The 72,089-nt window shown below is 36.2% G+C and overlaps 2 protein-coding genes across 2 annotated transcripts; one reads left to right on the top strand and one right to left on the bottom strand.

Annotated features, from left to right (window-relative positions):
- Positions 1-16,347: 16,347 nt before the first annotated feature.
- Positions 16,348-34,534, bottom strand: LOC144972939 (calcium uniporter protein, mitochondrial-like). The gene is made up of 7 exons (XM_078914776.1): positions 34,390-34,534; positions 27,898-27,976; positions 27,343-27,513; positions 26,580-26,684; positions 25,387-25,547; positions 24,192-24,395; positions 16,348-22,901 (listed from the first exon to the last, which is right to left on the bottom strand). Exons 1-7 carry the CDS (start codon positions 34,492-34,494, stop codon positions 22,698-22,700), a joined length of 1,029 nt encoding a protein of 342 aa, XP_078770902.1. The 5' UTR covers positions 34,495-34,534; the 3' UTR covers positions 16,348-22,697.
- A 7,735-nt stretch (positions 34,535-42,269) lies between these two features.
- Positions 42,270-70,354, top strand: LOC144972938 (phosphatidate cytidylyltransferase, photoreceptor-specific-like). The gene is made up of 12 exons (XM_078914775.1): positions 42,270-42,532; positions 59,406-59,625; positions 60,948-61,075; positions 61,279-61,375; positions 61,698-61,874; positions 62,246-62,365; positions 63,162-63,244; positions 63,739-63,895; positions 64,878-65,030; positions 66,124-66,258; positions 69,379-69,482; positions 69,980-70,354. The coding sequence occupies exons 2-12, from the start codon at positions 59,518-59,520 to the stop codon at positions 70,095-70,097; spliced, it is 1,380 nt and encodes a 459-aa protein (XP_078770901.1). The 5' UTR covers positions 42,270-42,532; positions 59,406-59,517; the 3' UTR covers positions 70,098-70,354.
- The last annotated feature ends 1,735 nt before the right edge of the window (positions 70,355-72,089 follow it).

The following is a 72,089-nucleotide window of genomic DNA, read 5'->3' as shown; positions in this document are numbered from 1 at the left end:
ATAAATTATGTTTTTAATTGTTGGTAATTGGGAATCTCTAAGTCGGCATCCGCCAAATCGTGTTGTACAGCCAAATGCAAATACATTTCTAATCAAGGAGTCATAAACTCTTAACAACATTAATTTATTCTGAACTACCTACACGTAGTTGTCAATACCTTTAACAAACGAATGCATCATCGGTTGCTCACACAAGACATAAGCTTTGCCGCTGCACCTTTACACGCGATGCCGGTTTCAAAATTGGCGAGGCAAGAGACTATAATTCAGTAAATATACAAGTACAAGACTTATTTCACACCCTGAAAAAGATTTTTTTTTTTTTAAAAGGACAATAATAATAATAAATTATATTCGTTGAGCGCTCTTCCATATCACGAAGAAGTGCGTTATAGGGGCATCAACAATTCAATTTCGAAAATAACAAAGTCTTAAGATGCTATTTAAACATATCTTCCAACGAAGAATGTCGTATTTCTTTTGGAAATTTGTTCCAGAGGGTTGGAATGTTTCTAGAAAAAGATCATCCTCCACATGACACGTACAAGTTTTTCATTGAGTGACAAGCAATTTGTACACTATTCTCTCCTTGACAGGAAGCCAATGAAGCTCTTTTAGTAGAGGTGAAGCATGATGTTTCTTGCTGCTCTTACTCTTAGGACTAATCTTTCAGCATTGTTTTGAATTCTTTGCAGCCTGAGTATTCTCTCGCTGGTGAGTTTCAAAAAGAGAGTTATAATAGTCAAGTTTTGAAAGAACCAATGATGTGATTAAGGTTTTTGTCACATCTGTATTTATGTAGTTTCTAATTTTACCAATTCTGTTAAGTTCATCCATAAAGGTGCCGATATTTTTAACAGTGGGTAAACTTTGCATAATCGTGCCATTTATGTTGCATGTAATATTGGGATGACCTAAAATGACAATTTCAATCTTTTCATCATTCAACTTTAATTTATTTGTTGTCATCCAATATCATGTACGCACTTTTCGATGGTAAGTAACGTTTGACTTAGATAATTTTGCTCACATGCTCTATATATTTTTGTATCGCCTACGTATAGATGGTATTTGATGTTATATTTTCTTAGAATTTTAGTGAGTGGCTGCGTATATAATGTAAAGAGGATAGGTCATAATGCAGAACCTTGCGGGAGTCCATTTTTGAGGTTCCTGATCTCTGATATATACAGCTGGGGCGACCATCCCCAACCCAGCGCGTCCACAGGTGGCGGATCGTGGAACGGCCTACAGATCCTGATCTATAGGTTAGCTGTAAAGCCGCGGACCAACTGGCGATAGTCGTGGAGAGTGAGGTTGGGTAGTCTGGCAGCACAGCTACACATACAAAATGCCTCATATACTCTATGAAGGGACTATCAAGGTGAATGGGAGGCGCCTTAAAACCTGCCAAATGCTCCCACTGCCTTGTGGGTTATGACCGGGAGGTCAAAAGGCTATGGAGTAAACCAGATAAAAATCCGTCAGAAGGCAACGGGAAACCACTGACGTATCATCCCAAGATCGTCATGATGTCCGTCCAAGCGAATCTAGTCAACGACGTCAATGGATGTTTTTCGAGCAACTCGATTACAGCCTCGTCCGGTAGAGATAGTCATGCAGGTGAACAGGTGACTCTCGACCGTCATCCAGCTACTGTGCACCACCAAACATTACGAACAGCAACATGGAATGTAAGAAGTCTGTACCAGAAAGGAAAATTAGCAAATGTAGTTATGGAAATGAAGAGATTGAATATCAATGTTTTAGGATTATCAGAAGTTAGATGGAAAGGAGCAGGAGAACTTAATTATGATGACTGTAAAATTATATACTCAGGAGGAGGAGAACACCAAAGGGGAGTTGGAATTATACTAGATAATAAAACGGCGCGAGCAGTCAAAGGATTCTGGCCCATATCAGACAGAGTAATGGCAATCAAACTACAAGCAAAACCTTTTGATTTTGATATTTTACAAATATACGCCCCAACCACCAGTCACGATGATGAAGAAGTGGAAAATTTCTATCAACAAATAGATAAAGCAATGCATCAGTTTAAGTCTTCAGACATAAAACTCATCATGGGCGATTTTAATGCCAAGGTGGGCCGAGAAAGAATAGAAGATATTGTGGGCCCACATGGTCTGGGAGACAAAAATGACAGAGGTGATAGTCTTATTCAATGGTGCCGTCAACATGATCTGACAATCACAAATACTTGGTCAACAAACCACAATAGAAGGAAGTGGACATGGAAAAGTCCTGGAGATGGAGTGAGAAACCAAATAGATTACATACTCATCAGCAAACGTTTCCGAAACTCGGTTTTGTATGCCAAATCTATGCCGGGGGCTGACTGTAACAGCGATCATATACCTGTGCTATGCCCCATACGAGTTAAATTGAAAATCTGCAAAAGAGCAAAGGCTAAACCTAAATACCAACTAGACATTCTCCGGGAGGAACAGAAGATACAAGAAAAATTTGAACTATCAGTAAGAAACAAGTTTGAAGTGCTTGGAGAACTAACAGATATAGAAGAGAAATATGAGCAGTTTAAAGACAGTGTTGCTGCATCATTAGAAGAAAATGTTCCAACCACACTTAAGTTGCAGAAGAAGAAATGGATTACTCCAGAGATATTAGAATTAATGAATGAGAGAAGAAAGGCCAAAAATCAGGAAGAAAAATACAAGACTCTGAACAGGCAGATAAAAAGAAAATGCAACGAAGCTAAAGAAGACTGGATAAATGAACAATGTCACTATATAATGTCCTGCAAAGAAAAAAATGGCAAATTCTTCCATCAGAAAATCAAAGAAGTGACAAACAAAACTAAATCAGGTGCTAAAAGTGGATGCATCAAAGACAAGCGTGGAAACACCATCATGGACAAAGACTGCATTCTAAACAGATGGTCAGAATATATTGAAGAACTTTTTTTTGATAATCGAGGAGAAATGCCTATGATAAAAGAACTGGAAGGGCCTTCTATAATGAAAGATGAAGTTAGGAACGTCATGAAAAGCATGAAAAATGGAAAAGCTGCAGGACCTGATGCCATAACAATTGAAGCCTTGACTGGCCTGGGTGAATGGGGGATTGAATTCATCACAAACCTTTTAAATCAAGTGTATGACACAGGAAAAATGCCAACTGATATGAAACGATCCATTTTTATAGCACTACCAAAAAAGCCAGGGGCAGTTGATTGTGAACAACACAGAACTATTAGCCTAATGAGCCACCTCACAAAAATTCTTTTGAAGATAATTTTACTAAGAATAAGAAATAAAATACGACCTGAAATTGGGGAGATGCAATTTGGTTTTGTTGAGGACAAGGGTACCAGAAATGGAATATTCACATTATCAATGCTGATGGAAAGATGTATTGAAGTAAATAAAGATCTGTATATGTGTTTCATCGACTATTCAAAAGCCTTTGATAAAGTACAACACGAAAAACTATTCAAAATTCTATCATCCTTGGACATTGATGGTAAAGATTTAAGAATATTACGGAATTTGTACTGGGAACAAGAAGCAGCAATGCGTGTTGACAATGAACTAAGCAGTTTTACACCTATTAGAAGAGGAGTTAGGCAGGGGTGTGTTTTGTCTCCAGATTTATTCAACCTCTATAGTGAAATGATATTAAGAGATATCGAACATAAGAAGGGGGTGTGTATTGGAGGAAAGAATGTAACAAATCTGAGGTATGCAGATGATACGGTTCTACTGGCAGAATCTGAACATGAACTACAAGAATTACTGGATGTTGTAGTCAGGAGTAGTGAAAATATGGGACTGGAACTGAATATATCTAAAACAGAATGTATGACGGTATCTAAAAATAATAACCCACCAGCCTGTGTAATAACAAGCAGAGGACAAACAATACAACAAGTTGAATGTTTCAAATATTTAGGCTTCAATGTAACATCCAATGGAAAATCAGATTGTGAAATAAAGAAAAGAATAGGTATGGCGAAGAATGCATTCAACCAGCTGCATACAATTATGAAAAACAGGAATATTAGCATGAAAACAAAAATCAAAGTCCTGGATTGCTATGTACTGTCTGTGCTGCTATATGGTTGTGAGAGCTGGACCATAAACAAGACCATGGTTAAAAGACTGGAGGCAGTGGAAATGTGGTTTTACAGAAGAATGATGAGGGTGTCATGGATGGAAAGGAAAAGAAATGAAGAAATTTTAGAAATGGCAAACAGAAAAAGATCACTGATAACAAAAATCATCAAACGCCAAATGGAATTTTTAGGACACATTATCCGCCACCCTGGTTTGGAAATACTCGCCTTGACTGGAAAGATGAATGGAAAAAGAATAAGAGGAAGACAAAGAATAACGTATTTGAAAGGGATAAGAACTTGGACAGATGAAGCTGAGAAAGGTGGCGCTGCTTTAATAGAATTGGCAAGAGATAGATCAGCTTGGCGGAAGATGACCTCCGACGTCTGCTTCAGATATGGAACTACATGAGATGAGAGATCTCTGATATATATTCTTTTACTCTCACCCTCTGTGTATGACATGTCAGATAAGATTGAATACAGTTTTTAACTGTTTTGAAATGGATCGAAAAGGATTTTATGGTCGATCGTGTTGAAGGCAGCTGATAAATCAAGAGGGACGAGAATGATAATCTTCCTGTTGTCCATTTCAAGTAGCAAATCATCCTTTACTTAAAAGCAGGGCTGGCGAGTCGTAGTCGGAGTCGGTAGGAGTCGGTTGTTTGAGGGTGGAGTCGGAGTCGGTTTTAGAAGTCCCGACTCCGACTCCTTACCACTTTCAGACATTGCATTTTTATATCATTCAATGTGTAATATTTTAGATACTAGATATAGATAGTATCCAGGCCTATAGAATTTGAAAAAAATTACATTGGTATTAGCTAAAGGTGAACTTTGCTTCCAAAAACCCCTTTCTTACCCAACCTTCATGCTCTCGTGCTGTACATTTAAGTTGGCATCAATGCCAATCACCCCGTACCTGACTAGAGGGAGGGGTGGGGATGCTGACTCTTCAATGTTATAGTTAGGTTATTAGAAAGTGGGATAACCATAAGACCATAAGAAGTGACTTTATTTTAGTATAAATGGTTTCAGTTTCAATATTGTCTTAATTTCACTTTTCCTCTTTTTGTAGCCAAAAAATGATAAAGAGCGTGTACTTTTAATGATGCAATATCAAATATGAAGCGGTTTGTATTGTTATAATGCATATACTGGGGAAAAGCTAAAAGTAGCTGCGAGTGTTGGTTGCATATTATTACCTATTAATACTATGCTTGAGGAGTCGGAGTCGGAGTCGGAGCCGGGAGTCGGAGTCGGAGTCGGTTTCAAGGCTGGAGTCGGAGTCGGAGTCGGTTTAAAAATAACAGACTCCGCCAGCCCTGCTTAAAAACTTAAAAGTGCCGTTTTGGTACTGTGTCGTGCTGCTGATCGTTGCCCCGAATTCCCTGCATGTGTGGGAAAACCTGTCCATCAGCCGCTGAAGGTCTTCCTCGGTGTGCGAGAATAGAGCTGCATCATCTGCAAATTCAAATAGCATTTCCCTTATGAGGACTGTGCGGACCTTGGTCTTTGCTCTCAGCCGTGCCAGATTGAATAGCTTCCCATCACTTCTGGTGTGCAAACTTCAGCCGTAGGGAGAAAAATATACCGAACAAAGTCGGTGCAAGGACACAGCCTTGCTTCACGAGGCTCTGCATGGGGAAGAGTTCTGAGGCTTCACCGTCGTAGCTGATGATGTCCTTCATGTCGTCGTGGAAGGAGGCAATGATGCTGAGCTGCTGTGGAGGACAGCCACTCTTCTTCAGCAGCTGTAAAAGGCCCTTTCTGCTAACAAGGTCAAAAGCCTTTGTCAGGTTAATAAATGCAACGCAGAGAGGCATCTGCTGTTCTCTGTATTTATCCTGGAGCTGACGTACTGAGAAAATCATGTCACTGTCACCTCTCGGCTCTGAAGCCACACTGCAACTCTGGGTAGATACATTCAGCAAGGACTTGCAGTCGAGCGCTCAAAGACGTTACCCAGAATGCACAGTAGAGAGATTCACTCAAATGACTCAAAGAATTGGTTCCTTACTTCAACTGACTCTTGCAGTGTTGGGGTGTGGACGCAAACAAGGTTCACCGTGCCCTGCACGGATGACAGGTCCAGCGTAAAAATTATCTCTGTGCCGTCTGTTGGCAGTTCGATCATGCAAAGCAATGTATGGCGTACTGCAAATCCAACACCGTGCGCCCTCACTTCTTCAGTACATTTTCCTTGCCAGAAGGATGTACAATATTCCTCCTTCAGGGACCCCCTCTCTGGGAGTCGAGTTTCCTGCAGGGCTGCTATGTCGATATTCAGTCTGTTCAGTTCGCGATCAATCACTGCTGTCTTTCAAGCATCATCAATGACCCGAAGGTCATGTCAGTCCTGGGCGCATAGTTCTTACATTCCAGCTTGCTAATCGAAGAGCTGGGGACTTCATTTTCTTTTTCCCTTTTTAGTTAGCTTGCCTGGTACACGGTTTAATGATCCATTTGTCAAGCTTGCAGGTTCTAAGTCTAAGCTCCAGGCACCCTCTGAAGCAGGCAGATTGTGGTGGATCAGCACCTTTCTGGCTGAGGGCTGCCCAGCTTGAGGCGGACGATAGCTGACCAGTAGGATTACGATCCCTCCCACCGTCGAAGACAACCTGTAGCGTCCAACTCTATGCCAATCGAGCAAGGACTTATCACTCGTAGACTGCTGTCTTCCGTTTTGATACCCTTCACCGGTGAAAGTTAGACTGGAGTGTCCTCTCCAGGGTGCAGCATGGGCAAAGAAATGTGAAGATCCTGGGCTGCCCTTTAACCAGAATCTCCCCCTCTTCCTCCCTGATGTGGTCCAAAGGATCGCACAGCGATGTGGTGGTAGTTGAAGTAGTTGTGTTAGAGATGAAGATGTGGTGGTGGTAGTAGTAGTTATGTAGGGATGATGATGTGGTGGTGGTTGTAGTAGTGGTGGTAGGGATGATGATGTAGTGGTTTGTTTTTTTGTTTTTAAGGGTTTTACGGCGCTTGCAACACATTAAGGTCATAAAAGCGCCAGTAAAAAGGAACAAAATGGGATAGTAAAAAGTTCTAGAATTATAATTAAAGCACAAAAGAAAAGGTGAGACAAAGGGTAATTGGTTCAAATAGGGTAAAGATGTAGATTCCAAGAGCACACCGTCAAAGTACTTAGTTTGAGATCACCTAAAAGTCTCATCTTGACACAAGCACAGGTCCGAACTAAGAGGAATCGCCTCAAATGTTTACAAATCATTTAATATAATATGTAAACTAAACATAATAGGTACAATGCATAACAGAGAGATGATTTACAAGGAAAAAAATATCATTTCCCAAAACTATAACTATACATTCGACTGCTTCCCTCCCAGCCAAGGAACTCCGGCCAGTGTCAGGACAAAACTAAGTAATCTCATTCCAAGACAACGACAGGGAACAATTGGAAAACGGGTGTGGGGGGATAGAAGACACAGTATGTACCTCCCTGCCCACTATGGGAGGTCAGGATCCCCACCCAGTTGGTGTAGTGGTGGTGGTGGTAGGGATGGTGTGGTGGTGGTTGTAGTAGTAGATGTGGTAGGGATGATGATGTGGTGGTTGTAGGGATGATGATGTGGTGATGATGGTGGTAGGGTTGGTGATGTAGTGGTAGTTTTAGCAGTGGTGGTTGTTGTAGTAGTAGTAGTGGTGATTGTAGGGATGATGATGTGGTGTTGTAGTGGTGGTGGTAGGGATGATGTTGTGGTTGTAATAGTAGTGGTGGTAGGAATGTTAGTGGTTGTGGAGAGTATTTTTCATTCATTAATTTTTTTTTCTGAAAAAGGCGGAATTGTGATGGGGATGGACGGAGATAAACCAACATTGAGGCAGAAGATTCTCATCCCTGGGTTAAACCCTCTACTAATTTTGCCCATCGTCTTTTGTGTTCAGCCAAGCGTTCAAGTTCAGTGAGATTTTCGTATTCAACAACAACAAATAAAGGAAAGGAATAAAAGAAAAAGTAAGACAAAGGGTACTGGTTCAAGTTGTAAACAGAAGATTCCAATTAATTCATCAATGTGCCTATTTTGACATTACCTAAAAGTTCCATCTAGCACAACCAAAGGATCCAGCTAGGAAGGATGCACTCAAATATTTACAAAGTACAATAAATTCAAAACTAAAAACTATGATAGAACATAAAAGAGAGATGATTTACAAAGAAAAAAAAAGTATCATTAACAAATTACCATATATTATAAACAATACAGTGCATAACAACCGAGATACAAGACAAAATATATCATCTCCTAAACTATACATTTGACTGTTTCCCTCTCAGCCAGGGCCAGGATAAAACCAAGTAACTTCATTCAAAGACAAAGACAGAAAGCAAGTTGACTTGACTTGACTTAGATGCCTTTCGCGTCTCGACCAAAAGATCGGGTCGCCTTGGCTGTTTCCAGTATTTCCTGTGTGAGGTGTCTCCAATATTGCCGGTCCTCTGCTAGGGTTCTCAGATTTTCAAGGTCCCCTGCCGTTATGAGACTAATGCTTTGTCCAAGTGTTGTGAGGTTTTTGTTTAGGATCACAGGGAGTGTTGTGATCGGTCTTCCTCTGAAAAGGTTCCCGTGTTTTTGGAAGTATCCCGACATGGCTTGGTTAGCTGGTATGTTTTTGTCCCTGCGTAGTATGTGACCGAAAAGTTGCCATCGTTGTTGTAAAATGTCAAGGGAGATCGGTCTTTCTTTTGTGATCTTATAGAGTGATTCATTTGAGATCTTTTTTGGGTATTTGATGTCCAGTACCCTTCTTAGCTGTGTGCGATGGAAGGCATCCAGATGTTCTTCTTCGGATTTTGTCAACGCCCAAGTGCCGCAGTTATACAGAAGTACCGGTTTTACAAGAGCACGGTACAGTTTCAGTTTGGTTTTTCTCTTTATTTTGTCACCTCTAATCCATACATTGGTGAGTTTACTGAGTGCAGCGTTTGATAGCTGTTTTCTTCTTTGTACATCCTCGGTGTCTCCAATTAGTGAGCCGACTTTCTTTGTTCTTTTCCATTCCTCTTTGTTCCTCGATATTGTTGTAAATTCGGTTTTATTGGCATTGACTTGGAGGTTATATTTCATGAGGGTATTTTGTATGATGTCTATATTTGCTGGTGTTGATCCAATAAAATCGACATCATCTGCATAGGCGATTTCTCTAGGGATTGCATTCTCAATATGAGTCGTTGGTTTTGGAATGACTTTTCGAACTTCTTTCAAGTTGGAAAACAGATATAGGGGGATAGAAGACAGTCAGTGCCTCCCTGCCCATTATGGGAGGTCAGAAACCCCATCCAGAGAGAAGATTAAATTTACAAAGGTTAAAAAATATTCCCTAAAACTTTAACTATGCATTTGACTTTCCTACCAGCAAAGGCCAGTATAAAACTAAATAATCTCATTCCAAGACAAAAATATAAAGAAGATTGGAAGACGACATATTATATAGGAGGTTAAAAGACACAGCAACTGACCTCCCTGCCCACTATGACAGGACAAAAAAAACTAAACAAAAACAAACCCATCCAGCACAAGCCGCTGAGCTATCCAGCCATGCAAGGATATGTCACCCATTCTGATCTAAGCACAAACTGAAGGGTAACAAACGACTTTCAGAAGCCAAAGAACTAAATACACAATCGATTGCATAGATTTGAGATTTATTCAAACATACAGGATATGATGTATTATACGGCAAAAGAATAAAAGAAAAGAAAATGGGTAATGTTAATTTTAATTTAATTCAATCAAGATTTGAAAAAGAAAGTAATGGAATTATTGAAACCACTTGTAAAAATTGAAGAAAGTTGCCAATGATTTTTCAATAGATAAGAATAAGATATTTTAAAAAATAGAGAGAGGACTTCTTGTTGTGACTTATTATCAATTGATAAAAATCATCTCTATGCAAATTTTCAATTCAGTTTTATTACTAAATTTTATGAAGTGTATTATGAGGTAATTAATTACAGACAGCAGACGCTGGAGTAACATTTGAAAGTTACCATGTCCACCGATTTAATAAAGCAATGTTATATTATAAATGTTATTTTAAAAGCAAAGTAGTCAATTTAGTAAAAAAGGTACTAACTAAAATACAAAATGGAAAAACTGATATTATTCATTATAAATTCATATTAATGACAATAGTTGCAGTCTAAAAAAAAATAATTAAAAAACAGAAACAAAAGAAAAAAAACAAAAACAACAAAACATAAACTGAAAAATATACAAGTTTTCCCTTACCTATAGTATGTGCGACAAATGACCATGAAAAAATCATTTCACACATAGATGAAATACCAACAGTTCTGTCCACATTAAAATCACAAAAAAAAACATAATTTTTCTTAAGACAAAGTCCCTTAATCCGGACATTTAATTGGGAATAGGATGACCTTGTCCACTTGTTTGTGATTTGGGTAGAAAGCTTTTATTTCAATCTGTTGGATAGATTGTTCCAATAGACAAGTGTCATATCACCAAACCCAAACCAAGATCAACCCCATGTCTATGGGATGCACAGGCAGTTTCTCATAATACCCCTGATCACATCTTTTAAATGAAGATCCCCCCCCCCCCCCCCCCCCCCTTTTCTAGTCTGCAACATGTCCGCAATAAATGAACACTGTCTATTCATATTCAATATTAGGGTGAGTATATGACTTTAATAGGTTCTAGATGCCTTCTTCACAAAAGCTGGGATCGATCGAATAAAAAACTAAAAAACTCATAAACTCTTCAGCAAAAGTAAAATTATTCTTCTATGAGTATGAATAATATATTGGTACAGTAATGTTTGATTTGTAAAAAATATAATTATCATATATATATACTGCTATACATCGATAAAAATGCCATTAAAAAAAACAACTTAAGCCAGATATATTTCATTTGAAATATTGATGACCCTAACCCAGTAAAAAAATTATTGAAATTGAAGTCTCATGTTTAAATGTTTTTGACTTGACCAAGGGTCATCTAAATTCATCAATATTTGAAATGATATGTTTCTAGCCAAAATGAAAAAAAAAGTGTATTATCAGCGTAAAGCCCTATATCAGGTATACACAAACATACAGATCATATTCCTCTGATTACCCCATCATTGCCAGGTGACAAAATGTTCCAAGCATATAGGAGTTGATTTACTATAAACTTGCTATCTGATATGTGGTAACGTTACAGTTAAGTTCTCTGCTACTGGCATTTAGAATCCCAGCCTAATAATTCGTTTTCATCTTTCTCAAGTAAACAAAATTATCAACTGAAATTGAATACAGCACTAAAAGCGATGTAACTAAGATTTTACTGTCAAACCATTATATAGTATATAAATATAAATTAATTAATAATTTCAAAAATGAAACAATGTACATAAACAAATGAAGAATAAATAAAAATGATGGTTTCATACGAAATTGTTTTGACGACCGACTCTGCTGTCTTAAGACTAGGGGTTGCACATAGGAGAAAAAACAAAACAACAAATTTTACAGGAGAGCCAAAAAAATCTTTTTTTTAAATAAAAAAATTTGCTACTTTATCTTTTAATCTATCAGGTCGTATATCAAAAATAAATTATTTATTTATTTATTGACTTAGGTTCGCAAAATCCAGATAGCAAAATGGTCGTTTGGCTCAAGAATAGTGTCAATAACTCAATTTGACCCAATTACCAATATCAGAGCTGCCTACTTGAAATGTCAAAAAATCGTAGTTTCCAAGGGAAAAAATGAAAAGGTCACAATAAATAGCATTACAAATCAATTATTTACCCTCAGCATAACCAAATTATGCCCCAAAGTCCTAAATACAGTTTCTAAGCAACCAAACTCTCCTTTTCAACAAGATGTATTGATTCAAAAACGTTTATGCAGTTTCCAGCTGGAGCCAAAATTTGTAATTCCATGAATCATTCGTAGTACTAGGCAGGTCTGCAATATGCAACCCTTTGTCCTATGACGACAGGTCTGGTCATCAAAATCCAATGTCTGTATTTTAAGTCATCATCTGTTAGAATGGTATTATACTGGTTAATCCTTTAACGGTGAAACTAAATTTCTATTAAAGTGCATAATTTCTCCCAACATTAATTTGATTATAACTGCCGGCATAACCATTTTAACAGATAGAGCAATGACAGCAATTCAACATAGGTTTCATTTTAATCAGAACTGCCATGATACAACTCAACAAAATCAATGTTAACAATTTCTTCAAAAGTTTTTAATGACAATATTCTACTCCAAAGCAGCCTTCTTCAATAATTCCGCCACACAAGTTAGTAAATAAAATAATAAAATGCAATAAATCATAAGCCATGTGATACAGATGAAGCGTAAAGCAAAGGTAAACCTAAAATATTTATTTTAATAATGCCATGACAATCCTATAAATTTGACAATCCAAGTATCTTATCTAAAAAAAATTAAAAATAATAATATATAAAATAAATAAATAAATAATTAAAAAAAAAAAATTATAGAAAGAGAGAGAGGGAGAGAAAGAGAGAGAGAGAGAGAGAGAGGGAGAGATAGATAGATAGAGAGAGAGAGATTGTTTTGTTTTTGTTTTTAAGGGTTTTACGGCGCTTGCAACACATTTAGGTTATATCAGCGCCAGTAAAAAGGAAGAAAATGGGATAGTAAAAAGTTCTAGAATTACAATTAAAGCACCCAAGAGAGAGTAAGACAAAGGGGAATTGGGAACAAATAGGGATCAGATGTAGATTCCAAGAGCATACCATCAATGTACTTAGCTTGAGATCACCTATAAGTCTCATCCGGACACAAGCACAAAATCCAACAAGGAGGAATACACTCAGATGCTTACATTATACATTAAAAAATAACAAATATACTAATACATAACAGAGAGATGATTTACAAGGAAAAAAATATCATCTCCCAAAACAATAACTATGCATTTGACTGTTCCCCTCCCAGCCAGGACTCCGACCAGGGCCAGGAAAAAAAAAAAAGTAATCTCATTCCAAGACAAAGACAGAAAGCATGTTGGAAAACAGATATAAGGGGATAGAAGACACAGTATGTACCTCCCTGCCCACTATGGGAGGTCAGGATCCCCACCCAGTGAGTGAGTGAGTGAGAGAGAGAGAGAGAGAGAGAGAGAGAGAGAGAGAGAGAGAGAGAGAGAGAGAGAGAGAGAGAGAGAGAGAGAGAGAGAGAAGAGAGATTGTTGTTTGTTTGTTGCTTTAGGTCTCTTCCAACACAATTGAGGTTATATGAGAGACCGCTGAAACAAAAAAACAAGCAATCTAACAAAAATAGTACAAATGTCAATCAAAAGCATAACTTAAAGATATCATAAGCTAAATTATAAATAACCAAGAACAAACAGGCAGAGGATTTACAGGAAAAAAAATATCCCCTGTCAAAAATACAATCACAAACCAAAGAAGCAGGATAGGTTAGTAAAGAGAAGAAGAAACGACATCACTATCGGATCGTACACCCATGCGAACATCATAGGTATTTGATTCAAGGGTGATGCTCCCATCCAACCACCGCAGAGAGAGAGAGAGAGAGAGAGAGAGAGAGAGAGAGAGAGAGAGAGAGAGAGAGAGAGAGAGAGAGAGAGAGAGGAGAGAAGAGAGAGAGAGAGAGAGAGAGAGAGAGAGAGAGAGAGAGAGAGAGAGAGAGAGAGAGAGAGAGAGAGAGAGAAAGAGAGAGCAACAGCCGAGAGGTGAAAGTCCTTGTCCTTAATTAGATTCATCTCTTGAGCTATCCTAAGAGTATTTAACAAATATGAATTTCCTTTTTCCCCCCGTCATAATGATATCTGGTCTCATGATATTCAATCTGTTTGTTCAAAAGAAATTCACAACATGTAAAAAAATAAACAGCATATACCTGCATCAATACAGAACAATATTATTGATAACAAGAAATGTTTTTCATACTTCTTCAGTAACTTGGTAACAAACCAAATGACAATTATACTACAAGTAAAAAAATCATCTCCATCTGACTGTCTCCCTTCCAACACGAGACAACTAGGCAAATAAAAAATGGTCTAATTTCAGAACAAGGACGAAAAGTCCCATGAAAAGGGCAAATAATATGACAAAAATGACGGTCATCGAGGCATATGTTTCTTTGCCATGTGGTGTCTTCACTTATGCCATGGCCATCCAATATATCATTAGACCAGAAATTCACTATTAAAGCTGAAAAAACCCCAAAGAAAATAAATAAATTCGGTTCACAATAGAGATAACATTGAATAAAATGCTGTCACTAAATAACATAAGAATTGTTACCGGACTATAAAATATAAAATTAATCAAGGCAAAACATTACAATATCACATATTAAAAAAAATAAAATAAAAATTGATTAGACTGTGACCCACTATGCTTTGGTTCTTGGTTAGTTTTAACACTATATATCTTGTGTGTTTGTTAGTCATAATTGTAAACAAATTCTTAACAGGAAGGACTGGTGAAAAATGAATTAAGTCAAAACGCAACACAAGCATTAGAATTATACATACTTGACCTCGATGGTTAATGGACATACACTGATTCATTATAAACAAACTAAATAAGAAATTATTTAATTCTATGCTACAATAATGTAAAAAGAGAAACAGTCTCAATTCATTTGATTTATCTTCATATTTTTCTCTGCTAGGATTTTTAATGACATAAAATCAAATAAAAAATAACAAACAATATAGAACAAATTTATCACATTGAACATAATCACATCAGAAACATTTTGGATTAATATCAAAGCTTCTGGGAATTCTTTTCTCCCCTACAGACAATGACACGACGAGGCAGATAGAATAATTGACTGTTATGGATTTCTTTTAGAACCTTAAATATTCTGTCCAAAAAAAGCTATCATTTTCTTCATGATGAGTGTTTTTTTTTTTTTTTGGTTTTTTTTTGTTTGTTGCTTTAGGTCTCTTCCAACACAATTGAGGTTATATGAGAGACCGCTGAAACAAAAAAAAAACAAGCAATCTAACAAAAATAGTACAAATGTAAATCAAAATCATAACCTTAAGATATCATAAGCTAAATTATAAATAACCAAGAACAAACAGGCAGAAGATTTACAGAAAAAAAATATCCCCTGTCAAAAATACAATCACAAACCAAAGAAGCAGGATAGGCTAGTAAAGAGAAGAAGAAACGACATCACTATCGGATCGTACACCCATGCGAACATCATAGGTATATGATTCAAGGGTGATGCTCCCATCCAACCACCCGCTCATGATGAGTGTCAAAATGTTTGAACCCTCAACTTCAATTGCAAAAATTATTTTCATTCCCGTTGCTTGTCTAGTGTACAGCATGTCAAGACTTCTTGACTTCTAAAGTGTTCCTTACAACCCAGTAGGCCTGATATCCTGTTCATATATGACAATGAATAGAAAGGACTAGGATAAATTATCTACTGTACCCAAAAACTTGAAAATTGCAAACATTACAAGTAATCAACCTGTTTGTTGCTATTTTAGGGCAATATTATCACAGCAATTTACAGCCACGGCCATTTATGCAAACACACATCTTTTCTCAAATTGACCTAATCTACAACCGAATCCAGTACTTCAAAAAATCATCTATAATTTCATTTGTTGTCTACTGAAATTTAATGATCTCTTTCCTGTCAGTTACTTCTCATCTTTATTTCAAATGATGCAAAAGTTAATTTCTTGACACAGAATTCCTACACTGTTTATATTTTAGCCAATTCTCAATCAAAACTCAAAATGGGTTTCACTTACTACCTTTGTTTTGCTTTCAGGTTTTGAAGCAATCAATATTTAAGTTAGAGGAACAAAATCACACAAGAAGCATACCAGAATGAATTAATGGTAATGTGTAAGGAAATGGTACCTATAGTTTTGAAAAAATCATAACAATATACTCATTCCACACATTACAATAACACTGGCAAGACGAGCAGATTTTTAAAAAATGACGACAACAATTAATTGCTTTCTTCATCATCTTCTTTATATTAGCCATGTACCGACTGGCTTTGCCAAACTGAGAATTACTGTGTGTGTCATCTTTAAAGGACTTCAAACATACTATGTCCAAAAGTAAAAAAATACAGAGCTCTATGATGAATGTTTCTCAAAGTCAAAATTATTTTGGAAATAAAAGCAATTCCTAACATGAACTACCATTAACTTCCGCATCCTTAATTCAATATATTCCACAGTAGATCATTTTCAACTATTTGCTCATGATGGTATTGAAAGATTTCATTCAAAGGCACAATGTGATCACTTCCTTATTGATAAAGAACTCGTTTGATTTTATTATATAATAATTTTATAATTGATTATGCAATTCCATATCTCATCAAAATAGGAAATTAACCAAAGGCAATAATGAACTTGGGGAGGATACAACCACAGTAAATTGAGGAGCCGATTTAGTCACACCATTAACAATATAGACGACATATACTTATGGAAAAATAGCTATTCTTTTTAATTCAAACATTGATAAATAGTTTTTATATCAAGTTAATATCTAATTAAGAAGGCAATTGTCAATCAGAAATTATTTCAATGTAAAGTGTATCTATTGCCCAGCCTTAATAAAGAAAGTCTAAGACTTAAGACGTGCACAGGTTTTATTTTTGTGAAAGATACTGGATTGAAAACTCACAACAAGTAAACAGGATTTTTAAAAAACACTTGAGATTCAAAGAGAAGTGAAACACACAAAGTCATAAACATGACAAACATTTATTTATTATAATAAAATCTTTATGCACTATGTTGAAAACATTGTCTCAACAACCTTTAAAAGGCAGCTGTTACTACTTATAATTTCATCTTTGCATATCTATCATTGCATTTGGAATAATGTTAAAAGAAAACATTCTGATATGAAAGTGCACATGAATAGATAAATCATTACTTGGAATTTTTAATTGATATACTTTTACAATAATGGAGAGTATGCGTTTCAAAATTTCACCAAAAAGAATCATGCAAGAAACTTCAGAATAATAGGAGAAAAAGGAAGGAGAAAAAAGTTATCGATTTTATCAATTATACCACATAAACGGACAATAAAAGCAAATAGTTAAATCCTTTAATATGCTTTAGCATTTGTGGAATTCTGACATGAAAAGAAGTTAATCAACATCAAAAGGTGAAATATCATTTCAAACAAATCATTCACCAAACCTCCTCCCCTGCCCCCCGCTCTGAAATCATATTAAAAAGTTATCAAAATAATTTATTTTTGACCCTTTATCAAAGATTCCTCCCCAAAAATTTTTTTTAATGAAAAAGCTCATGTTATACAGTCATTTACAAAAGAAACTTGACAGTTTGTATTTGCTATTATCTCACATAAGAAAAAAAATATTGGTACGTGGTATATATATATATTTAAAAAGTATACAAACTTTCTGTTGATATATCGCATGGCATAAGTGAGAAGCAGATGCGGACTGCCAAACCGGTTGGTGCAAAATCTACATGTAAATATATGCAGAAATTTATTTCACATAAGTGCAGCAGTTGTTGCATACAATGAGCTTGTTTTTGAGATGTCACAACCCTGTAATTCGGCTAAAGATGACCACTTTGCACAAAGTTGTTTGACTGAGATGGGTACGCAAACTCCAGGACTAGGATATGTGGGACGGCATTTTGTTTACAGAATCGCTTTTTAAAAAGTTAATTCCAGAGACAAACGAACTTCGTGCTATCAACATCGAGGTACACATTTCAATAACAGAACCATCATTGAAGTAACAAATCGAGATTATGGATCTGTATGACATGGGGAGTGATAATTGGGGGTAGAAAAACTAAGCTAATATGAATCAAACATTGACTCAACTCAGGCTATTACATCAGTGACATTCCTGAACCAATGATCATCCCATTTATTCGGAATCAGAATAACCAAAAGGTGATATCTCAGTTTGATAATGCCTCGACAAATATTTGCTTTCCTAAACTATTCAAATGTAAGGGTGACGTAGCAGTGTCCAGCTGTGTCACCTGACACGAATCCCATTGAACATCATATGTGGGATTTTATCAAAGGAAAGCTAATAAAAAACAAATTTGATGAATTATTCGACAGACTAAATACAATTTTGACTGATATACCAGCAGAAACAGTCATTCAGCTAACATCATCAATGAGGCAAAGAGCTGTAGCATTGATCAATTCTAACAGTGGAAATACAAAATACTGAAGTGCATCCTGTGTACTGATTTCAATTTTGTGCACGATTTTAAATGATTGGTTTTAAACATATAAACCATTCAACGGTTTACACAAATTCAATGAACTATACAGATCGAATGCTTTTTTTGTTTACTTACCAATATTTTTCTACAGAGAGGATCTACAAAATATCTGTCGTCTATCTAGAATTTAGAAATGTAGTTATGTTTTTATTGTGCGGCTATGTGGTCTAGTGGTATGACACTCGCTTTCGGATCAGAAGGTCCTGGGTTCGAGGCTCTTTACGCACATTTCTCACCGTACTCAGATGTAAAATGATGTCAGGGACGTCTGGTAAAATGCTTTGAGCACAATAAGTGGATATCGTGCCATATAAAAGCTCACGTTTTGTTTTTTTTTTGGCTGAAGAAGGGTTTTGAGCCCGAAACGTTCCATGTTTGGTATTTTGTTCTGTTTTGAAGCTGTTATATTCATTTTTGTTTATTACTCTTTACAATCCACAGCTTCTAGCAGCTTAGTATCTCTTTGAATTATACATCAAACGAAAACTACTTTTGTCTAGTTTCCAGATATGTATATATTTGTGCCAACCAGGATTGAATTATTATCGGAATAAAACTGTCTAGTTTCTTTTGTAAAAGACTATATGAGTCAATAGCCTTGGGAAGAGTCAGATGATAAGAATAGATGACTGGAAGAACAGAAGAATTGTGCCTCTGTCTGAGAGGCTGATTAACAAAATGAATCCATGCAATGTATCTAAAGAACATCTAAGGAATGCAGTACCGTACCACATGAAATTTTCAAGAAACCCTCTCAAACTTCTTGTTCAAAAAATGCCGTACAATCAATTTTGGCAGTGAAATTGAATCCAATTACAATAAAGAAAAAAAAAATTAAATTAAAAACAAAACAATACATCATATCAGTAATATTTCTGAACACAAAACTAGTTGCTGCTGGAACCGCTACTCCATCTCCTCCTCCTCTCCCGCCCCCCCCCCCCCCCCCCCTGATTATTCTCCAAGTTAAACATTGTAAACAATAATTCAATTAAGATGACAAAAAATCTACAGGCTAATCACAGTGGAATGATACCTTGGATGAACATGGGGCTTTGTAAAAGAATATGACAAAATCAAATGTCAAAATTATTTCTGCCTATCACCAGTAAATCATTATCTGCTAACATTTTAATTTCAGCTGAATTGACTACAATAAGTATTGGGAGAAAGAAAAAACAAGTAAAAGCACAGCCAATTGTGCCAAAGAATTAGACTATTAGGATGTGACATAATTATAACACAAGATACTTTTTACCTTGTGTTGCTGGTAGTACACCGGATTGTATGCTAGAAACACAGTGGATGATGTCTGTATAATACCACTATCATATATATGAATGTGTCATCAGGCTGTGCAACTACTATACAAAATGAGGAAATGTACCGTTGAACAGTGGGGAAAAAAAACAACAAATTTATTGCTATCTCGTTTCTGTAGTTAACGTCTCTTGCTATTTCTCAATGTTAGATCAACACTAATGTCAGCACAGGATCTTGGCATCAATCAGGGAGATCGACTCATTGTCTGGCCTCCCCATTTAACTTGCAGTTGTTTAAAGTACATAAAAATACAACAGTAATCCTTTTTTAAAACAAAACACAGCAGTTTGTTGATTCTTATGCATACAAAATTTTATGAACCCGTTCTAATTCAAAACTCATGTTCCTTAACTCCCATTAACAGATCTACATGATTAGAATAACTTGGGGTGAGACAAACATGGTTAAAATAACAAATATAATTTCAAACTATCAAAGATTGTTACAAATTGAACCAAAAAAAAAATAAGAACAAAAACAATTTACATCAATTAAATTGTCACTAAAAATTACAATATAAATATATACAATCTTGTTGATTACCATCATGATTTTATAAAATACATCATTTACATTTCAATTATACTTCAATTAAAAAAAAAAAACGACACAAAAAAACAATGGCATCTTATCACAGCTGAGTCACATGGTAACATGGAACATATAAATAAAAACAAAAACAGAAACAATACCACAAGATATAATTCCATGGAAGCCGTCTGAACAGTTGACACAGTCCTATTTCATGGCCAAACTACGGTCCAACCTATCCAGGGTCTTAACATCCCCTGCCCTCCCTTCATCACTAGTTGTCCAGAATGAAAATGCATTCATATGAGAGATAGAACATAATATAATACATTTCTTAGCCCACCCACGCCCTCCCCATCATGACTCTCACCCATATCTGTCCAGGTCTTTTGCACACAGACTGGACATTAAAAAAAAGAAAACAAACAGTCAACTGATGGATATTCCCAACATGCTGAATATTTAAGCTCGCCACATACCTTATTAGAAGCTGAAAAAAAAAATTAAGATAAAAATAAAATAAAAAAGCACACAAGAAAAACAAAACAAACCCACAATATTTTGTCAAAGCCAGAGATCTGATTCTATGACTTTTACTCCAAATGTCATCAGAGTGCACAATATTTTCATTAAAAAAAAAAAAGAAAAGAAGAAATAACAGAACATAGAAGTAAGACATACACCACTTTTCAAGGAAATACTGTACTTTGCATTGCCAAAGGTGAGATAAAAATGTTAATTAAAGGAGATTTGAGCATTGTCATTTCTCTCAAAGTTATCACTGAAATCTACAAGCAATAAATATAGAGCAACACGCACATACTTAAAGCATTCTCTTGAAAAAATAAAATCATAGATTTATGGCTTAATTATTGAAACTTTAAAGAAAAATGTGTTATCTATGACCTAAAAAAATAATAAATATTTTAAAAAAGCAAATATTTATCAAATGTGCAAAATTCAAACATATTCACTCGTTTTAGTGTAAGCTTTCATATCATTGTAACATTTTGTGGACCGTTGTCAATACATAATGATCACAAAAAGATCTTCAAAAACTGACAATTATATGCTTCTCTTAAATTCAAAGGAACATTTCAACATTAGTTATCAATAAAATGGTTGAATATGTTGCCTTTGTAATTAAGTGATGGTGCGGAAATGATCTCAACATGAGCTCAGTAAAACCACTCAAAAAATGTATTGATTTTTTTCATTGCGAAAGTAGCAGTTAAAACATCGTTTTAGAATCATCCTTTTTTATGCTATTGAACCTCATTTTGAAAATAAGCATGTCATATTAATCATGATTGTCCTTTACTGTGATATCATATCGATATGATTTTTAACTTTTGCGCTGACATGAGCAGAAAATCATTTGAATATATTTATTAGATTTATATCATGATGAATTCAAGCGAGTAAATATTTGTTTTACAGAGAATACTCTTTGCATGTGTCACCTTGTACAATGTTTCCACTGCTAGTATTGAAAGCTTGTAATAAATCATTTGCAACTTTGATGAACCTTTATACAGACATTAAACCTCACCCTTTAAATTCGAAAACGAAAAGTCATGCAAAGTAAAATTCCAAACAATCCAGTATCATTGATTGATAATCTTTCTTCTCTAAGCCATATTAAACCATTATCAAGTTCAGTTCACTCACCATATCAGCAGTTTGAAACTTAAAATGTCAACAACTATTCAAGCACTAAAATTGAAACTTTCTCTAAATTTCATTCCCACATTTACCCTAACTACCAAAGAAAAATAATTCCAAAAGTCGAGACTTTCAATCACACAAGTATTTTCATTTTTTCAACATTTTTTCCATTCCATCAAGACATAAAACAAAGCAAAATTGTATGTCCATAGACAAAAAAAAAGGAGCATATCTATCATTTCAATAGTTCGTTCTTTATTTTTTTCAATAGTCATAATGACCACAGTTAGTCATGGAGATCAATGCATACATTGAATGATCAATTGTCTTAATCAGTGTCCTAATACTGATTTAAATAAGGTCTCAATCCTTATTGGTGATATAAATCAGTCCTCAATCCTTATTGGTGATATAAATCAGTCCTATGATGTTTAACGAAAGAGGGCGTTGATTATTATATTTTTCAAGATTTATTTTGTAAAGCAATTCTACCCAATAAAATGTGCATATTATTTTATCAAGATTTTTCATATCTTTGAATAACCAAGATCTCTCAGAGTATAATTCAAACTTTTTCATGGTCAAATAAGGGGTATTTAGTCTTAAGTATACCGTCTGATGAAAGGCAATTGAACAAATAATGCAATCAGGTTAGAATTGGATTTTAAAAGGTTGTTTGTAGTTAGGACACAGGGAATAATAAATAGTTTTTAAAAGAAGAAAGGGGAAAAAATCTTTGTAAGTAAATCGTCTAGAAAATAAAGTATATATTATAAAGGTTGAATAGTTAAAATTTACTTATTTTTAGGAATTTGTTCAAGTTCGCGAATGGGGAGATGGATTTGAAGAGGGTCTCGTAGTCGACGGAGATCTGTCTCAGCCTGAGCAATGGCTTCTTTGACCTGGTTGTATTTTTCAACATCCAACTTTTCCTTCTGGGCCAGTTTGTGGAACTTGATGAGGAACTGTCTGTCTTTTGCATCAGGGAATAAGTATTCCTACCAAACAAAAACATTACAATATCTTAATTTGAAACATTTTCAAATGAAGAAAAAAAACAAAATACAAAATCCCCTGTCGCATGAAATGCACACCAACAACAAAATGATATTTGCACTAACTGTATCTAGCCAAAAAATAGGACATAAAATGTTTTCTAGAAAATCATAAATTCAGTTTAAAAGGACAGAAAATGGATCTGCAATACATTAATAAATATTTTTTTCTAATTATGGTCACAAATCTTCGTGATAAAATAAATGTGAATCTGACACTTCCTTGAGGTCACTATCGGGAGATATAGAGACATGGCAAAATAGCAGGAGAGTCCCTGGCTTTTTAGAAAAAGTCTTGATTTCTTTATTGAAGGGGGGGGGGGGGGGGGGGGGGGGGGGGGTAGAAGGAATGGGGAGGGTCTTCTTAGTTGAAATTGAAGCCATTACATCATGAGTGAACAACAAACAGAAAACTTCCTCAACATTAAGCCAAGGAAATGAATTAACAGATGGAAGAATTTTTTGTTTTTGTTTTGTTTGTTGCTTTAGGTCTCTTCCAACACAATTGAGGTTATATGAGAGACCGCTGAAACAAAAAAACAAGCAATCTAACAAAAATAGTACAAATGTAAATCAAAATCATAACCTAAAGATATCATAAGCTAAATTATAAATAACCAAGAACAAACAGGCAGAAGATTTACAGAAAAAAAATATCCCCTGCCAAAAATACAATCACAAACCAAAGAAGCAGGATAGGCTAGTAAAGAGAAGAAGAAACGACACCACTATCGGATCGTACACCCATGCGAACATCATAGGTATATGATTCAAGGGTGATGCTCCCATCCAACCACCCGCATGGAAGAATTTCAATGGATTATTTTGAACTCACAAAGTGTTCATAGTATTCATAACTATCAGGCCCTAACAAGTAAATTTGTCTGACAATAATCATTCTCGCCAATTTCCTTCCTCTCTGTAGTTGTGTGAGTCATGACATATGATCCGAGCTGTAAATATGTGCATAAACTGTATGGGTTACATGACTATTAAGTGGGGTTTCAAAATATACCTGTTGTAGTCGAGCTCCTGTTGTGAGTTTTACTACACTTCAAACGAATAGCAACTGTATAATGACATTACTCACTTCTTTTTCAATTTGACAACAAACAATTTTAACTTCAAATGTTGATAAATCAAGACTACACAAAATTGACAAAAATTCTTAAACTTGAAATTTCTTAGAGGTCCCAAAAATTTAAAAACATTTTTTATATTGAAGTGACTGACCTGTTTGGTGAGCAGGAAATAACCAAACATAACCATGGAGGTTCCATAGGTAACAAAATAGGTGACGGGTTCCATGATATCCCATGAATATTCCCACCATGTTAGACGTGCTAGCAAGCCAAATTGGAGACTCATCAGACCCAGGCCTAACCATGACAGCCTGTGTGTGTTGGTGTTGGCTTTGGCTGTCAGAGATTCTGCTTTCTGAAAATTTGAAAATTGATAAGCATTCACTATAATGACTCATCTAATAGATAAGACCTCAATAAAATAAACATACTACTAACCAATGAGAGGGCCTCGAGAGATTTTCTAACCAGTCAAAACAGTGATTTTACAATTTACAAATTTCATATTGGCTGGCAAAAATGAAAAAAATGAAAAAGTGCTTGAAGTCATTTGCCGACAAAACTTTATCGAGACATCTTTTATCTTCTGGTTGTAAGTGTATTATTCCTATTAAAACGAGTTGCATGTCTCTCCCCACAGAGTTTCCTTTCCAGATTATATAAAAGGGTTATGAAATATTAAATGGCAACAATATGAATTATGAATGAAGTAATTGGTGTTCACATCATAGAAAAAAAAAGTCATTTCATGAAAAAATTATCCTTAAACTTCTATTTTACTTGATCATCATAATTAGAGGAATACTTCACCTGAAGCTTTATAGCATCAAGGAACGTTTGCAACATAAATAAAAATTTATTCCATCATTATCCTCATCAATATTTTCATTATATTCATAATTATTATGTATCATGGACCAAATAATCACTCGTAATAAAAATGAAAGTTTTCCCCGCCAAAAACAGTCAATCAGCATGGATTCAAAGTTACAAGTTAAGAATAGACATTGACCTGAAAATAATGTCAAGTAGTTACACTTCTCTTTTCATTATGTACCTTAAATACTCTCAATGAATTCTGATCAATGCTTTGTACCTCATCTCATGACTGAACTAAAACAATGTCAACATTGGTATGGACCATTCAGATAACTCCAATTTGGATTCAAAAGCACAGGCTCAACTTCTGTATGATTCATTATGAGAAAATATAACTAATATTTATAGCTGCACAAAGGTCTGGAAAAAAAAATGCAGCTCTCAAACCTCTATTCAAACAAACAGTATGGTTTTACATGAACCTGCCCAGGACATGAAGAGATGGAGGTCTCAAGGAACGGACTCACCTCTTCCATGGGAGCAATTTCTTCCTGAAGTCTCTCCAGCTTCCTAAGGAGGTCCCTCTCTCTGTCCAGTTGGTAACTCTCCACATTGAGTGTTGAATACAGCTGACTAACAAGAAGCTTCACGTCTGTAATGGATTGAGAACTATCCCTGGAGGGAGGAACTGGACAGGAAATGGGGAAAAAATGCTTTAAGAAGTCCTGTTGGCTTAGGGTTTCACAGTGATGATCGGCAATATCATTGATTTTTTTAAATTGTAAAAACTCTTAGTTATTCTTCGTGTTTTTAAACTATTGAAAAAATATTCAACTTTAAGAATGTGTTTTTTGTATCACCTTCTTTTTCTTTTAATACAAAGAAGATAAATTTTCGTGATCACTTATGCGATAACTGTTCCATTCTCCTGGCAGCACTCGCTTCTAATGGTTCTCACACTTCTATGTTATGGCAATCTATCCAGGACACAAACTCATCACTGCAATTGTGTACGGTCTGGAAGCTTCAGCTATGTTCAACTAGATGCTCTACGGTTTCGTGCTCTTGCTGGTGGAAAAGCCTGACAACTTTCCCCCAATTTCGAGAAGACGAACCTCACCCCCTTGAGGGATTGAATTCGTCCAAACTGACTTCCATCTCATATATGCAGCTCTGTCCTTAGTCAGGGACGCTACGTACAAAGTTTGCCAGGACTTATTTCGGCTCAAAACAGGGGCACCGTCCATTATGCGCTTGAGAGGGATATCCCCATTCCATCTTTCTTTGATCTTATTAAGCCAGTTGTTTGTAATTGTCTCCCACCAGACATCGGGGGGCTGGATTGCTGCCATTATCCAGCCCCATTCTCCAGCAATTGTTGCCACCGTTCCCGACACTATATGCATGGACTTGCAAAGTATTACATCTACCTTCTCAACGTTCTTGCTTCTACCTCACACCGGAGATCCAACCCAGTGCCCAAATTCTTTGGAAATCCCAGGCTCCATACTCCTGGAGCATCATTCTCCTGGTGAGTTGCAACTGTGTAATTGATTTCCAGTAGGCACGTTAGCCTCACTTGAGTTAAGTTCTTAATCTGCTTTTTTTTCTCTCAATATTGAAAGTAAGAAAACTTGAAGGGGAAGTTATAAAAAGTACTAAAAATATGCATTTCTTTGACTCGCTGGAGTTACTAATTTGACTAATAACTTATACTCACTTATCACAGGAGGGCTGACTTGATACTTGATGTCATTGATAGAAACTTCAAAATCATTTTGCATGAGTACATCTATGCCAGTGGATCTGGCAATCCTTGTTCCATCTTAAATAAAATGTAAAGGCAATGAAATGCAAGTAGATAAATATCACTTATCAAGGGAGTCCGACTCTAACCGTGCAAGTTTCATGTACAGTAAAACTACTTTTTTTTATAGCTTTTATTAAAAGCCAACACCTCCGTTATCCTTGTCCCCAACAGAGACTAACCACGCTATTTGGCATTAATTCCACTTCTCTACACCATTAATGTCTTATCCCCGATTTCATTAGAATTAGTACTAAGCTGCTTACCAATAATGCCATTGAAACAGGATAAGACCTTTTCAAAGAGCACTGAAAATCTTTTTTTCATAAATATGGTCATAATTTATATTTTAAGAATGTAAATCAACTTTCCTTTTACAATCAAGAAATAGGAATATAAGTATAATGTGTCAAGATTGACACATTAAAAGAATGAGATATTTACAACTGACAGACTTTGTAATGACCTCTCAAATTAGTTGTAGTACATTTTAAAACATCACTTGATCAAAAAATAAAAATAAAAAGAATCAGATTAAAAATCAAGTCTAAACTTTTTATGACCCGAAGAAAAAGTAAAAAATTTTAGAAAAATAATGAGAAAAAGTGGAAAATCTTATAAAAATAAAGGAGCTGACAGCTCTAGTAGCACTAGAGAGACTTTATGAAAAACTAACCTTTGGAGTAAAATGACACTGCATCCACTCCTCCATCCTCCTCTTTGATGTACCTGGAGAAATCACCGACTGTTTGTGATAGAGGCTTGAGGGTGAATTCACAAATATCACGCCGTGATGGCAAAGGTAAGGCAATAACGGGAAGCCCATTTCGATAATCAACAGTAACTTCTGAGAAATAGAAAACAAAACCAAAAAAAATAGATTACTAAAATTTCTATGCATATTCATATTGTATATTCTCATTATTTCAAAATGCTCATGTGCTTCACAGTGTATCATTTATTCCCCTAGTAGGTCATATGAATTTTTAAAAATCAGACCATATTGCTTTATTTGCAACTTTGCACTTGCTTCAAGTCAAAGCATAAACCAGTACACAATCGTTACATTTTGTTTTTAAATGTCTAAATAATCTTGCACCACAATACCTATTATTCGAAGACGGTCTGATTCATGTCCACAAAAATTGTAGACAGGAATCTTATGTGAAACATCTGTATTAATCTTACAGCATCATTTCAATTTAAAGGATATCATCATTTCATTATATACCTGAATTAAGTAAAACTTTAGAGCAGTATGGCCGGGCATGATTATGTCCACTAGAAACTGTTGAGCTGATTGGACATATCTGAAAAAAAAAGTCATTTATGGAGCTGTTAATATGAAAACTAAGGAAGTCTAGTTGGGTGGTAGACGATAAAACGAGGCTCATGTTATATCCTGGGATGCAGAAAGCTACTTTAATTTTTAACTTTTAAAATATATACAAGTAAGAAGGCAAATTCCGTCCTAGGATTTCTCAAACGAAACTCATAAAGCTGCCAAAAAATCAAGTACAAAGAAGTGATATATAACCTTAACTAAACCAATACTGGACTATGTTTGCTCAGTTTGGGGTTGGTGTTTAGCTAATTTCATTTGTTCTTTATTATTGAGCTTTATATAGCGCAATATCCACTAAATGTGTTCAAAGCGCTTTACAGGGAAGGTGTCCCTGGTCAACAGCAACATTTAACATGTAGGAAGGGACATGACGCCTGTTAGGCGATATTACAATTTTTCGGACAAAGACAACGCTGTTAATGGCCAGGTACTCATTTTACACCTGAGTACGGTGAGAGAATGTGAGTAAAGAGCCTTTTCCAAGGACCCAACTATGCGCCGAGCCCGAGGCTCGAACCCAGGACCTTCCGAACCGAAAGCGAGTGTCATACCACTAGACCACATAGCCGCACATAATCACTTCAAATAATTAATCAGGCCTGTAAATGGTTGGTGAAAAAATTGTCGGAACTTTTTGAACACGCGAAAATAGACACAACAGGACAAAAATATGGACACAACACAGAAATGACACGTCAATTGACTAGTCAAATCAGGTCACTTTCCCCTACTTGTTTATACCAAGGTCCTTATTTTATGGTATCAAAAAACAAAAATCCCAATTATTTGATGTCCCAGTCCCAGGTCTGAGTTGGTTGTAAAATGAAAGGAAGAGAACAATTCCTACCCTTTTGAAAGATGTGTATCTATCTAGACGTCTAGTAGTGCGTATCTTCGCTCCTGTTTGTGTTAAATGTTTACGCTGATTCTTTCGTCTATTTGGATTAATTCTTATAAAAGAAGAAGGTGAAGAAGAAGAAGAAGAAGAAGAAGAAGAAGAAGAAGAAGAAGAAGAAGAAGAAGAAGAAGAAGAAAAAAAAAGAAGAGAAGAAGAAGAAGAAGAAGAAGAAGAAGAAGAAGAAGAAGAAGAAGAAGAAGAAGAAGAAGAAGAAGAAGAAGAAGAAGAAGAAGAAGAAGAAGAAGAAGAAGAAGAAGAGGAGGTGGTGCGGTGGTGTGAGAGCTTTCGAAGAAGAATATATACAGTAGAATTACTTTAAACCAAAATTTTGGGGACCTTCTAAACTATTTCGGTTTAAAGACATTTTGGTTTAAAGCAAGTTCCCGTTTTGCGATGTTTTTCAAGGGTAGTAACTATTTAAGAAATTTGCTCATTTAATTGTATCATGGGTTTCCCCTTAAATGTAGTTGTTGAATAAATGCCGTCTTCGTCACCATTTAAAAAATTATTATATTTTTATTTTATTATTTTTTTTTTTTTTTTTTTTTTGGTGTGTTTTAAAAATATTTTTGGGGGTTTTCGTTTTCAATTCAAAATTGTTGCAAGAGTTGAGTTTGGGATGTCGTGTTTTTTACATATCTCCGTCTTGATCAACTTTTTTTTCATCGACTTCACATAGTATTTTGATTTTAAACTCCAACGTGTAAGCACAGTGCTTTCTTTTAGACATCTTTTAGTAAATTGTAAAGCTAAAATAAGATTGAAAGTTCTTGTGCGATAATTGATAATGAATGATGCGCAACTACTCAGAGGTGAAGTGAAATGGAAATGAAAAGGCGTGTCAATGCTAAGCTGTCTACAACACACCTCTCTTTTGTTGAAAAGTCATTAGTTTCAAAGGCCTAATTACATAGAAACCCCCCCCCCCCCCCTCTCACACACACAGTCAATCAAAGTGGAAATGAAATGGCATGTCAATGGTAAGTTGTCTACCCCCCTCCCCCCCCCCCTCCTTATTGTCGTGTTGAAAATCCAGTCAGTTCCAAAGCATCAACACACGAGGGAGAACATCTCACTTGCGTGATTCTCCACCCCAACTCCCCCTCTTTCCTCATTTTTCACCTGCCAGTCACCCGTTGTCTTCCTTTTCCAGTCTGCGATCGTGGTGCTGGCCAAACCCAAGTGCAGTGATTGAAGTGTTTGCCTACCCCCCACCCTCACCCTCATCTTATACTTACGCTCTTTGTTTTAATATCCCCGGGCATTATTACGTGTGGCCACCTTCCCGAATTTTTGAAGAAAAATAGAGAGAGAAAAAGGGAAGGTGCTCTCAAGTTGTTTCGGTTTAAAGAAAGTCCTTCTTCTTAGAAGTATTTCGGTTCATTGTAAGAATTAGTACAAAGATAATGAAGAAACTAGTACAATTTATTAAATTCTTTGCGGTTTAAGGTATTTTTCGGTTTAGCTTCTTTCGGTTTAAAGTAATTTTACTGTATATCGAAGAAAAATACTTATTTCGCATTATTTTTTTTTCCGGTTCACATCGGGACTGAACCAAAGAAATATAGAGACTGAGAAATAAGAACCGGAGATATGCATGTGTGTCGGTAGCAAAATAGAGAGAAACCTTCCGGTCCAGTTCGACACACTTCTGTGTGTGCGTTATTTACTGACTAGGTGTGTGTGTGTGTGAAGACGACTTGCGCGAACTTCGCGACCTCTCTCTCGCTGGCTGTGGCACAGTAGCCAAGCAGTGGATACATAAACGTCTAGTGGAGCGTGTAGGTGGCATGATAATATTATAGCTAACTGATAGACGGCATGTTTTATCTTTGATGCAACAAATAAAAAGCTTTTTGGTTTGGTTTTTTTTAAGTCAGCATTTGAAACGGAATAAAATCTAATTTTTTCGAGGAACGAAATAAAAGTCTTTTATTTTCTTTTTTATTGGTTCTGTTCTTTGGCGTTACGAATTTTATTTTTACTATTATCTTTTATTATTTTTTTTTTAGCACTTATAGAGCAAAATCGTACTGTCGGAAATCCGACAATAGACGGAAGATTTACAGGCCTGATTAGTGGACAACAACATTTACAAAGACACCTCCAAACACTCATCATGGACAGTAAATCTCTTCACTTCAATAGAAGTTTCGAAGCCAATGTCAACATGAATGCATTCCCTCTTTCAAGGGCTTAAAACTATGGAGTGGGTAATATATCTGCAAACTTACCAATTGTTTCCATCAAGAAAGCAGTAAGAGTATTTCGACTCGGGCTTCAATTAAGTTATAATCGAATAGCTTGTCTTTTAATGATAGCATTAAGACTAAGATCTGGGGTTAGATTAATGTATGATTGAATCTTGCCTTTAATGGTTAAAATTGTATTGATTAAAAAGAATAAGATAAACAAACACACACACATACACACATGAGCATGTGCTCAAGACAGCGAGATCCATCCACTGCTTGTCTTGCAACAATGGCAAACCAATTACCATGTACGTAGATCCTGAGGCTAGGTGCCTGACTATCATTTAGTAGGCACTCCCAATTTTTAAAAAAAGAGAAGGAAGGAGAGAGAGGCATCCACACACACACACAAAAAAAAAAATGAATAAAATAAATAAATAAATTTTAAAAAAAGAGAGAGAGAGAGAGAGAGAGAGAGAGAGAGAGAGAGAGAGAGAGAGAGAGAGAGAGAGAGAGAGAGAGAGAGAGAGGGAAGGAGGGGAGAGGGAGGGGGGGAGGGGAGAGAGAGAGAGAGAGAGAGAGAGAGAGAGAGAGAGAGAGAGAGAGAGAGAGAGAGAGAGAGATCTACATCGTCACCATGATTTATATAGCGGTTAATGGATTTTTAAATATTTGAATTTATTTTGTTCCTGTCCACTGCTAAGCAATTGCCTCCCCAAGCTGTTATACAAAATGACAAGACAATTCGGTTACTACTCTATAAATAATGCAGAGGGTTTTATCTATTCTAAACTGAGAAAGTTTTGATAAAAAATAAGTACGTCTGCATATCTTATGCCTAATTATTTTCAAGTGATCATTCCACTTGAGCCTGTCATCAGTCGTTACACCAAGGTATTTGTAGTGAGGAACTCGCTGGACGAGTTGGTCCTTTAAAAATCAAACATAACTACACGTCTATAATATAACTTGAAATTTACCAAGGATTGTCTGGTTTTGAATGTGAGAATAGAAAAAAAAAGTCAAGCTCTCATCCTGGGTGAGAATAGAAAAACATTCGACCTCTCATCCTGGGTGAGAATAGAGGTAGTGGCACCTTCTCACTATTCTCACCCCTGTAGCTCTCCCCCACCCCCTTCTCAATATTCTCAAATGATCATCATCATCTCTCACGTGACTGCTTTTAGTGGTACTGGACATAAGGAGGGTGAACATACATGTCATGCATTTAAAATTTAGACTGGATGGCTTGAGATATAATAATAATAATAATAATAATAATAATAATAATAATAATAATAATAATAATAATAATAATAATAATAATAATAATAATAGTAGTAGTAATAGTAAAATAATAATAATATATACTTTATTCATTTTAAAAAATGGAAATTCGTTTACAGACGTGGCATGCATGAAAATGTATAAACACAAAGTTGAGAATCTATGGCGACAATGTATACATATATATATGCAAATGCACAAAAATGTAAAAATATACAACCAAGAACCAATAGCAATACTTTCTATATTAATTTGATAAATTGAGATAGGCCATACCTCTGGCCTTTAGTCCGAACTTGCGTGTGTAGATTAAAAGATAGTATTTAATTTAAATCACAGTTGCGAGTTAAAAAAGCCTAACACCATGTGACAAAAAAAAATTAAGGTGACGTGTTGTCTTTGCTTTTATAAGATATAAGGTGACGGCTCCTCATGGAGAACTTAATATATATGGGAATCATGTTGGAAATCTGTATACGGGAGTTTCTCTCTCTCTCTCTCTCTCTCTAACCATCATAAGACATTTGGTTGGCATGACGAGCCCATTAATGTAAGGGGGTGATAGAATACCAAAGACATTGCCTGGATGTTGTAATTAAGTAAAAACATTTTTTAAATTTTGAATACACAATAAATAAATATATGTTTGTCTTCCACTATTCATATTGTTAAATAACAATAAAATAATTTACAGAAAATAGGAATTCAGTGTATTGTCTAATAATATCCTATATTACCCCCCCCCCCCCACCCTCCCTCTCTATCAAACTCTATTTCTCTACATCATTTTATATTGTTTGTCTTTCCTTCTTTCTTTTGTCCACTCACTCAATATTTCATATCACTCTCGCCTCATCCCCCTCTCTTTATCCCTTTATCTCTTTAGTTGATATTTTCTTCTTTCTCCTCCACCTATACTATAAATGTGAATGTGTACATCCCATTCTGATTATAACCCCCCCCCCCCCCCCCCACCCCACCCCCAAAAAAAAGAGAAACCCCCCCCCCAAAAAAAAGAGAAAAAAGAACCATCCAAGTGCCAGCGGCTTTTTCTCTTTGGTCTTGTATCATGGTTTCCCCTACACTACACCCAACACCTTGGTTGTTTGTGGGTTAACTGCCCCCATCCTCCCCACCTTCCCTCATCATCAGTTCTTAGAAGTTCAACTGTATGTCTCAGTAGAAAATAGGAACATTTAAATAATGAGTTTGACAATACTACTGGTTAAATGGATCTGAGGTTGGCTCTGAGATTTGTTGGTTTGATAAGAGGTATTTTACTAAAGCAAAGTCGATGAAGAAAAAAAAGGGAGTGGGTGTCTGTTCGCTGGAATGCAAGGTATTCGTTAGTATGTTCCTCCCCAGTACCACTAAAAGCAGTCACGTGAGAGATGATGATGATTCGGTGAGAGCACAGACTAATCTGTGGATGAGAGTAGCAAGGAGGGGCGGGGCTAACGAGAATGTGCCACTACTACCTCTATTCTCATCCAGGATGAGAATAGTCACTTCCTTCTTTTTTATAGAAAACAGAAACAAATCTAAACTGCTTTTGACGATAGGAGTTAAGTTTTTTTATATCTAAATTTGTGATGGACAACTTAGGGGTGCCAAATGTTGGTTCCACCGGCCCATATCCCTAGCAGAATACGATGGCAGTAGCAGACCACTTTTTTCACTTAAATTTTTTTTCATAAATTCAGATCAGAGCACTGGCACTAGCCCTGACGACATAGACGTCTAGTTGTAGCAACGAGTGCAGTCAACACACATTAAGAGAGAGTTTGAAAAACCAATTCATTCTTGTGTTTCCCCTTAAGGGACATGAACAGAAGCAATGCGGATTGTAATGTACTTTCTGTTCGTCTATCTACTCTAACTTGTGATTTCGGCATCGGACTTGATGAACTTCCGATCAGTGCAGAGACCTACTCACAAACTTTGAAAAATGCATAAAAATGCGTCACTTGTCTCTAATGTGTAATGAATCGATCTTACCACAACTTTATGCCATTTTGAAAAACTTTGCCTTCCCAAGCAAAACTTGGAACTTTTGTTAAAGCTTCCGTAGAAGAACCTCCAGCTGATGGCAGAAGCAGCCATTGTTTTCAGTTTTCATTCACACCACAAACTGCAAACTCAACCAACTCTCGCACCTAACAACAGTCTCGATAATGGCGAGATATGATAATAGGTTACTCTAAAATCATAAAAAATAGTGATACAAATTCTTCGTCGTCGTCGTCATCATCATCATCATCATCATCATCATCATCATCATCATCATCATCATCATCATCATCATCATCATCATCATCGTCATCGTTATCATATAGGCATTGTCATCGATATCGGCAATTATTATTAATAATAATAATAATAATAATAATAATAATAATAATAATAATAATGATGATGATGATGAAGATATAATGATAATGATGATGATAATAATAATAATGATGATGATGATGATGATATAATGATAATGATGATGATGATAATAATAATAATAATAATAATAATAATAATAATAAGTATTATATTATTATTATTATTATTATTATTATTATTATTATTATTATTATTATTATTATTATTATCATTATTATTATTATTATTATCATTATTATTATTATTATTATTATTATTATTATTATTATTATTATTATTATTATAATCATCATCATTATTATTACTATTATTATTATTATTATTATTATTATTATTATTATTATTATTATTATCATTATTATTATTATTATCATTATTATTATTATTATTATTATTATTATTATTATTATCATCATCATCATCATTATTATTATTATTATTATTATTATTATTATTATTATTATTATTATTATTATTATTATTATTGTTATTATTATTATTATTATTATTATTATTATTATTATTATTATTATTATTATTATTATGATGATGATGATGATGATGATGATGGTGGTGGTGGTGGTGGTGGTGGTGGTGGTGATGGGGGTAGTGGTAATAAATAAATAAATAAACATCGTCGTCATCATTGTCATCGTCACCTGCAGGTTAGATAATTGAATAAAGCACATACAGAATAGTAATTAAGGAAACGCTGTTGCTGGATTTGTCTATAGTAATGATGGTGGTGGTAATGGTAGTAGTGGTGATGGTGATTGTTAGGGTTGTGATCGTGATGGTTAATGTGGCCTTTGATAATGAGAATAGTAATAATTCATAATTTCTATAGCGCTCTTTTCCTCCAAAAGTGCTCGGAAGCGCTTATACAAATACAAAAAAAAAAATATCTGCATATATGCGACCATTTCCTATTTATAAGTTGATATCATAATCATACTTGAAATATTTTATATATATATATATATATATATATATATATATATATATATATATATATATATATATATATATATATATATATATATATAGAATGCAAATTGTCACTCACATTTTTTGTGGCCGAGACGATTCGTTTCTGTGTCTCTTTAGACGTCTTCAGTCGGCGTAATCCTTAGTAATGTCCATAGAAAAGTTCATATATATAACATTACTACCACTTTTTTAAAAACCCGTAAAGTAAGCACTCTTGTCTTGAGATAAGTTTTAAAGGAGGACAGGGAGTTACTGTGTCTGATGTCTGCTGTAAGGGCATTCACACAGAGGGAGGAGAATGTGTGAAAGCACGTTGTGAAAAGTTCGAGGGGTCAAACAGTCAATGTACAAGTAAGTGTGGGGTCCCGATAGCTCAGCTGATAGAGCACTCACTTCACACACAATGGAACCGAGATCCGAGTGCAGTCGAAATTATTTTCTGAATCCCCTGTCCACTCAGCAGTGAATAATTAGTTGAGTCTGTTAGATTTGGCGGAAAGTACTTTGCGATAGATTTGTGTAATAAAGTAATGTGTGTGTAATTTGTGTAATGAAGTAATTGCTATTGTCCGTTTCACGCTATAGAAACCGAGATAAACTCCGGTTCCCAGGGCCGAATGACTGAAAGACTACTTTACAAGGAAGTAGATTGTCGGAGATAGCGGTTCGGATTGTAGATAGAAAGAAGAGATGATAAGTAGCTGGGAGCAGTGCCATGGATGCACTTAAAACAGAGACATCAAGTTTGTAAGCAATCCGCTTCTCCGCGGGAAGTCAGTGCAACAACTGCAATATTGAAGTGATGTAATCTGACTTTTTTTTTCTTTCGTAACAATACGGGCAGCTTTATTTTGGAGTAGCGGCAGTCCTGTAATCGAGCTTTTTGGCAACCCGTAGAGCATTTTGAATATGACTTTGTCAATGAGGTTCCGTACATGTCCAATGTTTCTGAGCGAATAGTGGATGGTTTGGCATAATTGTGTATTTGCATGTCCAAAAATTCATCTAAATAAAAGCCTAATTTCTGACAGTTAGAGAGATCTTTGAATCATGATGTTATTTATCATAATGTTCTCCTTCGTGACAGTTTTACATTTTTTCCTGAACACAATAAGTTCTTGTCACTGAACACGAGTTTGTTCACTGACACCCAAGACCTGATTTTTAAAACTAAGTATGACAAGGTAATTGAGACATTGGACAATAAAGTTGCGTGTCGTCGGCATCGTAATGATGGTCGACACCACGAGTCAACAACACATCGTTCAACGGATCAATGCACATTGAGAAGAGGTTTGGGCCTAACACAGATCCTTGATGGACACCATCACTGAGCACAGTTGGTTTGGAGAGAATGCCGTTTACTGAAATCCTCTATGTACGGTTGAATATGTAGCTGGGAAAACTATAGTGCCGCGCCTTTTATCCCCAAAATAGTGTTACAGTCGGTGCATCTGTAATCCATTCTGTCAAATGCAGGGCTTGGGTCGAGAAGAGCTAGCGCTACATTCTCCTTCTGATTAAGTTACCTGATTAGGTTGTTGTGTATCCTACGGAGAGCAGTTTCAGTTGAGTGGCCTGGTCGATAAGTCGTTTGAAAACTTGAACACATGATGTATTGTCTCTGCATTACAATCGTCTAAATGAGAGCTGAGATTTGAGACTAGGCGCTAGTTATAAGGGTCTTACAGTCTAGACTGGGCTTTATTTCGTTTATAGTTGCAGGTGGAAATTTAGTCAGCAATGAGAGAGGAGCCATTGGTTGCCCAGACGGGTTTCTTTTATTTCATGAGTCCGTTTACTATTTTCCAGATATGTTTGCTATTTCCTTTGTTTTCAGCTATCGTTTCCCTTATAGATGTTCTTTTTGCTTATCTGATAGCTTTGTTGCAGATTTTGTTGCCTGGTCGATTGTCAATTTGGTCTTTTTCAGTTTTGCTTCAGCTTTCCTTCTTTTCCTTTGCATACCAGATATTGTGGCGGAGAGCCATGGTGTGTTAGGCCGAACTGTTGTTTGTTTGATTTGTGTAAGAGCATTGTGGTCGAGTATTTCAATCATGGACTTGTTCCACGCGGACATTTTATCGTCGATAGTTTATTCGGACTCTTCAATAGATGACAGGTCCTAACCCTCTATGTATTTTTTTTTTACCAGCCAAGACAATGTTCTTCAATTTGTTGGTATTCAAGTTGTTTCCTTTCACGTGTAGGTTTTTCAACATTGAGTACAAAATTAACGAAGTGTTGATCAGACATGTTATTTTCTTCAACCTTTAGATCCTGGATTATGTTTTGATCGGTTTGGCTGAAGACAAAGTCCAATGATGATGATGACGATGATGATGATGACGATGATGATGATGATGATGATGATGATGATGATGATGATGATGATGATGGCAATTAGAAGGAAATATTATATAAAGCATTGCAATCCTTCAAATTGGGATCCTGTTTCAGTGGGCTGAACGTACGATTCCCCCCCCCCCCCCCCAGCATATTATAAGATTTGTGAAAATTAATTTGATCACAGGGATAGAACAGTTTCATTGGGATGTTTTGTTTAAAATTGATACTGTTCCGTTAAAATGTTTACTGGTTAAGAGCGCTCACCGCTCCATTCCTTTACACAAACACAAACACACACATATAAATAGACACATACATTATTCCCCATTCTGCTCCATCACCTCTTCCCCCTGCACCTATTTCTCCTGATTTTCTTCTTCTTCTCATTCTTCTTCTTCTTCCTTCTTCTCCCTCTTCCTCTGGGTATTTTTGATTTGATGGAAAGTACTATGAGTCCAGCGTCCTATCCAAAGGTAGCAGGCAATTGCTATTGTCTGTTTCTCGTTATAGAAGCCATGATAAACTTAGTGGCTCTGAAGGACTTTAAAAAATACTAATACTAATATTTAAAAAATATAATAATGATTTCAATAATGATAATAATAAAGATGATGATTGTGATGATGATGATGATGATGATGATGATGATGATGATGATGATGATAATGATTTTAACAAAATAATAATAACAAAAATAATAATGATAATAATAATAATAATAATAATAATAATAATAATAATAATAATAATAATAATAATAATAATAATAATAATGATATTAATAATAATAATGAAATAATAATAAAAATAATAATGATGATGATGATGATGATGATGATAATAATAATAATAATAATAATAATGATAATAATAATAATAATAATAATAATAATAATAATAATAATAATAATAATAATAATAATAATAATAATAATAATAATAATAATAATAATAATAATAATAAAATATTGTCAATTGACAAATCATCAATGATAATGCTTGTTACCCGTGCAAATACCTATATTTATAGACAGCGATTTTGTAGATAGTATTGAATACTGTAAAAGAAAATACATAGGTCTAACTTTCTTTGGTACTGTTTAAAATCCCTCTATGAGTGTAACAGGGTTATTAAGTCATATCAAATCTGTGTTTCCTAATTTTTCTCTCCTTTTATATTATCATTGATTATTATTTATAGGTGTATATATTAATTTGTTAATTTTTTTTTTTTTTGGGGGGGGGGGGGGGGTTATTTACTTACTTATGAATTTTGTATATGCAATAATACATTTATTTTATGGTTTATTACTAACCTGTTTACTAATATTTATCTATTCATCTATTTGTTTCAAATTATCTCGATTTTTCATTTTTTTGACTTTACATTAGTACTTCTAGATCAATATCCACATACGGATATGTAGTGTCTATATATAAGAATATATATGAAAATAAGAAGAAGATAAAAGTAAGCTGGCAAAGTGACGACAAACGTTGGATGTCTCTTATTGCTGCCGTTTGAATAATAATAATAATAATAATAACAATAATAATAATAATAATAATAATAATAATAATAATAATAATAATAATAATAATAATAATAATAATAATAATAATAATAATGATAATAATAATAATAATCAAAATAATAATAATAATATATCTATGCTTTAAAAAAATAGGATTGGGGATCAATAATATTGTTCCCTACTGCCATTGTTAAATGTTTATCATATAACACAGAATTACTGGCAAATCTAATAAATATAAAACGTAAAAAAAAAAAAAAAATATTATACACGAGTAACTTGCAAACCCTTTATATATTCAGCCTAATTCTATCACCCATCGACTCGAATTAATATTGAGAAAATATGCTGGGTCATATTACTCAGTCCTAAAAAGACCGCTGGCTTTCATTTCGCAAGCGAGTATAAGTATAATTGATTCGACGCTATTCTAGCACATCGCAACAAAAAGTGATGTAATTTTAAATCTATCTTGATATCTTCATCCGCAACAACAAAAAATAAAAAAAGAACAAAGAAAACGATTTCTTAATTTTAAACCCCTTTTGATGCTCTCAAGTAATAATAATCTATCTCTTCTTTTCTTATAAAATAGGATAGGCTGTCAATTTTTTTTGTAAAGCCAATGTTAAATTGTTATCATCGAGCACAGAATTACCGGCAAATCTTAAAGTGATAAAACTATTTTGTGTTACAGATTGATATACGAGTAACCTGGCAACTTTTCTTATATTAAGGGTAATTCTATTTCCCCTTGACTAAAAAAAAAGTCGTCTCGATCTATGTTTATTTCCACAACACAGTAGTATAATAAGTATAATAGATGACTACCTGTACCTAATAGCCTTTATTTCTCCTCAAATATTGCGGGTCTCTCCACTAGTAATTGTAATAATAATATTTATTATAATAGTAATAATAATAACAACAATGATAATATAATAATAATAATAATAATAATAATAATAATAATAATAATAATAATAATAATAATAATAATAATAATAATAATAATAATAATAATAATAAAAAATAAATAAATAAAATAATAATAATAATAATAATAATAATAATAATAATAATAATAATAATAATAATAATAATAATAATGAGGATGATGATGATGATGATGATGATGATGATGATGATGATGGTGATGATGGTGATGATAATGATGATGATGATGATGATGATGATGATGATGATGATGATGATGATTAATAATAATAATAATAATAATAATAATAATAATAATAATAATAATGATAATAATAATAATAATAATAATAATAATAATAATAATAATAATAATAATAATAATAATAATAATAATAATAACAATAATAATAATAGTAATAATAATACACCTATTTCTGAAAACACAAGTGGATCAATGACATCCCCTCAATTAAAAAAAAGCAACTAAAAAACAGCAGATAAAATCAAACTTTTCCTTTTAATAGTTCTAATTATTCCCTTTGTTGATGACAGTCATTACTTTCCGTTTATGAAAACAAACTTATCTGCATGTATTGAGAGACAGATAAAGTGAGTAATAGTGACTCTAAATAAGGGAACAACTCAAAACAAACGATGTTTCGGCCTTTGGCCTTCTTCAAGTAAACATATAACATAATATAACATATTTCGTGTTTACTTGAAGAAGGCCAAAGGCCGAAACGTCGTTTGTTTTGTGTTGTTCCCTTATATATGAGTCACATTTACTCACTTTATCTTTCTCTCCATCTTATTGACTCATTTAGGCACCTCTAGTTTTTTTTTTGGATTGAGAGATTTTGCTCGATGTTAAGAAATACAAACTTAACTCGAGTATAATGTTCTAAGGAAAGAAGCTAGTTGCATGAAAAAAAAAATGAAGTAGATTCCTATAGCGTGTAACAGATAATAGCAACTACTTGCTACCCTTTGGATTTGGATAGGACTCTAGTATATCGCAAAGTACTTTCATTTTTGACACAGAGCGTGTTGCTTGAGATGTTATCACCCAGGAGGATTCTACCCTTTCTCACGCATGGTTTCATTTCTTCCATCCAAGTGGAAGTCGGCGATTGTCTGCCAAATATAGCATATCAGATGACTGGGAGTTCAGAAATAATTTTGTTGTTGAGAATAATAATTTTAGAAGAAGTGGAGACGACCAATGATCTTATTTAGATTTTCTTCTTCGCTCTTATGATTGAACAACTTGAATGCCTTAAATATATTGCATAAAAGGTTTGAGATTAATATGCTTTCGATCGCATTTTTTTTGGCCATGTATCTTTTTAATCCGTTGAATTAAGCCACATTCATTTTATATAGTTAATCATTAGATAAACAAATATATTTGTTTGTCAGCCACTTTCAAGAGGTTTCTTGACTCGAGACACAGGACAAATCTATATATATATATGTCAATCGATGTATTGATCTCGACTTCGTGATGGAACATAGTTCAACGAAGCACTGGGGACATGCAAGCTTTCGTTATTTTTAGCTGTGATATTTCTTTTAGTGCTAAGCCTATTATCACAGCATTTTCGCGTGACGTTTGGCACAAAGGTAAGGTAATGAAAAAGTTCATGATCGATCGGTAACTAATAATTACTTATTAAAATGGGATGCTAAATTATGAAAACACGACGAGCAGTTTCCGTTTTGCAAGTTGTTTCGTATTGCAGAGTGCACTATGACCCTATTTTCTCAATCTATTAATTTGAGTTATAGTTATGTTGTGCCTGCTGATGTGTGAATGAATGATCACTTTTGATTGTTGACTAAGCTAACTTGCAAGACTTACGTGGCATCCAAAATTCCTTGCCAACACTATCAGAGAATCCGAGATGGGCATCATCAATACCGAAAAACATACGGTGGGTTACTTGGACTTGGTGGTCATTCATAGTCAATTAGTCATGAGCTTGGGCTTGGGCTTGGGATCAACTCCTTTCACTTTCTTCATCTCATCTCATCCATTATTACTTGCACTCGTATCTTGCTACGATTTGTTAAATTAACCATAGAGTAAATGGAATAATCAATTTGTAAACGTTATGGAATGAATTTACATGTTTACTCTCTTTTATAAAAAAATAATTGTTGAATCTGAACTTACAAAATACAAGGCCAAGGATAGAGAAGAACTGTTGTTATAAAATAAATCCAGTTTAAGTTTAGAATTATAGACTTAAAGCGAATAAAGATAAAAATAAAATTGGAGAGAGGGACAAAGAGAGAGAGAGAGAGAGAGAGAGAGAGAGAGAGAGAGGGGGGGGGGGGCGCAATCACTTCTTGTTTGTATCATTATCAGTGGGCTGGCAAGAATGTTGTAGTTCTATCTCTAGATGGAAGACTTCTCTAAAGCTTTAGACTTAGACAAACCTATGTAAGAAGAATCTGTAGTCTGTAGTAACTACCGTGATTGCCAGAACTCGGTATTCTGGCTGTAGGACTCCATGGCTAGGATGAATCACGGAATTACTGAGTTAAAACTAGATATGTTAAAGTATAAAAATATAGCTTACCCTGAATCTAGTCGTAATGGTAGATAGATCAAGAGAAGGTCTGTAAGTGTGAGTCTGAGTCTGTAAAGGAGTAGGTGTAGAGAATGAAGTGTCCAGAAGTAAATGTCGTCTAAGAGTGTGGAATCTGGTGAGTGTAGAGCTTGAAGTAAGGAGTAAGTGTACAGTAGGTAAGTCTGGAAGTCAGTGTAGTAGGTAAGAGTCGTAGGTAAGTGTAGGTAAGTGTCGTAGGTAAGTGTGGAAGTAAGTGTGTGAATCGAGAGGTCCACTCGGCTTTATATGAGCCGGGTCAGCTCGGGACGAGGCAGAGCGGAAGTAGGAATGACCATTGCCAAGGTCACTAGCCGTACGATTGTTTACGGCTAGAGATCCCTACACTGCTCCCCCCTCAAAAAGGGCAGGGTGGCTGGATATGGGGTACTCACCTGCACCTTTCTGGAGCTCTCGGTATTACAGTGAACTAAAGGAGAGAAGCCCTTATCTAGGGCATAGCAACAAAAAAAAGGGGGGGTAAAATAAAATGAAGGCCCTTTCCTAGGGCCGAACAAAACATAAAGAAGGCCCTTACCTAGGGCTGAAATGAAAGGAAAGCCCTTTCCTGGGGCTGGGGCAAAAATAAATCTATTTACACGGTTGCTCGCCCTAGCACCTAGCTGTCTAAGACAGAGCTGTGGAGGGACAGCTCCATCGAGGGCTCTCTCTCCTTCATTCTTTTATTCTCCTCCCGGAGACGGGTGACCTCAGCCGCCTCGGTCCGGAGGGAGGCCAGCTCCTGCCTGGCCCTCTTAAGCTGATTCCGCAGGCTGCGGAAGTCCCTCCGGCGGCGGCGAGATTTGTCTCGGCTGTCGGTTTGCTCTAGGTCCTCCCTCCTATGCCTGCTGGGAGGCCGACCGCGGCTCTGTCGGGCCAGGGTACTCGTTCTGTGGGCCCGACGGGGCGAGCGGGACCGTCTCCTGCGGTCACGGGGCCTCCATTCCTGGTTAGAGTTAGAGGCGACGGGGGAGGTCCGGGATCTATTCCCAAGTCTCGAGGTGATTGGAGGAGTCCTCGAGCGTCTAGTGGAATTTCTCCAGGGTTGCCTGCGATACCGAATCGCGTGCTCCGGGTCATGTCCCGGAGGAGAGCGCCTGCCGGCCGCTCTCGGCATCTCTTCTCGGAATCGCAGGAAATCCCGGAAGAGGGTCACATCCCGTGAGAAAGAGGTCATCTGCGGAGATTAAAGAAAAAGATTAGTGAGAACAGGATGGGCAAATGAAAGTGTTCAGTTGCCTCGCTTGGTTCCTCGTCAGGTTGACACACCTGCAGTGAAACCAGTCGAAACACCTGTCACACGCAACCATGAGGTCTCCATCGTCCGGCTTTCCACAAGTACAGTACGTAATTTCCTGGCCAGACTCGATGGCCTCCCTTTCCTTTCGGATCCAGGTTGGGATAGTCCGGTCCCAACATGGCTTCAGGTGGTCATGGTTGACTGTCTTAATCTCCGAGTTCCTGAATTTGATAACGTATGTGGCGGGGGTCAGGACCGTGGAGATGATGGCCGGTCCAGTCTATACAGGTTTCAGCTTACTGGACTTTCCTTTCACATTCGATTTATCCAGGTAATAAACCGCCTGTCCCCTCTTGAAGGAATGGACGTGGGCTTTGATGTCGTAGTCCCTCTTCGTCCTCTTGAGCTCAGTTCGGAGGGTGGTTCACGCAGTCTCATGGGCTATCTCTAACCCCTGCTGTAGAGAGTTGACATAATCTGCAGAAGACCGCGGGTTAGTATGTTTCCCTGGTATAACCAATTCCACCGGTGTGCTCAAGTCCCTTCCTAACATCAATTTGTTAAAGGCGTAGGTATGACAAGGAGGTCTCGAGGGCCTTCGTCTCTTCTGTATAAGGCTCCATCGATCAGGAAGAACAGGTTGCATCAAGTCCGACATTTCAGGGTCTGCTCCTAATTTCAACCATAATAGCAGGTGGGTCATGTGATGATCATCCGACTGCAGCTTCCTGACATCCTCCATGTCAATGTTGTCAAGGCCAACTTGTGTCGAGTCGTCTTGTCTTACGACTTGTATTTGTGTCCATCCTCATTTGTAATATTCAACCCATTGACAATTGTGTCAGGGGACTTGAGGGGGACAGCACAGCTCACTCCTGACGTCATCCGGGCAGAGTTGTTCAATCCTCTGATCTGTCGCACTTTGCGTCCACCCTCGTTTATGATATTCGACCCAGTGACAATTGTGTCAGGGGACCCGAGGGGGATAGTGCAGTTCTTTCCTGACGTCATTCAGGCAGTGTCGTCCAATCTTCTGAGTTGTGTTCTACGTCCGCCCTCGTTTATAACATCCAACCCAGTGACAATTGTGTCAGGGGACCCGAGGGGGACGACGTAGTCCACTTCTGGTTCAAAGGTTCCCCATCTCTCCTGTGTTCGGGTGCAATATGCGCATCCGCCACAAGGCAATTCTGATAACGCCTTGTGAGGACGGTAGTGTTGGCAAGTGTCCGTCGTGGGAGGTCGAGATAAGGCATCAGCATTCATGTGCAGTGAACCAGAGCGGTGAACTATCCTCATGTTGTATTGACTGAGTTCTTCGATTCATCGGGCCAGTTGGCCCTCAATCCTCTTGAAGTTCATGAGCCAAGTAAGGCAGCGATGATCCGTTCGTACAGTGAATTCGCTGTCTAAGAGGTAGTGACGGAAGTGATTGGTAAAGCGCACAATTGCAAGTAGCTCCTTCCTGGTAGTGCAATAGCGCCGCTGAAGGGGTGTCAGGGTGAAGCTCCCATATGCAATCACCTTCTCTTCCTCTTCTTGGATCTGAATCAACTCGGCTCCGATGGCGAAATCTGAAGCATCAGTATCGAGGATGAAGTGGCCTGTCGTAGTGGGAATGGCCAAGACCGTGGGGAAGTAAGGCGTAGCTTGATCTCCTCAAAGGCTGCCTGCTGCTCATCACCCCAGATGAAAATTTTCTTTCTCAGAAGTCGTGTGAGTGGTTCTGATATTCCGGCAAAATCCTTTACGAAGAAGCGGTGGTAATTAGCTAAGCCCAAAAACTTCTCTATTCCCTTAATGGACGTAGGTGCTGGCCGATCCCGTACAGTGGCAATTGATTCCTCTGTCATAGACAACTGGTTTCTTCCTACCAAGAAGTTTAGTTTCTTTCCTGAAGAGCTCACATTTCCTGGGTTTGAGCTTCAGCCGGAAGGCACGAAGTCTGGTGAACACTTCCCTCAAGTTGTTGAAGTGGTCCTGGAAGGACTTCCCCAGTACACAGATGTCGTCCAAGTAGGCCAAGACAGAGTTCCAGTGTAAGTCCTTCAAGACGAGGTCCATTACTCTGCTGTAGGTGCTTCCAGAGTTGCAGAGTCCAAATGGCAGCTTGTTGAATTCAAATAGGCCCCTCCTCGTCCTGAATAAAGTCTAGATGGTGGGGCTTCTTTACATATCTGCACTCTGGTGCTGGGTTCGAATCCCCACTGTCTCTTAGTGCCAAGGCTTCCTTATTTCTTATATCAACAGTGGTCGTCGTCATCAAAAGGGTCCTTGGGTTCTGGAGCATCAGTGAAGTTATTTCCGTTTTGGGCACCGTGAGTGAAAAATAATAATTGGCTTCCTGAGGCTGTAGAGACTTCATAAACTTAACGATGTTCTCAGTACTACAGAAGTCTTTCTTGGTCATCTATACTCTCCTGATAGGGCAGGACGAACTGTCTGGCAGTCTGCCCAGAGACAATAATCCATGGACTGCTCTAAAGAGTAGTAGTCCATTAGAATTCATTCACCATGATGTTCTCCGACACGATTACCCTAATCTTCTGAGAATAGACTATGGGAAACAGTGTCAGTAACAAAGAAGCAAATCATAGTGTAACCTCAAGGTACTATTACGCCATGCAAGCAGTCAATGCAAGCTAAAAGCACAAAACAAAAATCAAGCAGGCTTAAAGCCAAGTAATAAAACTAGCACAAGCATGAAGCCAAAAACAATATAATTAGGCCAAGCTCATGCCAAAGCAAGCAAATGAATCAAGCTGCAAACAAGCTACGCTCTGTAAAAATATAATATATGAACATTTGTATATAATAGAGTAAGGATCACGGAGTAATTTAATGATAATAACAATCTATACATCTTCACAACAAAACAATTGCTCCAGGTCGCAGTCATGGCCATGTCGTGCACCAACACTTCACTGACCCATGGTGCGCGACCTGAGCATAAACATCACAATATGTATCATGTGACTCACTGAGAATTAGGTCCTCCAACTCGAACCTTGGTCGCAACAGATAATGCACCAACATCTCTCTGCGAGTGACCATCAAACTCAGTGAATCCAAACTATCATCAGATGGTTGCTTCCGAGTGGTCATCTCTACAGCTGCAGCCATGGTCAGGACATGCTCCGACATGTCACTGCACCATGCTGCCCAATCACAGTGGCCACTCGAAAGCAAACCTAGGTAACTAATACTATTGGTTGGTCTGTCACTCGAGGCCACTGCATGGTCAGGTCATGCTACAACATCTCGCTGCACCATGCTCTCTGACCTGAGTGACCTCCAACCAATAAAACCACAAAGTAATTACCAATTATAAAATGGGGGTGTCTGTTGCAGGATAGTCGCTCCTTAGGCCGCAGCCATGGTCGGATCATGCTCCGACATCTCACCGCACCATGCAGCCCGGCCCGAGCGACCATCAAACAACAAATCAAAATGAAGAAAATTAATGTACAAGTAATTATGTATGGTCTATTGAAAGATCAGCCACTCCCCAAGGCTTCAGCCATGGTCGAATCATGCTCCAACATCTCACCGCACCATGCTGCCTGGCCCGAGTGACCATCAAACAATAAATCACGATTTAAATGCTCAAAGAACTATCAAATCAAAATCCATGACAAGCAGCATACAAATAATATGTGTAGTCTATTGAAAGATAGGCCACTCCTCAAGGCCGCAGTCATGGTCGGATCATGCTCCAACATCTCACCGTACCATGCTGCCTGGCCCGAGTAGCCATCAAACAATAAATCAAAATTATACAAATACTAAATAAAAACAATTAGGTATGGTCTATTGAAAGATAGGCCACTCCTCAAGGCCGCAGCCATGGTCGGATCATGCTCCAACATTTCACCGCACCATGCCGCCTGGCCCGAGTGACCATCAAACAATAAATCAAAATTATACAAATACTAAATAAAAACAATTAGGTATGGTCTATTGAAAGATAGGCCACTCCTCAAGGCCGCAGCCATGGTCGGATCATGCTCCAACATCTCACCGCACCATGCCGCCTGGCCCGAGTGACCATCAAACAATAAATCAAAATTATACAAATACTAAATAAAAACAATTAGGTATGGTCTATTGAAAGATAGGCCACTCCTCAAGGCCGCAGCCATGGTCGGATCATGCTCCAACATCTCACCGCACCATGCCGCCTGGCCCGAGTGACCATCAAACAATAAATCAAAATTATACAAATACTAAATAAAAAATTAGGTATGGTCTATTGAAAGATAGGCCACTCCTCAAGGCCGCAGCCATGGTCGGATCATGCTCCAACATCTCACCACACCATGCTGCCTGGCCCGAGTGACCATCAAACAATAAATCAAAATTATACAAATACTAAATAAAAAATTAGGTATGGTCTATTGAAAGATAGGCCACTCCTCAAGGCCGCAGCCATGGTCGGATCATGCTCCAACATCTCACCGCACCATGCTGCCTGGCCCGAGTGACCATCAAACAATAAATCAAAATTATACAAATACTAAATAAAAAATTAGGTATGGTCTATTGAAAGATAGGCCACTCCTCAAGGCCGCAGCCATGGTCGGATCATGCTCCAACATCTCACCGCACCATGCTGCCTGGCCCGAGTGACCATCAAACAATAAATCAAAATTATACGAATACTAAATAAAAAATTAGGTATGGTCTATTGAAAGATAGGCCACTCCTCAAGGCCGCAGCCATGGTCGGATCATGCTCCAACATCTCACCGCACCATGCTGCCTGGCCCGAGTAGCCATCAAACAATAAATCAAAATTTAACAAATACTAAATAAAAAATTAGGTATGGTCTATTGAAAGATAGGCCACTCCTCAAGGCCGCAGCCATGGTCGGATCATGCTCCAACATCTCACCGCACCATGCTGCCTGGCCCGAGTAGCCATCAAACAATAAATCAAAATTAAAGAAATACTAAATAAAAAATTAGGTATGGTCTATTGAAAGATAGGCCACTCCTCAAGGCCGCAGCCATGGTCGGATCATGCTCCAACATCTCACCGCACCATGCTGCCTGGCCCGAGTAGCCATCAAACAATAAATCAAAATTATACAAATACTAAATAAAAAATTAGGTATGGTCTATTGAAAGATAGGCCACTCCTCAAGGCCGCAGCCATGGTCGGATCATGCTCCAACATCTCACCGCACCATGCTGCCTGGCCCGAGTAGCCATCAAACAATAAATCAAAATTATACTAAATATGAAAATAAGTACGGTCTGTTAAAAGATAGACCACTCACCAAGGCCGCAGTCATGGTCGGATCATGCTCCAACATCTCACCGCACCATGCTGCCGGGCCCGAGTGATCATCAAACAACAAATCAAGAAAAAAAAACAGACTTAAATAGAATAAAAATGAACCACACAAATCACCAAGGGATCCTCTCAGGAGAGGAAGGTGTGTGAAAGAAAAATAATAACTGAAGATATATAATAAAATCAATAGAAAGAGTAACCACAATCACAATGTAGCACTGGACAAGCAAAATCAATTCAAGGACAGATCAGATCACAAGAACTCAACTAATCACAGTCATAAGCAGTAAACAAAGTCAAGTCAAGGACAAAGCAAATCACAAGAATTCACAATAAATTACCAAAGATATAAACTAATCACTAATCACAGTTATAGGCAATAACAAAACAACAAAAAATATTTCCAGTAAAAAGAATAAAAAAGAAATCAAATGTAAAAAAAAATTTAAACAAAAAAAAAATCATGAAACATGACACCGTCCACAAGGTCACCAGACAGGTGTGACCTTGGAGTCAAGGACAGGACGACCTTGACACGATCAAACAAATTTCACGAACTGAAATTACCTACCACTGAAAGAAAAGGGAAGGGGGGCGTGGTCATACATATCACAGAATTCATTCAAGATTGAATATAAGAATCATAATAGAAAATTCCTGATGAAAAATAACGAAGTATTCACACGGTAAAAATCAATGAAATTCGAACTCCCATTCAACGAAATACGACGGTAGGAATTAATAAAATGGATAATGTAAAAAGTAGAAAAAAGTTTATTACCTGCTCGTGACGCCATTGTAGTAACTACCGTGATTGCCAGAACTCGGTATTCTGGCTGTAGGACTCCATGGCTAGGATGGGTCCAGATGGCCGGTGAATCACGGAATTACTGAGTTAAAACTAGATATTAAATAGATAATGTTAAAGTATAAAAATATAGCTTACCCTGAATCTAGTCGTAATGGTAGATAGGTCAAGAGAAGGTCTGTAAGTGTGAGTCTGAGTCTGTAAAGGAGTAGGTGTAGAGAATGAAGTGTCCAGAAGTAAATGTCGTCTAAGAGTGTGGAATCTGGTGAGTGTAGAGCTTGAAGTAAGGAGTAAGTGTACAGTAGGTAAGTCTGGAAGTCAGTGTAGTAGGTAAGAGTCGTAGGTAAGTGTGTAGGTAAGTGTCGTAGGTAATTGTGGAAGTAAGTGTGTGAATCAAGAGGTCCACTTGGCTTTATATGAGCCGGGTCAGCTCGGGACGAGGCAGAGCGGAAGTAGGAATGACCATTGCCAAGGTCACTAGCCGTACGATTGTTTACGGCTAGAGATCCCTACAAATCGTTTTTTAATTTTAAAAAATGTATTCATTTTGATATTGAATCAATAGGAAATTTAGTAGGCATTTAGTAGTTGTCGTTCTGTTAGATCGATATCTTCTAAGTGTTACTTGCTAGAGGTCGTGCTAGGTATTGCTCAGAAAATTTCGCACTGATGGCATTGACTTTTGTAAGTTTACTGTTGTGACAACAATGTCTAATTATTATAATAATATTAAAACATGGTAAAAGTATACTGATGATAATGATTACGGAGTTAAAAAAAAAATAATGAAGAAAATAAAAAAAATAATGGTAAAACAATGATAAATAAACAAATCAATAAATAAGCTTAAAAAAAAATAATATAAAAGAAAATAATGCACTAGTAGTAAGAAGCCAGATAATTAGAAGTTTAAAAAAATGAAAATAAAAAGTTGTCCCCATTGGGATTTGAACCCAGGACCTCCCAATCAAAAGTCAAACAGCTTAAACACTATGTTACAGATTCACCCAACATGTGGAGATCTTTAAAAAAATTATGCCACTTCTGTTTTGTTATTTTAAATTAACATTGCACATTAGCAGAAAAAACAAAACAAAAACAGGGCAGATGTTTTCTTTTGTGTATCTTTAGTGACTCTATTTTTGTGATCAGCCTTCGCAAAATGCTGGAGCGATATCTAGTCAGTGATGCCAAAACTCCGGTTTCACCGGAAAAAATTCCAGGTTCCGGGCAACTTCCGTCAAATTCCGGTGAGCTCAATTTGTGCCAAGGATACCCACCCCTCCAACCACCACATCATCATCACTGCCACTAGTATTACAACCATCATCACTACCACTACAACCACCACCACATCATCATCACTACCACTACCACAACTACCATCACTATTACAACCATTACAACAGTGTCAGTAACAAAGAAGCAAATCATAGTGTAACCTCAAGGTACTATTACGCCATGCAAGCAGTCAATGCAAGCTAAAAGCACAAAACAAAAATCAAGCAGGCTTAAAGCCAAGTAATAAAACTAGCACAAGCATGAAGCCAAAAACAATATAATTAGGCCAAGCTCATGCCAAAGCAAGCAAATGAATCAAGCTGCAAACAAGCTACGCTCTGTAAAAATATAATATATGAACATTTGTATATAATAGAGTAAGGATCACGGAGTAATTTAATGATAATAACAATCTATACATCTTCACAACAAAACAATTGCTCCAGGTCGCAGTCATGGCCATGTCGTGCACCAACACTTCACTGACCCATGGTGCGCGACCTGAGCATAAACATCACAATATGTATCATGTGACTCACTGAGAATTAGGTCCTCCAACTCGAACCTTGGTCGCAACAGATAATGCACCAACATCTCTCTGCGAGTGACCATCAAACTCAGTGAATCCAAACTATCATCAGATGGTTGCTTCCGAGTGGTCATCTCTACAGCTGCAGCCATGGTCAGGACATGCTCCGACATGTCACTGCACCATGCTGCCCAATCACAGTGGCCACTCGAAAGCAAACCTAGGTAACTAATACTATTGGTTGGTCTGTCACTCGAGGCCACTGCATGGTCAGGTCATGCTACAACATCTCGCTGCACCATGCTCTCTGACCTGAGTGACCTCCAACCAATAAAACCACAAAGTAATTACCAATTATAAAATGGGGGTGTCTGTTGCAGGATAGTCGCTCCTTAGGCCGCAGCCATGGTCGGATCATGCTCCGACATCTCACCGCACCATGCAGCCCGGCCCGAGCGACCATCAAACAACAAATCAAAATGAAGAAAATTAATGTACAAGTAATTATGTATGGTCTATTGAAAGATCAGCCACTCCCCAAGGCTTCAGCCATGGTCGAATCATGCTCCAACATCTCACCGCACCATGCTGCCTGGCCCGAGTGACCATCAAACAATAAATCACGATTTAAATGCTCAAAGAACTATCAAATCAAAATCCATGACAAGCAGCATACAAATAATCATGTGTAGTCTATTGAAAGATAGGCCACTCCTCAAGGCCGCAGTCATGGTCGGATCATGCTCCAACATCTCACCGTACCATGCTGCCTGGCCCGAGTAGCCATCAAACAATAAATCAAAATTATACAAATACTAAATAAAAACAATTAGGTATGGTCTATTGAAAGATAGGCCACTCCTCAAGGCCGCAGCCATGGTCGGATCATGCTCCAACATTTCACCGCACCATGCCGCCTGGCCCGAGTGACCATCAAACAATAAATCAAAATTATACAAATACTAAATAAAAACAATTAGGTATGGTCTATTGAAAGATAGGCCACTCCTCAAGGCCGCAGCCATGGTCGGATCATGCTCCAACATCTCACCGCACCATGCCGCCTGGCCCGAGTGACCATCAAACAATAAATCAAAATTATACAAATACTAAATAAAAACAATTAGGTATGGTCTATTGAAAGATAGGCCACTCCTCAAGGCCGCAGCCATGGTCGGATCATGCTCCAACATCTCACCGCACCATGCCGCCTGGCCCGAGTGACCATCAAACAATAAATCAAAATTATACAAATACTAAATAAAAAATTAGGTATGGTCTATTGAAAGATAGGCCACTCCTCAAGGCCGCAGCCATGGTCGGATCATGCTCCAACATCTCACCACACCATGCTGCCTGGCCCGAGTGACCATCAAACAATAAATCAAAATTATACAAATACTAAATAAAAAATTAGGTATGGTCTATTGAAAGATAGGCCACTCCTCAAGGCCGCAGCCATGGTCGGATCATGCTCCAACATCTCACCGCACCATGCTGCCTGGCCCGAGTGACCATCAAACAATAAATCAAAATTATACAAATACTAAATAAAAAATTAGGTATGGTCTATTGAAAGATAGGCCACTCCTCAAGGCCGCAGCCATGGTCGGATCATGCTCCAACATCTCACCGCACCATGCTGCCTGGCCCGAGTGACCATCAAACAATAAATCAAAATTATACGAATACTAAATAAAAAATTAGGTATGGTCTATTGAAAGATAGGCCACTCCTCAAGGCCGCAGCCATGGTCGGATCATGCTCCAACATCTCACCGCACCATGCTGCCTGGCCCGAGTAGCCATCAAACAATAAATCAAAATTTAACAAATACTAAATAAAAAATTAGGTATGGTCTATTGAAAGATAGGCCACTCCTCAAGGCCGCAGCCATGGTCGGATCATGCTCCAACATCTCACCGCACCATGCTGCCTGGCCCGAGTAGCCATCAAACAATAAATCAAAATTAAAGAAATACTAAATAAAAAATTAGGTATGGTCTATTGAAAGATAGGCCACTCCTCAAGGCCGCAGCCATGGTCGGATCATGCTCCAACATCTCACCGCACCATGCTGCCTGGCCCGAGTAGCCATCAAACAATAAATCAAAATTATACAAATACTAAATAAAAAATTAGGTATGGTCTATTGAAAGATAGGCCACTCCTCAAGGCCGCAGCCATGGTCGGATCATGCTCCAACATCTCACCGCACCATGCTGCCTGGCCCGAGTAGCCATCAAACAATAAATCAAAATTATACTAAATATGAAAATAAGTACGGTCTGTTAAAAGATAGACCACTCACCAAGGCCGCAGTCATGGTCGGATCATGCTCCAACATCTCACCGCACCATGCTGCCGGGCCCGAGTGATCATCAAACAACAAATCAAGAAAAAAAAACAGACTTAAATAGAATAAAAATGAACCACACAAATCACCAAGGGATCCTCTCAGGAGAGGAAGGTGTGTGAAAGAAAAATAATAACTGAAGATATATAATAAAATCAATAGAAAGAGTAACCACAATCACAATGTAGCACTGGACAAGCAAAATCAATTCAAGGACAGATCAGATCACAAGAACTCAACTAATCACAGTCATAAGCAGTAAACAAAGTCAAGTCAAGGACAAAGCAAATCACAAGAATTCACAATAAATTACCAAAGATATAAACTAATCACTAATCACAGTTATAGGCAATAACAAAACAACAAAAAATATTTCCAGTAAAAAGAATAAAAAAGAAATCAAATGTAAAAAAAAATTTAAACAAAAAAAAAATCATGAAACATGACACCGTCCACAAGGTCACCAGACAGGTGTGACCTTGGAGTCAAGGACAGGACGACCTTGACACGATCAAACAAATTTCACGAACTGAAATTACCTACCACTGAAAGAAAAGGGAAGGGGGGCGTGGTCATACATATCACAGAATTCATTCAAGATTGAATATAAGAATCATAATAGAAAATTCCTGATGAAAAATAACGAAGTATTCACACGGTAAAAATCAATGAAATTCGAACTCCCATTCAACGAAATACGACGGTAGGAATTAATAAAATGGATAATGTAAAAAGTAGAAAAAAGTTTATTACCTGCTCGTGACGCCATTGTAGTAACTACCGTGATTGCCAGAACTCGGTATTCTGGCTGTAGGACTCCATGGCTAGGATGGGTCCAGATGGCCGGTGAATCACGGAATTACTGAGTTAAAACTAGATATTAAATAGATAATGTTAAAGTATAAAAATATAGCTTACCCTGAATCTAGTCGTAATGGTAGATAGGTCAAGAGAAGGTCTGTAAGTGTGAGTCTGAGTCTGTAAAGGAGTAGGTGTAGAGAATGAAGTGTCCAGAAGTAAATGTCGTCTAAGAGTGTGGAATCTGGTGAGTGTAGAGCTTGAAGTAAGGAGTAAGTGTACAGTAGGTAAGTCTGGAAGTCAGTGTAGTAGGTAAGAGTCGTAGGTAAGTGTGTAGGTAAGTGTCGTAGGTAATTGTGGAAGTAAGTGTGTGAATCAAGAGGTCCACTTGGCTTTATATGAGCCGGGTCAGCTCGGGACGAGGCAGAGCGGAAGTAGGAATGACCATTGCCAAGGTCACTAGCCGTACGATTGTTTACGGCTAGAGATCCCTACAAATCGTTTTTTAATTTTAAAAATGTATTCATTTTGATATTGAATCAATAGGAAATTTAGTAGGCATTTAGTAGTTGTCGTTCTGTTAGATCGATATCTTCTAAGTGTTACTTGCTAGAGGTCGTGCTAGGTATTGCTCAGAAAATTTCGCACTGATGGCATTGACTTTTGTAAGTTTACTGTTGTGACAACAATGTCTAATTATTATAATAATATTAAAACATGGTAAAAGTATACTGATGATAATGATTACGGAGTTAAAAAAAAATAATGAAGAAAATAAAAAAAATAATGGTAAAACAATGATAAATAAACAAATCAATAAATAAGCTTAAAAAAAAATAATATAAAAGAAAATAATGCACTAGTAGTAAGAAGCCAGATAATTAGAAGTTTAAAAAAATGAAAATAAAAAGTTGTCCCCATTGGGATTTGAACCCAGGACCTCCCAATCAAAAGTCAAACAGCTTAAACACTATGTTACAGATTCACCCAACATGTGGAGATCTTTAAAAAAATTATGCCACTTCTGTTTTGTTATTTTAAATTAACATTGCACATTAGCAGAAAAAACAAAACAAAAACAGGGCAGATGTTTTCTTTTGTGTATCTTTAGTGACTCTATTTTTGTGATCAGCCTTCGCAAAATGCTGGAGCGATATCTAGTCAGTGATGCCAAAACTCCGGTTTCACCGGAAAAAAATTCCAGGTTCCGGGCAACTTCCGTCAAATTCCGGTGAGCTCAATTTGTGCCAAGGATACCCACCCCTCCAACCACCACATCATCATCACTGCCACTAGTATTACAACCATCATCACTACCACTACAACCACCACCACATCATCATCACTACCACTACCACAACTACCATCACTATTACAACCACCACCACCACTACTACAACCAAAACCACCACATCATCATCACTACCACACTACTACAACCACGACACCACATTATCACTACCATTACTACTACACCACCACCGCCACATCATCATCACTACCACTACTACTACAACCACCAGCCACCACCACCACATCATCTTCGCTACTACTACTACTACTAAAACCACCACTACCACATCATCATCAATACCACTACTACTACAGCCACCAGCATTACATCATCACTACCACTACTACTACAACCACCACTACCACCACATCATCACTACCCCTACTACTACAACCATCACCACCACATCATTACCACTGCTACTACAACCACCACCACCACATCATCACTACCCCTACTACTACAACCATCACCACCACATCATTACCACTGCTACTACAACCACCACCACCACATCATCACTACCACTACTACTACAACCACCACCACCACCACATCATCATTACCGCTACTACTACAACCACCACCACCACATCATCACTACCATTTGTACTACAACCACCATTACCACCACATCATCATCACTACCACCACCACTACTACAACCACCACCACCACATCATCATCATCACTGCAACTACCACTACTACTACAACCACCACTACAACATCAACATCACTACCACTACTACTACCACCACCACCACCACCACATCATCATTACCACTACTACTACTACAACCACCACCACCACATTATCATCACTACCACGACTACTACAAGAACCACCTTCACATCATCATCATTACCACTACTACTACAACCACCACCACCACATCATCATCACTACCATTTGTACTACAACCGCCATCACCACCACATCAACCACACTACGACAACCACCACATCATTATCATCACGACCACAACTACTACAACCACTAAACCACCACCACATCATCATCACTACAACTACTACTTCAACCACCACCACATCATCTTCACTACCACTACTACTACAACAACAACCACTATCACATTTTCATCATCACTACTACTATTACTACAACAACAACACCACATCATCCTTACTACCACCAGTACTACAATCTCTATCATTAGGTTTTGGCGCTTTACTTCATTTGAAATAAGTTAGGAAACTTTGGGATTGTATTTGGCAATGTGGTTATGTATCATAATATAATTCTAATCAGTTATCTATTTAGAACTATACAATATGTAAACACAATGCCAAATACCAATTCCATTTTCTTGTGTGCGGAAGTTCCTCTTTCAGCATTGAAATTCCTACGAGTGGTGTCTGAAACTCCTGTGAGCCAAATTTAAAATTGGCGTCTCTGTCTAGTGTTGCCTTCGGGGTCGCTCTATCCAGAGCAATATCTAATAACCTCAAAATTTAAAACTAGATCTGCTCTCTGATCTCTTAAAATCTTTTCTCATGTTGTTAATCGTCTGTGTCATTTCAGTGCAGAAAATCTGAGGGCACTACCTATTTTATACTGATTACATTGGCTTCCCATTGCAATGCTTTGCTATGTTTAAGAATGAGGCTCCAAAATATCTTCAAGGTCTTTTTTTGACTAATTATGTCCCCTCCAGAACTTCAAAATAATCTGATATATATAACGAAATTGGTTTTTCCAAGTTCTCGGTATATATAAAACTATTGGAGGAAGGTTGTTTACCATTTTTGTTCCTTAAGTATGGAACCCAATACCCAAGAACATGAGAGAATCCCCAAATATTGAGACTTTTAAAACCAAACTTAAACATTTTCTCTATTCTTAGAGAGTTCTAAAGTTTTGTCTCGATATGTATAAATGTAAGCTTGTATTTGTATTATTATAGGATATAGGTCCATAAATGTTTTCGTATTTGTTTGTTATATTTTGGAGTGACATTCCTTACTTGTATATTCAATAGGAGGTATGTTATGGTTAGATGAAATGTGGATTATGTAGGTGTATAAAATATATATTGATAGTATATTCTGTGATATGTATAATGCATGTTTTGTATGATGTATGTATGTAGTATGTATGTATGTATGTATGTATGTATGTATGTATGTATGTATGTATGTATGTGTGTGTGTGTGTGTGTGTTATGTCCATCTGTCTGGGGTTGGGGGGGGGGGGGTTGTCAAACTTTAACCAGATTAAAATTTTCTCCCTCAGATTCATATTGTTACACCATTGAATATGTTTTTAAATATTGAATGACGTAACATTAATGTTAAAGCATCTTGAAATAATGGATTAAAAGTAAATATGGCTTGAAGTCTTGCAATTTTAGTTTTTGACCAAACTTTCGGAGCTTGAATCAACTGAAAACATAAATTATCAGAATGGTGCCAGCTGTTGATATAAATAGTTATATTTCAATAAATGATGGTGTCATCAAAGTTGACACCTCTTTAGGAATGATGGGTTACTTTGGCCTGATTGCCGCAATCTGTTTCTTATTAGTAATCAATTTAATTGAATTTCTTTATCTTTAATTTTTGTTTCAGATATAACCTTATAGACGAGGTTTTACTCTTTCTTCAAGACCAAAAAGAAAAAAATATTTCTTGTGTGAACTCTGCTTTCCTGGGTGTGGAGAAGAACGTCAATTTAAACAATATGTCACTGTCAGAAGATTCAGATTTGAGACAACGCAATCCTCAGTCATCATCAGCAACAGTTTCTGATCAACCGTTCACATCGTCTCCACCAAAGAAGAAAGATGCGGTAAGTCTTATCATTGTTTTTTTTTCTTCAATTTTACAATGGCAGAAAATAATCATACCAGCCTTACATATTAATTTTCTAAAAAAAAAATAATGCTCAGTGTCTTTTAGGGCTTAAAATAAATGAAAATAGACTTGAATATTCTATTTCATGACCTTTTCCTTAGGTATTGTAGAATTGATACACATGAGGATGTCACAAGAGTTCAGTAGGCTAACACTACATGGGGAGCAGATCTAAAAACAGTCAGGACAACCACACTAGCCCTCTGCTATTCATCATCCGAATACGCCTCACCAGTCTGGGCAAAATCATGCCATGCCAAAAAGATTGACCCTGAACTACATAACACTTGCCGAATCATTCCTGGTAACTTGAAACCGACTGCAGTTCCAGTCCTCTATCGGCTGGCTGGCATTGCACCTCCCCACATTTGAAGAGCCATTGCTTCCAAAGCCCAGAAATATAAACATGAAATGGACCCAAGGCACCCCCTCCATGTCCACAACCCAACGACAAGTAGACTGAAGTCGAGAAAGAGTTTCATGATGGAAGAAAGAATTTACCCTGACCATACAGTTGTATACAGACTTTCCACATGCCAGGAGTGGGACAATCATGCAAATGAAGCCGTTGAAGATCCGAGAGAAGAACTGCCCTACAGAATTGAGCTTTCCAGGAATGAATGGTTAGCACTGAACATAGCATGGGCAAAACTTGGGAGAACAGCTGGAAGCATGAAAAAGTGGGGGCTGGTTGAGACTAGCTTGTGTACATGTGGATGCCCAGAGCAGACGATGGAGCACATCCTTATAGAATGCCAGGACAGGCCCAGCTGCACTGATCATGACCTAAGAGTCTGCTCTTCAGATGCTGTGGAGTGGGTTCGTTGTTGGACCACAAGCTATGATGATGAGTAGGCACTTGATCGCAGGTGTTTTGTTTTTGCTATTTAGAATGGTAACTTTCAAAATATTCAAAATCATCATCACAGTAAAAGAAGGAGGGTAAAGCGCACATGGTTGAACATACATAGAATGTCTTTTAAACTATCTCATACTTTCTGATTTTATCCCATTGAAAGTTTGCTGTATTCTTGTCTAGATGATCATACCCGCAGGCTAAATGACAAGCCAGTACAATGAGTTGGTAAATAACACACCTGTACTAATTGTGTTGCAAAATCCTTTTTGTTAATTTGCAAATCATAGACCACCTATACCATTTTCCAGATGTTTATCGTGCACCAGTGCCTACAATCAAATTTTTAATTTTATTACTCATAACGTTCTTTGTATTTTTTTTTTTCTTTCCATTCATAGCCTTCCTCTGACAGTGAGGAGGATGATTTACCTTTGAAATCAACCAAAGATACATCGGAGCTTCTGCCCCAAGCATCAGACAAAACAACAGAAGCTCTTGACAGTGCATTGAAGGATTTGACACCAAGGTAACAATGTTGATTTCTTATATGACAAATTTTCAAGATGCCTTTGAAATTAATATTGATGTGTAAATTGTAATTTTTTAAAAGTTGTTCCTGCAAGAGTCAAAAGACTTGGATCAAATTTTATTTGTTAAAAGACTTTTACAGCAATGACTTACTAACATAATGCAATAATTTATGACGATTCCCGTTTGTTCCTATTTCAGATGGAGAAATTGGATAATCAGAGGCATCTTTACCTGGGTAATGATTTTGTCGTTTGCAGTCATCATCTACTTAGGACCTCTTGCATTGCTTCTTGTGGTGAGTGTGATGGAGCTGGAAGTGAAATGCATATGTCACCTTTTAATATTGTTTTGTTTTGGGATGAAGAAGGATTTTCACCAGAAAAGATCCTTGAAAGTATCATTTGCTTTTTATTTTATGGTGATTTATCAGTTTAAAAAAATAATTTAAGCAATCTAATATTTACCCTGGAGATGATTGAGATTTAACTGTAATGCTATTCTTAAATAACAAATGTGCTGACCTTTCTTCAATGAATTTTATTCAAGATAAAAAGGAGAATGAATACCTTCTTCACAATTTTAAAAAAAATGACAATTTCCCTGCAAACTCTCTCCAGATTCTCGGTCTCCAAATCAAATGCTATCATGAGCTCATCACCATTGGCTATGTGGTATATAGATCCTATGACTTGCCATGGTTTAGAACCCTCAGCTGGTACTTCTTATTCTCTTCAAACTTTTTCTTTTTTGGGGAAAGCATGATTGGAAACTATGGCCTCCTGCTTTCCAATACGGTAAGACATATTAGAAATTTGTACATTTGATTAGAAATTGATTAAAACAGTCGTAGGTCTGGACTAATATCAACCTAAGATAGATGCTTGAAAAGTTCCTTAAGTCAAATTATTGAGGTACTATGAAGGTGGTCAGTGGATGATTGGGGTTTAATGGCCCTATTGTAATGCAGAGATGTCAATATATTGTCCATATTTGTAGCTGTAAAGAACCACTATTACTTCTAAACCATCACATAAATAATTAGTTGTGAAAAAAAAAATGAGAGGAAATCTTGCAGGTTAATTTAGAACAGATTTCAAAAGTTGAAATTTTATCTATTTTCTATTTTTAAATCTTAGTCTTATATTTCAATTCTTCTGATTCGCAGGACTTCCTCCGTCCCTTTGTGACCTACCACAGATTCATCTCATTTTCTCTCTACACGGCTGGACTTGTGGCCTTTGTCTGTAGTCTAGTCAAAAAACACTACCTTAAGCAGTTTACACTGGTAAGCATATTGATATAACTTCATTAAAAAAATTATTAACCAATATACCAGTTGAGATTAAATAAATCCAGCCTCATTCATGTCCCAAAGAAAAAATCAAATCGATCACTATTCAGGACATTCAATGGCAATGATCATGAACCACTAATCCAAATTATGGGATGGTAATGAGATTATCAAATGGATAAAGCTTTACATTAACAGACAGAGGACTCACTTAAAATCCAATGGTGAGCATTTAACCTTTTCTTGAACAAGAAACTTAGCCACTTTGATTCAGAGCATGACTATACCAGGAACCTACCAGTTTGAAGGCAAGTGTCATACCACAAGACCAGAAAAGCCGTGTAATATAGGGGATTTTTTAAAAGTAATTTTTATCTTTTGTTTTCTATTTAATTTGAATTGATAAATTACATCACTGCTTTTAAGATTCTTAGAAAAAAAAACGGACAAAATTTTCTGATCTGCATATGTCTATCATCTGATGTATATGGTTTCTAAGTTTGAAATACCATTTTTTACCAGTTTTGGTTTACCCATTAATTTGAAATATGTCTACAACTTTGAGGTCTTAGAGAAAAGAGCTACAGAGGGACACTTTATTTTAAGGTTACATTTTGACCTAAAAGGGATTTGGTTGTTTGATTTAGGAAAAATGACATGTCGCTGAAGAAGGTGATTAATCTAAAGATATTTAAAGTTAAGAAAAGCTTAACATTTCTAAGTTTTCAGACAAAAATAACTCAGCTGTTATAATAATATAAGATGATTATATGCTATTTTTGATTAACAGTTTGGCTGGACTCATGTGACTCTGCTAGTAGTTGTTGTCCAATCACATCTCATAGCCCAAAACGTTTTAGAGGGATTGGTATGGTGAGTCATTTTTACCATTTAAAAAAAAAGAAAAGAGCCGCTGAATGGCAAAGCAAATAATAATGATTCAATGAACTGAATTTCTACCACCAATTTTTGTTCTATTTATTATGAAATAAAAATATACCAAGGTTCATCTGATACTTGAAGATAGTATCCTTCTATTTTTTATATTGGAGTATCCAAGTAACCCCCCTTCTTGTTTGCCTTTTATTTTTGATCATTGTGTCTAATGCATTGCTTGAGGCTTGATTTTAATTGCTGAAAGGAATACAATCAATGAAAGTTTCTTTGGGAAATTATTTAATAGTAATAATAATAATAATAATAATAATTATAATAAGCTTACTTATGGAGCGCCTACACTGAAGTCTCAAAGAAAAGTTACTCATAATTTACTAACATATGAACATCACAAGCATACACCCACCTCTTTATTTATTTGTCTTATTTTTTTTTCTATAGTTGAAATGTAATGACTTATATTCTTCCAGGGTTTTGGTTCCAGTATCATGCATCATCTGCAATGACATTGCTGCTTATCTGTTTGGATTCTTCTTTGGACGCACACCCCTCATCAAGCTGTCTCCAAAAAAGACTTGGGAGGGATTCATTGGAGGAGCTATTTCCACCATTTTTTTTGGTGTAGTTGTAAGTTTGCTCTGGATTTCTTCTGTTTTCAGATAAACCAGTGTCGTCAATATATGGCATAAGGTTTGTTTCTCTTCATTTCCAATGGGATTTTAACTATCCTCCAATCTTTTTGGATTAAAAAAATCTGGTTGTTTTATTAGCTTATGTTAATTTTTAATTCTAGATTATTAGTAACGAAAGTTGAAAGTGCAAAAAGGTAATAAAAAAGAGGAGGTGAGCCAATGTCATTGTGTAAAGTCACTGATTTCATCTCAACCTTAGAGTTTTTAAACTTTTATCTTCATTGGCTGAAACAGAAAATAAATTAGATTTTGACTTATTGCCAAATCCCTAACTTGTCTTTTGAATGCTGCTTTTGCTTGAAAAATACATAATTTTGAATAAAGTGTGGTCCTAAATTAAAATAACGAACAAACAAGAAATGAAACAAACAAGTACTTAAGTCTCAAGTTTTCCCACAAACACCTGTCCCAACTTTGTTTAATGGATTTAGAAGTTTCGGTTGTGCATGCTGAATGTCATTCATGCATAAACTTTTATTTGTTTTATGCACTGAATTTTTAAAAAAGCTATTACATTTATAAAGCCCATGATTCAGCAACATCATCAATGCGCTTAACAACAGTTCAATTGTTTACGCAAACAGGTCATATGGAACTAAATGTCCTTCCTTTTCATAAGTTACCTGTTAATTAGGTATCCTTTTTGTACCAGCACTCGCACAGACTACCTCATTCCCACCTGATTTGGATTAAATAATGTTAGTAAAGTGCCTTACCTAAGGACACACTGCCTAATCGAAGACTGTATTTTGATTGTCACCCATCTGGTCACTGACTGCTCAACAATGCTTTGCTGTTATTACAATTTGAGACACTATGCTGCTCAACCATTTTGACCACTCAGTGGATTAAATGATAACGATGTTTGCAATTAAAAATTTATTTTTATTTTTGAAAACTGTATTATCCCTTTTCAGCTATCATATGCCCTGCTGCAGTATGACTATTTCATTTGTCCTATGACATATGATGAGGTGAAGGGAGGTCTCTCTATGGAGTGTGTCAGATCCCACGAGTTTAACATCAAGGAATACAATCTTCCCGAGACTTTGGTGGCTTTCTTGAAAATTGTATGTAGTGCAGCCTATGGTCTGCAATAAATTTATTGGTCGATGTTTAAAATAAAAAATGACTGTTACATTTACATATGATTTAGCAATGATTTATTATGTCACATTCTAAATGTTTTGATATATTTATTTCTTTTGGTGGACAGCTTAATGTAGGTTACAATATGAATTTTCCTTGGACCTCCAAATTTATTTTCCATTTCAACAGGACAAGGAATGATGTGGGTAAAAAGTCTTTGACAAATGTTAACTTCCAGGTCCCTTGGCAGGGATTCGAGTTTTGGGCTCATGGTCAATAGCAAGCCAGTCAGTGGACTTGCCAATTGTACAGATTTTTTTTTGGGCATGGCCAATTTGTTTTTTTCTTGTTGTTTTTTTCCCCTCCGGATTTGGATATTCTAACCAAAAATTTAGAGGGAAAATGGTGATATTTGTTATTTTACTCAGAAATGAATATGTGACCAAATCAAACTATATCAATTCTGTTGCATTGTAAAATGATAATTATTATAAATTAGGGTAGAAATGCATTTTCATCAATAATGAATTTTTGTCTTGAAATCCAGATTTAAAAAAAAAGAAATGTACAGATTTTTTTGCTTGCTGTTTATTGCACGTTTCAGTCTGAATTATGATCACTTTGCCAAAGTGACACACAATAAAAAAAAAAAAGATTTTTTATTTACATTTTAATCTCCCTCCTCCCCCAATCCTACCCCTTCCCCATGCCTCCCCCCATTCAGATATATCGTCACGCTTATGTCCCAATTTATCTTTTTTTACCAAGTTTTGGTGTGTCATTTTAGGCATTGGTTCGTCCAGAGAGGTGGATAAGGAGGGGGATTGTGCAATTTATACTTTTATAAAGACATAGTTAGAATCCTTTCTTGTTCCATTTTTCAAGCCAGTTAGCTGATCAGTTCTCACTACATTCTATCCAACAGCCTATGTGTGGTTAACATTATGCATAAACTTTAGTGATAGTCACAATCGTTTGTTATTGTTTGGTTGGCCTTAGCTGGTGAGTATTTGATTAAACCACATAATGTCTATTGTTATTTAAAGATTTAGATATAATTAATTTTGTTTTCAGTTCAAGTTGAGCAAGTCGACAGTGAGCCTGTACCCTTTTGTGGTCCATTCCATATTCATGTCCCTGTTTGCTTCTATTATCGGACCATTTGGTGGATTCTTTGCCAGTGGATTCAAGAGGGCTTTCAAAATAAAGGTAACAGGTTGATTCTATCATTTAGGTTGAAGTGAAAGAAAATCTTATCTATAGTGATAATAATAATAATAATAATAATTAATATAAATAATAATTAAATAATAATAATAATAATAATAATAATAATAATAATAATAATAATAATAATAATAATAATAATAATAATAATAATAATAGTAGTTGTAGTAGTAGTTGTAGTAATAATAGTAAGAATCTTGTAGTAACTAATGGAAACAAAATCACATGACCATAAAACAAGGAATGGTTAGAGGATATTTTTTAGGAGGACATTGAAAAAATCGAGCTAGTTTTGAAATAGCTATATATACAAGCATAGCTGTCCGTTCATTGAATGGTGCCTGTTCAATGAACATGTTGATAAGTCGAATTCTTTCCTAAGGTTAAAAGTGGAAAGGGTTTATATAACTTTTAAGAAATTGATTGTATTCAAAATAATGAGAGGAACCAATAACTGGTATCGGTTCAATGCAAGTACTTCCACCTCATTGTCATGCTCACTAACAGGAAGGTTGACACACAACCAACTTGCTAAAAAGGGTGTCATCTGGTTTTGGTAGGATTTGATGAAACATTTGATTTTTCAATAAAATTATGATGATGTCTAATCAATCTGATAATACACGCAAACCATCTTCATGTCAATGTCAACACACAACATGCAAAATTTGGTCACGATTGGTCCATTGTTTGTGGAGCCCTTGTTTTACAAAACATCCAATTTGCCAAATATAAAATAAGATACTTTAAAAGGTATTCGTGGTGCATGTTTTGCATCTATGAAATAATATTTTACACTTTAGAATATTTTGTTGACAGAGGCTTTTGTAAAAGAAATAAGTACCTGGGTGGGGTTCCTGACCTTCCATAGTGAGCAGGGAGGTCACTTACTGTGTCTTCTATACCCTTATATCTGTTTTCCAATGTGGTTTCTCTCTTTGTGTTGGAATGCTATTACTTGATTTTGTCCTTTCCCTTATCGGAGTCCTTGGCTAAATGTATATTTAAAGTTTTGGGAGACGGTATTTTTTTCCATTTTGAAGCATCTCTCTGTTATGTATTGTTATATACAAATGTGTATAAGTAACTTTACAATTTTAGAACTAAATTACTATTGTTTAACTATGCGTTAGAGTCAAAAATTGTATGTTATCTAAAGGAGCAATTATTAAATCACATGCATGCATAGTTATATTGCAATCGGTCAATCATATCGGGGATGGTGTACATTTTTGCAATGATGATGCAAAGAAGGAATTATAAAGAATGCTACAGGGACAGTCGTGAAAACTCAAGTTCTTATATTCTCGAAATAGAACCCTTTTGCACTAATGTGCCTGAATGAACACAACCATGTTGTCTTATACTGTTTACAAGTTACCTGCTGTTTTAAACCAAAAAAAAAACATCTTTGTGAAATTATTTTGTAAGTACTTTGATTTCAATTATTTTACTCGTGAAAAAATGCTGAAACTGGGCCTCGAAGAGAGAGCCTGTCTACTTGGCCATACTCAATACTAAATAGCCAATGGCTGAGGTTACAAAGCTTTTCAATGTTAGAACTACTTGCTATTCCATTATCGTATGTGGGGGATCAAAGGCGGACAGATTAACCTAAGTAGCAATGGCCAATGGTGATCAAAAATTTACTTGACACACAGCCAACCCCGGTCTTATGCCTCTGACATCGCTGTGGAAAATAGCATGTCAAGTTTGACACTGATGCTCGAGTGGCCTGCTGTTAATCTAGACCCCAATCTTATTGAGCACCTCTGAGATCTCCTCTTAAGACCTACAAGGGAATAACAATGCCAAGCAAGGAATGCTTACGAGCTTTGGACATTGTTGAAGCAGGATGGAATGCATTACAGCAAATGATATATCCCACTTGATAAACTCTATGGGAAACTTGTACGAGGAGTGACAGGAATTAGCTTTTTCCGAAACAATGAAACCCAACTTGTGTTCTTTGGGTCTTTGTTTATTATGCATGTATGCTTATGAAATCTGGCTCACATATTTTTAAGATACTACTTGATTCTGTGATATGACTTTTGTCCAATTTTATCTCTTAAAACTCAAATGAATTGACCCAAAACAAGTATAAAGTTACTTTTTGCACATGTGTGTATATATATTGCTTTGAATGTATAATGTAAGCATTTGAGTGTTTTCCTCTTAGTGGGATCCTATGCTGGTGTCTGAATGAGACTTATAGGTGATCTCAATCTAAGATCATTGACGGTGTGCTCTTGGAATCTACATCTGTCCCTTATTTAAACCAATTCCCCTTTGTCTTACTTTTTCTTGGGTACCTTGACTTGTAATTCTAGAATTTTTTCCTTACCCCATTTCCTTCCTTTTTAATGGCGCTAATATGACCTAAATGTGTCTCAAGCGTCGTAAAACCTGTAAGAACAAAATCAAAACAAAGCAGAAATAAGTACATGGTGTTTTCCAATTTTTAATGTAAATAAACGCAACAATCCTTAAGGTAATTCAAATGAAATGGATTTAAAGTTGAGTGTCTTATCCAGATTGTAATCGGGAATTTCTTGTAATAATAATAATGACAGTCCATCATAGCCATAAGGGCCATGGAGCCTGAGTTTATCCTGGTGTCTAAAGCGTGAAAAGGACAATAGCAATTGGTTGCTACTCTTTAGATAGGATGCTAATCTATCACCAAGTACTTTCTGCCTGATCTAACAGACCCAATCACTGTTGGGTGGACAGGAAGGTCCTTGCATGTGAAGCGAGTGCTCTATCAACTCAGCCATTGGGACCCTCAAAATGACAGTAATGATAATAATAATAATAATAATAATAATAATGATAATGATAATAAATATATAATAATAATAATAATAATAATAATAATAATAATAATAATAATAATATAATAATAATAATAATAATAATAATAATATAATTAATATAGTAATAATAATAATAATAATAATAATAATAATAATCTTTTTAGAAAAATATGAGATCATCTTAACCATTGATATTTTAAGTACATTTTTACCACCAGAATTTAAAAAAAAGTGTTTTGTCATGGGGCACTAATACATTAAAAAAAAAAAATTGTTATTCCAGGACTTTGGTGACACGATCCCAGGCCACGGTGGAATCATGGACAGGTTTGATTGTCAGTTTTTAATGGCAACATTTGTGCACGTCTATTATTCCAGTTTTATCAAGTAAGTATTCCCATTTTACTTTCAAATTTTTGATGTATAAAATAAAACTATTTTTACATTATTTGTAAATTGAAACTGTTTTCTTTTTTTTTCATTTACTTTTTTATTCTCTTATATATTTAATCCCTCCATGGTTTAGAGAGAACATCCAGTTTTAAAATGTTAGGAGCATTTTTAAACTCTGATTTTGTGGGAGTTTCCTGATAGTTCAGTTGGTAGAGCACTTACCACTAAAGTAAATGGACCTGTATTTGTATTGATGCGGTCTAGTGAATTTTGGAACATTCAGAAACTTTTGTCCACTCAGCAGTAATTGGGTAGTTGGGTTTTTTAGATCGTATGGAAAGTACTTTGAGAAAATTCTATCCAAAGGGTAATAAATATTTTCTGCTTCCCATTTAATACAACAGAAACCAGCTTTAAGTTGACTTCATGAGCTTTTAAGGACCACAAGTTTGTATTTAAAATTTTTAAGTGTTACTCTTGATTTGTTTCAGGGTTCCCAATCCTCAGAACATTGTTCAAAATGTGTTGATGCTTCGACCTGATGAACAACTTCAAGTTTATGAAATGCTTAAGTCAGCATTGGAGCATCGAGGAGTGTTGGTTGGATAGTCCAGGTATTTCTCAGTTGATGTGTATTACAGGATTTAGTATGATGAAGATTTGAGTAGTAAATAGGGTGCTGCAAGCATTTGTCAAATTTAGCAAAAATGTAGAAATTTCTAATGGCAAAATTTGATAACTCACCCAACCCTCACCTTCATCTCCTGTCCATTCTCCCTCGAGATTTTTGATTCTTTTTAAAAAATTAAAAAGAAAGTAGACTCAGTTGATCAGCTAAGTAGCTTTAATAATGATAATATATATATATATATATATATATATATATATATATATATATATATATATATATATATATATATATATATATATATATATATTCTGAACAGAAATATGTAAATAATGATGTGATAAAATTAACCATAATCATGTTAATCATGTGTCATTATGAAATTGGCAACATAAAGCGCTTTATTCAAATTACATTTCAATCGGCAACGTTTGGATCAAAAAAAGAAATTACAGTCTGTTTAGAAAGGATAATGGTTCACTTTACTCTGTTTAGAATGACTAGTTAGATAATTTCAATAGAAAAGTCCATACTGATAATATTAATGATAATAGTGAATGGATGTTTGTGCACATCAAGATAGTTGGCATTTGCTTTGAGGAGGAAGGAGAATAAATGGCTCATTTATTTTTTTCTCTCTCTTTACAATCACTGATAGCATGTTAGGGGCCATTTTAAACTGTCATTGTAAGGAGTAAACGTTTTCTAGCCAAAACGAAAAAAAGTGTATTGTTAGAATATTGTTGGGTACCATGGGACGAATTTAAAAAAATTGTTTTACAATGACTTTATTTTTATAAAACTTGTTTTATAAAGCTTTTATTGAACTCATTGATCTCAAATTCTTGTTTTTTTTTTTGTTTTTTTTTGTGGGTTCGGATATTTGATGAATGTGTGCAGCATTTTATTTGCAATTAATTACTTTGGCTTTTGTTTATAATTTATCCAACTTTGATCTGTGGTTCAAATCTCTCAGATGTAGATGTAAATGGTATTACCTTATTTATTATTCATCTTCAAGTAGCCTCAGTGTGATTTCCATTGCATGAAGCTCATCAGCACAGACAGATAAATGTAGCTGGCCTCATTTTCACTGTTACAAATCAATCACATTCATTGTGTAATTTTATATATGAATATATATGATAATTGGAACATCCAATGAAAAGCATATTTGCCACAAAAAAAAATGTGAAAAGGTGCAATTGTTATGCAAATCATATGAAAGTGTGCTGATTTTGGTGAAAATAATACCATGTGGGCGTTACAAATGGAGTAAGTTTTTTTATTTTTATTTTTATGCTTTGAGTTTTATGATTGATTTTTTTTTTTTACAACAATACGACCATACTATAATATTATTGATATCATTGTCAACAAATGTCTGCAAAAGTTAAAATAAAAACTATTTAAGCTGAAGTTCAAGTGACTTGGTTATTTATTTATTATTATTTTAAAAAAATTTAGACAAGTTTTTGTTAAAAACTAAAGATAAAGACACTGGTTAAAGTCCTCATTCATGCTTTCTGCAGTTTTCTTTTATTACTAAATTGCCTACCTTGTGATGACACACAATAATGATTATGGCATTAGATAGAGTGACGTTTCAGTATGAGCAAGGTGTCAAGGACACTTTTAGAGGAAAAAAAAAAAATCAGCCGTGTAAAACAAATATTAGGGAGTAATTCTCTTTAGTTAAGCGGTAGTATGGGGAATATAATTTCAATTTTATCAAGAGTTAGTAAACAATGACAAAGAGAAAACTTTGATTTTTATTTTTTTTTTAAATCCTGTTTATTGATTACTTCAGTTTATGTTTCAATTATACTATTTTTCTCAATCCATTTTGTTTATTGCATTATGGCTTTAATGAATGAACCTTATAAATGTTAAATGGGCTTGGGGATCACATACCTTGTATCGATTGGGGCTTATACTTATGGATAATAAGATTCATGGTGCAATTGTTTTTT

This window comes from Berghia stephanieae, chromosome 5 (genome assembly GCF_034508935.2).
Source record: "Berghia stephanieae isolate SIO BIC M18660-M18661 chromosome 5, UCSD_Bste_1.3, whole genome shotgun sequence".
NCBI lineage: Eukaryota > Metazoa > Mollusca > Gastropoda > Nudibranchia > Aeolidiidae > Berghia > Berghia stephanieae.
The sequence above is the reverse complement of the archived record's forward strand: the minus strand, read 5'-3'. Positions and strand labels throughout refer to the sequence as shown.

Coding starts and splice junctions, on each gene's coding strand:
- LOC144972939 (XM_078914776.1), bottom strand. CDS start 34,494: ATGGCTGCTTCTGCCATCAGCTGGAGGTTCTTCTACGGAAGCTTTAAC. Junction 26,685..27,342: donor AGTGTCATTTTACTCCAAAG/GTTAGTTTTTCA, acceptor ATTTTATTTAAG/ATGGAACAAGGATTGCCAGA. Junction 25,548..26,579: donor AGTCAGCCCTCCTGTGATAA/GTGAGTATAAGT, acceptor TTTCCTGTCCAG/TTCCTCCCTCCAGGGATAGT.
- LOC144972938 (XM_078914775.1), top strand. CDS start 59,518: ATGTCACTGTCAGAAGATTCAGATTTGAGACAACGCAATCCTCAGTCA. Junction 61,376..61,697: donor CTCTTGCATTGCTTCTTGTG/GTGAGTGTGATG, acceptor AACTCTCTCCAG/ATTCTCGGTCTCCAAATCAA. Junction 62,366..63,161: donor ACCTTAAGCAGTTTACACTG/GTAAGCATATTG, acceptor TTTGATTAACAG/TTTGGCTGGACTCATGTGAC.